This window comes from Trichosurus vulpecula, chromosome 5 (assembly GCF_011100635.1).
Source record: "Trichosurus vulpecula isolate mTriVul1 chromosome 5, mTriVul1.pri, whole genome shotgun sequence".
Taxonomy (NCBI): Eukaryota; Metazoa; Chordata; class Mammalia; order Diprotodontia; family Phalangeridae; genus Trichosurus; species Trichosurus vulpecula.
In genome coordinates this window covers 220,980,870-221,052,958 of record NC_050577.1, presented here as the reverse complement: position 1 = coordinate 221,052,958, position 72,089 = coordinate 220,980,870, and the positions used below count along the sequence as shown (strand labels likewise).

General features: G+C 41.9%; 1 protein-coding gene across 2 annotated transcripts; it reads left to right on the top strand.

Annotated features, from left to right (window-relative positions):
• Positions 1-37,365: 37,365 nt before the first annotated feature.
• Positions 37,366-41,652, top strand: SOCS2 (suppressor of cytokine signaling 2). Of its 2 annotated transcripts, XM_036761785.1 has the most exons (4): positions 37,366-37,507; positions 37,689-37,858; positions 37,990-38,358; positions 40,562-41,171. In XM_036761785.1, the coding sequence occupies exons 3-4, from the start codon at positions 38,220-38,222 to the stop codon at positions 41,017-41,019; spliced, it is 597 nt and encodes a 198-aa protein (XP_036617680.1). In that variant the 5' UTR covers positions 37,366-37,507; positions 37,689-37,858; positions 37,990-38,219; the 3' UTR covers positions 41,020-41,171. The 2 variants fall into 2 exon arrangements, with proteins under 2 accessions (XP_036617680.1, XP_036617682.1); XM_036761787.1 differs by lacking the exon at positions 37,689-37,858 and having other exon boundaries at positions 40,562-41,652.
• The last annotated feature ends 30,437 nt before the right edge of the window (positions 41,653-72,089 follow it).

Here is a 72,089-nt window from a genome sequence, read left to right as displayed (position 1 = left end):
CCACTAAAGTGACTTGTTCAAGGTCACACAGTATCTAAGACTGTATTTGAACTTAGGTTCATGCCTATTAAATTTAATACACACTTGGAAAAAAGCAAACTTTACATAATAGATTCATGGTTTTATACATAGTCCTCTTTTCTGTTCTTTGTACATTGAAATACTCATATTTGTTAAGTTCATGATTTAAAAAAAGTTAATTCTAAATTTTGGATTTGGAGGATCTCATTTCAAATCCCAGGTCTGTCCTTTACAATGTTTCTGACCTTGGGCAAGTGACTTCATCTCTCTGGGCTTCAGTTTCCTCACTGGCAAAAGGAGGGCCTTGAACTGAAGGACCCTTAGAGTCCTTTCTGTGATCCCATGTTGCTGCTGCTTCTCCACCACCTGTGATTGACATCATCTGCTCAAGACCAGTGTGTAGAGCTGGATCCTCTGCAGTGGGAACTGGATGGAGGCTCTGTTTGGGGGATATCGTAACAACCAACCAATCAGTCAGCAAATATGTATTGATCACCTCCCGTGTGCCAGACATTATGCTAGACACCAGGGATACAGTGATAAAAATGAATTATGTAAAGGAAAACATGAAATTTCCCAGGCAATCCCACACCCTCTGAGGCTGTGAAACTATCATCAATTGAGTGGAAGATGGATGGAGTGGGGAGAGACCTGAAGCAGAGGGATCATTTAGAAGGTTTTGTATCACTCCAGGAGAGAGGGGATGAAGCCCTGAACATGGGGTTATAGCTGCAGGAATGGAGAGAAATGGACATAGATGAGAAATGTTGTGGAAGCAGAGATGACGAGAATGGGCAGTGGATTATGTCTATGGGAGTGAATGAGGAGTCTGTCATGACTTGCTGGCCTGGGGGCTGGAAGGATAGCGGTGCCCTTGACAGTTATAGGGGGAAGTTGGGAAGAGGGGAGGGCTCTGGGGGAAAGAAAATGAGTTCTATTTTAGACATTTTGAGTTTGAGATGCCTACAGGACACCCAAATGGAAATGTCCCCTGGGCCATTGGTGATACAAGACTGAAGCTGGTTATAGAGATCTAGGAGTCATCTGCATGGACATGCAAATTGATGAGTTCATTGAGAGAGGCTAAAGAGAGAAATGGGAAGAGGGCCCAGGACAGAGCTTTGGGGGATATCTACAGTTAGGGGCATGAAACAGGACTAGGAAAGAGTGAAAAGAATGATGCTCTTAGAGTCAGAAGACCTGGGCTGTAGTCCCAGCTCTTCTGCTAATGAACTACATATTGACAAGCCTCTTCACCTTTGTGGACCTCAGTATCCTCATCTGCAAAATGAGGGGGTTGATAGGGTCTAGACCTGGAAGTCTGACTAGATGATGGCTAAGGACACTAGGAAATTCTGCTTGCATTTATGGGATTATGGATTCAGGTTATCTAGTCTCAGCCCCTCCCCCCACCTCCATTTTACAGATAAGGAAACTCAAGTTAGGAATGTTTATGCAGCTTGCCCAGGTTCACACAGGTTATAAATAGCAGAACTCTAATTTGAATCCAGATGCTCCAAGTCCAAACCAAGTGCCATGTATTTTCCTGGATAATTTCTGGGATAAAATACCCAGCACCTTGCTAGCTGAAGTTTTATCTGTATTGTTCCCTTCCAATCCTACCCTGAGCAACAGCAGTGAGAAGGAAGGCTCAATGGAGACTTCCTTAGCTTTAGAGAATATTTGAAATGAGTTCTAGATTTAATCTTAACAAATAAACAAGCTTAGACATTGTTCGTTAGAAAATAAAAGCCATTTATGAATCAGTGAATTCATCAAAAGAAGGATGACAATCCAGGACAGCCTCGTATCAAGAACTGCTACCACTGTGGGTACCCTCTTTCCTTACCCTAGAAGTAACTAGGTGGCATGTCAGGTAGAGCTCTGTACTTGGAGTCAGGAAGGTCTGGGTTCAAATCTAGCCTCAGACATGTACTAGCTGTGTCACTACTGTGACCTTGGGTAAGTCAACCTTAGTGTGCCTCATTTTCCCTAACCATAGAATGAGGATAATAATAGCACCTACTTCCCAAGGCTGTTGTGAGGGTCAAATGAGATATTTGTTAAAAAAACAAAACGCTTAGCCCAGTGCCTGGCACATAGTAGGCATTATATAAATGTTTATTCCTTTGCCTTCCCCTGGCCCTGGGTTGCCTAGGACCCTTCTTGGCTCTTTGACTGCTCACATGGTTTGGATGAGATGAGAGTCACCAACTCCATTGCTTTCCATGAGGTGGATCACCCCAGGCCTTACAATCTCCTGAGGTCCTTCAGGCCTTACCATCCTGTCTCCATACTCTCCAGACCACTCATGCTGTCATCTGACCCACTCAGGTAACCTAAGGACCCCTGGGCCTTGCCCTCTGCCTCTTAGCAGAAGGCTCTTTTATGTGTTATCTCTCCCCAGTTAGCGTGTGAGCTCCTTGAGGGTAGGGACTGTGTGTAGCATTTTCCATTTGTATCTCCAGCGCAGTTAATAAATGCATTCTCATTCATAATTCATTTATCAACCTCTAACTTGGAGGAGGGGGGTTAATTCTTAGCTCAATGCAGATTTAAATTTTTTTTTTTACTGGAAAGTGCCAGAAAAATGAAGAAGGAACATATGCAAAGACATGAACCATTTTGGACTGTTGGAAATCCTTCTGGATTTATTTTCCTGAAAAAAAAAAGACAAAAGCCATGCCAAGAAAATAGACCAAAGTTGAGGGCTCTTCCAGTAAGCACCAAGAAAAGCACAGTCACATCTGCAGCCCCCTAGGCACTTTTCTCTAAAATGGGTTGGTGCATTTATTTCTTGCAAATTCTTTGACATTCCTTAGATCTTATCAGTGATTCCCGTATTAATACTGTTGTATTAATGTTGTTCTGACTAAGCAACATTTTGCTAATTGTCATTTGCTCTGTTCGTGCAAGGCAGGAACCTTGTATCTACTAAGGAGATGGGGGCAGCTTGTGGGCAGGAGGGCATCTGTTGCCAATAGCCCTAAGGAGGACATGGCCCTCTGAAGCTGCCTGTGCACGTGCACCCTAGCCTTTCCTCAAGCCCTTTCGATGGGCTTCTACCCCAGTACCCTCATGCAGGAGTGTCCAACCTGGGCTTTGTGAACATAGATGGGGGGAAAATGACATTTCATTTTCACTAGCCTCCAACTGAAATTCAGCATTTCCTTCAATTATTTAAAAATAGGATTCTGAGAAGGGATCTGTAAACTTCACCAGACACTGCCACAGGGGTCTCAGACACAAAAAGTTTAAGAACCTCTGCTTTAGTGGTGCTATTTTTTTTCTTTTTTCTTTTCTTCTCTCTTCTTTTCCCCCTTCTCTCTTCCCTTCCCTCTTCTCCGCTTCCTTCCATTCCTTTTCCTTCTGTTCCTCATTTTCCCTTCTCCCTTCCCTTCCCATCCTTCTCCCTCCCCCCTTTTTAAGACTTGGTCTCCCTATCTCATCCAGACTAGTGGTTCAGCAGTCACGCATAGACTGATTCCCACTACTGATTGGTAGAAGAGCTTTAACCTACGCCATCTTTTCTAATCTGGTCCAGTTCGACCATCCTCTGGCAGCCAGATGACCTCCCACTCACAGAGGCTCATCATTTTAATGCCCAACTTACTGCAGGCATCCCTTAGCTTAGCCCATTCCAAGTCAGAACTCCAGAGCTCAGGTGATCCACCAACCTCCGCCTTGCCGGCCTGGGGCCCTACAGGTGTATTCCACCACAAAGCACCAAACTGCTTTTTCAGAGGTTGCCAATGACCCATTAGCTTCCTGGAGTCTTAAGCCCAGAAAATACCAAAGGACTAACTGATGATCATTCTCTTGTCTGACAAGGTCATTGGTGGAAGGCACTCTGCCAACACCCCTTTGACCCTTGCCTATTTTATGGGCTACGTGTATGTTGGTATTGTGAACTCCCTGCCAGTCAGTCATCATAGAACTCTGACGTGCTCAGGATGTGATTTGGAAGGCTTTTCTTTGTTGTGTTCAATGAAGAGTTGGTTTGGAAAGCCTTCTTTACTAAACAGCTTCTGTACCAAGAGACCTGATGGAATACTTCCCACTCAGCATTCATTCAGGGGCTCATAGCATTTAGAACTGGGAGGGACCTTCAAGATGACCTTCCTAGGAGTTCCCTTAACCAATTTTTGTGTCCTGGACCCCTTGGGCAAAGCCTATGTACCTCGTAGGCAAAGCCTACACACTCCTCAGAATAACATTTTTAAATGCATAAACTAAAATAGATAGGATTGAAAACCCAATATACCAAAAGATATTTATCCAAAGATTTTTTAAAAATACAAGTTTATAGACCCCCAGATTAAAGAACCCCTGAGTCTGCTCCAACTTCCTCTTTTTACAGATGAGGAAACTGAAATCCATTCAACCATTCATTCAGAAAACCATCTGCTGTATGATCTCTGAGGTCTCTTCTGCCACTGAGATTCTGCTATTTTATTTCTTACTGAATCACTTCTAGATGCAATGTAACCTACTATGCCAGGCACTAGGGGAAATAGGAAAAAAACCCACAATCCCGGTCCTGGAGGACATTGTAGTCCAGATGCCAGGGGATGATAAGACACAAATGCAGGTAAATATATGGAAGAGTGAGATGGAGTAAGAATGACGTGAAATTCTCCCAGAACTTTTGTATCAGCAATCTTCGATTTTAGAACTAGGAGGAGGGGAACTTAGAGGTCATCTACTCCAAAATCCCTCATTTTTGTAGATGAGGAAACAGAGGCCCAGAAGAAAGAAGCCACTTGTTCAGGGTAACACAGGCTGGGATTTGTACCGAGGTCTTCCGAGTCCACATCTGGGCTTCTTTCTGCTGCACCCCATCAGGAGATCCACGGAGGAAGAGGCTGGGCTGCATTGTAGAAGGTTTCATGGAGGAGCCGAGACTGTCTCTGGTGGGCATCCTTATAAAATGAAGAGTTAAAATGTTATGTTTTCCTTTAAAAAGTGGCTCCCTACTTACTTGTGCTCCAGTCTTAAAAAACAAAACAAAACAAAAACCACAAAACACAACAACAAACAAACAACCAGCTGCATGGCAAGGAGAAATGAGCCAAACAGAATAGTTAGCAGCCCAGAAGGGAGGGGGTTAAGGGGGGGGGGGGGATAGCACCACGATCCTATCTGTCACCTATTCCAGCTTTGATTTGGCTGAATAGATGGCCCATGGGGGGAAGGCCTGCAGATTACTGGAATTATGAAAAAAATAGGGGAATCCCTGGCAGTGTTATTGAGCTTGGAATGAACCACAGGATGGTAGAATTTAGAATTAGAGAGAATCTTAGAGAGCATCTAAATGGAGGAAACTGAGGACAGGCTAGGGAAAGGTGTTGCCCAAACTCACACAAATAGTAGACAATAGGGCCAGTATAGCAACCCAAGTTCTTTTACTCTTCAGGCATATGCTGTCTCCTCACCATGTTACCTCACTCTCAGAGTCCTTCCTTTCTTCCTTCTTTGTTTTCTTTTCCTTCCTTTTTCCTTCCTTCCTTCCTTTCCCTCCTTCTTTTTCCTTCCTTCAGTTCCTTCCTTCCTTCCTTCAGTTCCTTCCTTTCTTCAGTCCCTTCCTTCCTTTCCTTCCTTCTTTTTCTTCCTTTTCTGCCTTCCTTCCTTCCATCCATCCTTCCTTCCTTCCTTCCTTCCTTCCTTCCTTCCTTCCTTCCTTCCCCCCTCCCTCCCTTCCTTCCTGCAGAGCTGAGTGAGAAGGCTTAAAGAGTGAACTTGAACTGGGTTGTGAGCTCCTTGGATAGGGGAGCATCCTGGTTAGTGAATAGCCACATAGTCTGGTTTGTATTGCCCAGAGATAGCCAGTTTGATGAGCCTTGGCAGTTGGCTGGCTTGAAGACAGCTGCTATTTACATTAAGAGGTATCACTTTCTAAACTCCCTTCTAAAGATTTTTTGAAAGAGCTGATAGGCTGTGTTCAAGTAGAGGGTCCCCCCAGCTGAAGACTGGTGAGGCTTAAAAGTCAGTCAGTGAGCAGAGAATCAGATACAGGTGGGCAGATGTTCCTGAAGATACCAGTAACATTGAAGCCTGCAGTCCAGAGTTGTGAGTTGCCCTAAGCACATGAGTTTTCCTGCCATGTTTCTATAACTGTGTGCCCATTTATCCCCATACCTACTAAGTGTATTGGTGGAACAGTATGATCTGGGTTTATATATGTAGAATTATAATATTATCAATATATAATTATATATAATTATAAATATGTTTTCTATTTTATATATTTTAAATTATTTATGTATTTGCTTTAATAGGTTAGTATCTATAATATTTTTCCTTTACCTTATTAAATGTTTATGCTTAAGATCTAAAAATGTCATCATTGTGAGTGACTGGTTGTGTAGGTAGAAAACATCTTGGGTGGAGCTCAAGAGCTAGAGTGCTAAGTTGGGAAAGTCTATTTCCCTTCAACAAGGTTACTACCTCTAGGATCCTCAGAGAATTTAAATGTAACCATGTGGCCGTGGTTGATCTTTGGAAGCTTTGACCTGCTATTGTGAGAACAGGTTGCAGATGAGAGCCAAATCCAGAGAGAAGTGGGAGGTTTCATATGACCAGGTGAAAGATCCATTTACTGAGGGTGTAGACATTGTGGCCCCACTTTAACTTCTTATTTGAATTATGTTGTTGGTGCATTGGAGAAGGCCATGAACCCATTTCCCCTGTTACATTAGTAAAGACAGTGATAAGCTGGAGAGTACTCAGAAGAGGGTGAGGGGTGATTCTTTAGGGAGTTGTGGGTTTCAACATTGTTTGAAAGTCTCCAGACAGGTTTGATGATCACTTGCCAGATATGTTGTCCAGGGGATCTTTGTTCAAGTATAGGTTGGACTAGATGGCTTCTGAGATTTTTCCAATTCCAAAATTCTGTTATCCTGTGAGAATATTCCATTACATTCATGTATGTTTGACACGACTAGTCTAGAGGCTCCAAACGAGAAATACAGTTTTTGAAAAGGCCAACATGTGGATCTGTTTTGCCCAACTATACATATTCGTTGCAAGGGGAAAAGTTTATTTGGCGGAGGGGGGCAGGGAACTGGGAATTAACAAGAGGAGAGAAGTAATAATGATGTTAGAAAATGAGAGAGAAAAAAGGGAAAAATAATGTAATGTTTACAAAATACACAGAAGATAATGGAAGGTCAGAAAGGAGTAGAAAAGCAAGACAATGTTAGGATAAACATTAAATATATTTAATAATTTTTAAAAAGCTGAGTGTAATTGAAAATTGTGGCTTCATATGCAAATTTTTTCTTTATATGTAGATTTGATGTTGATGTCTGCCAGTTTCATTAAAAATTTTACATATGTATATATGTATGTATGCATTATACTAACATTTTACTAACAATATCTTTAAGGCATAGACTTAGTAGTGGAATTATTGAGTCAAAGTGTATGAACAGTTTTATTATTTAATTCCCAAAAGATAACATCGTTTCAGTTCTCACCCGGTGATGCAATAGCATGCCTGTTTCTCCATAGTCCCACCAGCATTGAATTTTCATGGTTTTCGCCTATCTTTACCAATTTAATGGGTAGATGATGGTATTTTGAAATGTTTAAATTTGCATTTCTCTGATGATTAGAGAGTTTGGACAATTTGTCATGTGGTTATTGCTCATTTATATTGGGGAGGAGGGAGAACAAACTGTTCTTATCCTGTAACTACTTTTATCTATAGGGAAATGGATCTGACTCATAAATGGTGTCACTTCCTTATGGAGTTTGGATGTCAGATTTTTATCAGAAATGTTTAAGGCCAACACATTTTTTTAACCAATGGAAATACTTAAAAGTGATTAACAGCTGTCATAAGGATGGATGGATGGATGGATGGATGTGAGCCTCAGAACTTTTTTTAGCACCAGGTATACAAATACCCTCAGCCCTGAGAATTAAATTATTGTCCAGCCTCTGGGTACTATATTTGCTTCTTGCGGCAAAACAGAGCTCCCCAAAGCTATAGGAAATGGTTCGAGGTAGGAACCCCAAGTTACCACTGACCAAGGATGTCTCCATTAAATGGCCACCACTATAAAATAATGATAATAATAATAATTATGATGAGATTATGTCAGTAATCATAGCGGGCATTTGCAAAATCCTTTCCATTTCTTATTTGATCTTCACACCAACTCTGTGAAGTAGGGTAACCACTAATATGGCCACTGTTTGGATGAAGAACTCTATAGTTTAATGTGATGTGACCCACCCAGGTTCACAAAGTTAATAAGTGTCAGAGGTGGTTTTTGAATTCAGGTCTTCCTAACACCAGATCCAGTACTCTTGTCCCGCCCCTTAAATAAATCAAAGCAAATAGCTGAGTGTGCTGAATGCTAACAGGATGCTTTCAAAATTCAGTTTCTAAACTTTCCTTTAGGTTTTTTTAAAATAGATTTTTATTGATATTTTCACAACTCATGCATTTTCCACTGCATCTCTCTGCCCAGCGCTTCCACGAGAACCTTCTCAGATAATGAAGAAATAAAAGAGGAAGGAACAAACAAGAAAGTCTATAAAACTTAGCAGAACAAGATAGCAAAAAAATTTTTTTAAATATTATATGCATAGTCTCCCAGGAGTAGAAGGTTGATTTCTCATTTCTCTTTGAGGCCAAGCTTGTTTACAACCATTCTGAAACATTCAGTTTCTGTTGTTTCATTATTGGTGTTCTTTCCATCTGCATTGTTGTAGTCATTGTGTATTATTGTTTTCTTGGTTCTGTTTCAGATGGCCCTGATCAAATGAGATAATATTTGTAAAGCACAGTGCCTGGAATACAGTAGGTGCTTAATAGATGCTTGTTCATTTCCCCCTTCCTCTTTGTATTTCACTTTGCATCAATTTTATCTTCCCTGTTTCTTTACATCTCCTTTATTTCTCGCTATAAACAGCTGAGTTTAGGATTTCCTGCCTGTTATGTGACTATTTGAGATCATCACCTCCACCCCCCTTCCACTCCCAACCAACAGTGCCTTCCTGTACTGATAAAGCTGCTTTGAAGTTATAAGCGTCGCAAGTGCAAACAGGGAAACTTGCTGGCAACCCACAGCATTATCAACAAGAAAGGAAATTAATTGGAAATATTTTGTTTCCTAATTCTGACATACTTGCCAGGTGAAGTAACCCCCAGGAAGGTCAAACTATATCTAAACAATATAGTGACTGACCCTGAGAACATGTGTATTTTATCTTGTGGGCTATTGTTTAGTCCTAGTGTGTGTGTGTGTGTGTGTGTGTGTGTGTAAGAGACATAGACAGGGGGCAGCTAGGTGATGCAGTGAGTAGAATACTGGCCCTGGAGTCAGGAGTACCTGAGTTCAAATCCGGCCTCAGACACTTGACACATTTACTAGCTGTGTGACCTTGGGCAAGTCACTTTAACCCCAATTGCCCTGCCTTCCTCCCTGCAAAAACAAACAAACAAACAAGAGACATAGACAGACAGAAAGTTGGGGAGAGAGAGAGAAAGAGAGAGAAAGAGAGAGAGAGAGAGAAAGAGAGAGAGAGAGAAAGAGAGAGAGAGAGAGAGAGAGAGAGAGAGCGAGAGAGAGAGAGAGAGAGAGAGAGAGAGAGAGAGAGAAGAGAAGAGGAGAGGGGGAGAAGCAGGTGAGGGGAAGGGGATGGAGGGAGGGAGAGAGAGAGAGAGGGAGAGAGAGAGACAGAGAGAGGGGGGGGGAGGGGAAAGAAGAGGAGAGATAGAAGGACAGAATAAGTCAGAGAAGAGAGAGTTCCAAGTACCCATTAGACTGTGAGTTCCTTGAGATCCAAGACTTTGCTTTTTTAAATAGTTTTTCTTTATATCCCCTGTCTGGTACATAGTAGGTGTTTAATAAATGCACGTTGCCTTGACTACTTAGCCTAGCATTCAAACCTTCCACAAACTGACCTTAGGTTACATTTCTTGGCATTCTCACATTTCTCCTCTGCTTGCATTTCATATGCCAGGCAAACTGGAATCCTTTCCTGCTCCATGAAAACTCTCATACTTTCTCACATCTACCTCTCCCAGTGACTGGAGTACTCCTCCCACTGCACCCCACCCCCCACTCTCATCCCTTCTGTGTGATGAAATTCTACCATATTGCAAGACTTAGCTCAGATCTGATCTCCATGAAGCCAACAGTAATTATAATTTTCCTTTTTTTCAGGAATCCTATAGCCCTGTGTTTTCATTTAGGTACCTCTCATTCTATTTTAATTATTTTTGCATGTATCTCACCTTTGTTAGCAGACTAATAACTAGGACCAGGACCGTGTTTGCATACAAGAAGTGTTTAATTAATGTTCATTCAATGGAAATAAATGAATGCTTATCTTTCTATACACTTCAGTGCCTACCATAGCGTTTTACTTATAGTAGAGCTTCTTTGCTAATTAACGAATTCTACAAATATTTAGTTAGTATTGACTAGATATATAATGGGCAGACTGAGAAGGTATAGTGAACTGGGCTCATAGTTGACCAGGGGTAGGAGAGTGAGCCGGTTTGCCTTTGAGAAATCGTCCAGTTATTTTAATGACTCCAAACTTTAATGGTGCTTCTTTTTGAGCTAATCATGAGTATCACCCCTCCCACCCTCCCACCTCAGTTCCCAAATCTCCATATGCTCCATCATTTGAAATGGGCACTGACTACTTCATATATCCAAACAATGAGCTTTTTAACAACTGAATTCTTGTCATTCTGGATGGATCTTAGGTATAGAATGAATTCTTGTTGTTCGGTCATTTTTTAGTCATGTCTAACTCTTCATGACCCCATTTGGGGTTTTCTTGGCAAAGATATTGGAATGGTTTGCCATTTCCTTCTCCAGCTCATTTTATAGATTAGGAAACTGAGGCAAACAGGGTTAAGTGACTATCCCAGGGTCATACAGTTTAGTAAGTTTCTGAGGCCAGATTTGAACTCAGGTCATCCTGACTCCACTGCACTCTACTCATTGCACCACCTAGTTGCCCTATAGAATGAATACCAGTGTCCAATGAATTTAAAGTTGAGGGTCACCCCGAGGGCAACAGAGGGGAGCATGGTGGGCATGAGCAGGCTGTAATATATTACAAATGAAGATTTGCAGAGGAGAAGCCAGGATGGAGATACAGAGACAAAGAGAAGAGAAATTTATATCTGGGTATCTGAAGTGGGGGGTGGAGCAGGGGGGCAGATGGGTTGACCATGTAATGAGAGAGCAAGATGACCAATGGAATTCTCCATTGGCATCTACTCAATGCCAAGCGGATGAGAGGAAGGCTCTTGGGTATATTTGGTGGACGTTTTGGACAATATGGAAGGTTGAAGGAACAACATGAATGAGAATCCTATAGAATGGGTGTTGTGATCTATACTGTCATGTTTATTCTCTGTGATACTGTACTGTTACTGTTTTTTGTCTTTTAGTTCTAGCTTTATTTGAAGTGTATGTGGTGGTGGTGTTTTTCTTATTCTTATGAGATTCTGATTTAGATTCTTTTAATTTGTTCCTTAATCAGAAGGGCTTTTTTTCCCCTTGCTGTCCATTCATTTCCTTCTGCTTTCCTAGTCCTTATTCCAGAGGCTATTTTTTTAGGTTCCTTGTTTCTCTTAATCTTGCTCCTTCCTCTTTTTTAAAGTATTATATTTAACCTATAAAAGGAAATAATTTTTGTAAAGGGTGTTTGGCACATAGTAGGTGCTTTATAAATGCTTGTTCCCTTCCCCCTATTCATGAAAGGTGTGTGGAGGAGCATGATCTTTCTCTCCACTATCTGGCTGGAGCTCTTCTGAAATTGATTTTTTAAACCCAAATGTAGAACTTAACATTTATCCTCATTAAATTTCATCTCATCCAGTTTGATGCATCATTCTCCAGGGGTAGGCAGACTGCCTGTTTTTGTGCAGCCCCATGAGCTAAGAATGGTTTTTACATTTTAAAACAAAGTTTTATTGTATTTTAAAAGGTAAAAAACATTCTTAGCCTCAGGGCTGCACAGAAACAGGGTTGCTGGTTGTAGTTCGCAGACCCCCACAATAATCTAGTCTGTCAGTGTTTTTGTCTCTGCTCTCTATCATCCAACATGTCATCTGTCTCCCTCACCCCCCAGCTTTGTGTCATCTGCAGATTTGATGGGCATACCAACTATGCCTTCATTTAATTCACTGACTAAAGATGCTAAAGAGAGCAGGACCAAGGACAGATCCTAGAACACTCCACTAGAGAACTCCTCCTCAGTTGCTAATAAATGACTTGCTCAGCCATTCCAAATCCTTCTCATTGTATTATTCTGAAACCCAGTGGTTCTCCAAGTGTGATCTAGGAGTCTTTTACGGTAGGTCTCTGAGGTTAAAACAGGGCAGCTAGGTGGTGCCAGAGTACACAGAGCACTGGGCAGGAGTCAAGAAGATGCGTCTTCCTGAGTTCAAATCTGGCCTCAGACACTTACTAGCTCTGTGACTCTGGTTAAGTCACCTAACCTTGTTTGCCTCAGTTTCCTCATCTGTAAAATGAGCTGGAGAAGGAAACGGCAAACTGCTGCCAAGAAAACACCTGCGTGAAGAGTCAGACATGATTGAAAAATCACTGAAGAACAACTGAGTTCAAAACTATTTTCATAATCATACTAAGATGCTTTTACTTCTAATACGGTACATTTGATAGACAACTCCACCCAGCTCCTAAGAGCTGATTGTTAAATTTTTGATGTGAACATTTACACCTACACCTGTAGAAGCTACAAATCAGGTCTTGATTGATTGTCTAGACTTAAGAAAGTGATGGAGATACTGTTAATAACAATGCAGATTAAACTTAAAAGTATACTCTTTAATTTTTTTTGGGGGAAAGGCTGTTGTTAAATACTTACTGCCATACTCCCTGGATATAACCCACATAGACAAAAATTATTTGGGGGTGGTCCTCAATAATTTTTAGTTGCTAGTATTTATATATTGCTTTATGGTTTACAAAGTACTTTCATATAGTAACTCATTTGACATTCCCAACAACCCGATGAGGTTGGCGCTGTCATCACCTCCATTTTACAGATGAGGAAGCTGAGTCAAGTGCTAAGGTTCCTTCCAGCATTAAATGATGATCCCATATTCTCCTGTGTTATACTCAGCTTAATGTTTATTCTCAGGAGAATATTAAAAAAAATTATTTCAGCAGTTTCGTCTGTTGAGGAAAATCTCTCTAATTTAAAAATGAAACAGCAACAACAATAAAAACCCAAGCCAAACTCCTTGGCCAGACTCACAGGTACCTAAAAATCCCTTTGACTTCTCTCTGAAAGGGGCTTTGTCTCTGATTAAAATATAAAGTACCCCAGTAAGAGGTTAGATTGAGGACAGGCAGCGACCTTAAGAAGTCACTTAGTCCAATCTTCTTATCTTACAGATATGAAAACCAAGACCCTGAGATTGGAACCCAGGTCTTTCGATTCCAGATTTAGCACTCCGATATCTTTGGAGAATTATGTGGTATATCCATCAAGAGGTTAAATAACTCAATTACAGTCCCAAAGCTAGCACCAATCAATCCACAAATATTTATTAAGCACTCACTATATGCCAAGCACTCTGCCTACTGCTGGGGATACAAAAGAGGCAAAAGACAGTTCCTGCCCTCAAGGAGCTTACTGTCTAAAGGGGGAGACAACATACCAAACAAATATTTACAAAGCAAGCTATATTCAGGATAAATAGGAAATAATTAATGGAGGGAAGGTACTGGAATTCAGAGGGATTGAGAAAGACTTCCAGTAAAGGTCTTCCTGCTCCAAGACCAGCCCTCTATCCCCCATACCATACTCCTTATGGTCCCCTTTTGCCAGATGCTATTGTCCGAATCCCGTCATTCTTAGCATGCTCCCCTTTTTCTGGTTCTCTAGTAATCATTAGCTGTGAAGCCAGTGCCTGGCATTTTTGGGGGAAGAAGGAAGGATGGATTTCAGACCTATCATTTCATTAGAGTAGGGAATTCTTGGTAAGAAAACTCCCTCTACCAACAGAGATCAGCAGAAGTGTTTGGCTGCTTAAGAGTCAGAGAATTGTCCAGGGCACTAGCTATTAAGTGATTTACCATAAGCTGGTTTTGAACCTTGGTCTTCTAGACTTGAGGGCTGGCTCTCTTATCATTCTACTTCCTGCCTGGCATGTAGTGGATGTAAGAAATGTTTGTTGTTGAGTTGAACGGTCTCTGTATTAGAGGCTACCAGGTGACGCCATAGTGCATAGAGTGCTGGGTCTGGAGTCAGCAAAATCTGAGTTCAAATTCAGCCTCGGACACTTAAGCCCCTGGATGAGTCACTTAACCTCTGTCTGCCTCAGCTATAAAATGGAGATCATTATAGCAGCTACCTCTAAGGTAGTTCCAACCTCTAAAGGTGGTTATAAAGATCAAATTAAAGCACTTAGCATGGTGCCTGGTATAGTGCACCTTCCTTTTATCCTTCCTTCCTTCTCTCCCTCCCTTGTCTCCCTCTGTCCATATAGGGAATCATACCTTCACCTATAAGTGCTCTGCCCAAAGGAATATGAATTTTGTTTGCTGAAATATTCCAAGATATCTTGGGGGGTTTACAGGCTAGATTTCTTTTATAAAGACCAAGCTTTAAACCCAAAACACCCTGGCTTTCATTGACTGGCCAGTAACAGGTTTCAGTCCAAGCCTCATTTGGTCATTATTTGGGCTTTGAGGGTTCAGAGTGAATGCAAATAGCAATTGTTTCTGTTTTGGTCAGAAACCCTGAGGGTCTTCCACTCCTAGATTGATTTTTTTTTTGGACTAGGTAAAAGAGGCCATTCTTCGCCTCATTTCTTACCTAGCCTTAATCATTGAATGGGCATTGCCTCAGACAAACTGAGACCTAGGAAAGACCTTAGCTTAAAAAGGCCAAGGTCTCCCATCCAGGGCTATCTCCAGTCCTCTTGATCTGTCTCTGGCCATGGACCCTGGTGCTCCAGAGGAGAGAGTGAGGCTGGTGACTTTGCCCAGCCCTCTCTCACTTCAATCCAATTCACTTGCATGTCATAGCATCACCTCCCTAATGTCATGGTCCTCTTCGAGAACGAAGGACAAACAACCACCACAACAACAACATAATAGGTGTTTAATAAAAGCATATTTCTCTCTCCTTCCCTTTTCTTATGTTATAGATGAGGAAAATTAAGGTTCTCAGGGGTGAGGGAACTTGCCCAAAGACAACAAGTAGGAAGGGTCTGGTCTCCTGATTCCAAGTCAAAGCTCTTCTAATGTTGAAAAAACAAACAAAAAAAAATCTGCCTTAATGCCAACCAGGACTCCAATTATAATGCACTATGGCCACGATATATAATGTTTGCTATAAAACTGAGTTGTTTGTCAGCTCTGACTTGTAGAAAAAGTTGTTAGAAACAAACCAGTTTTTAAAACTCATTTTTTAAAAGGCTATGGCTGTATTCCTGGGTTTGCAAAAGCATCTCCTTGTATATCTTTGCCTAGGCAGTGCCCCATGTCTGGAATGCCCTCTCTCCTTACTGCCAGCTTGTTTTCTGCTTCCTGATGCCACCATTTTTACACTTTGGTCCTCAGAGTAAGAACACTAGGTGAGGGAACGTTGCTTGGCTCTCTTCCACCAGGAACAGCCTGTTATTGAGAATTCACATTGGGGCAGAGAAAGACAAGCAAATGTCAGGGGTTGGTAAACAAGCAACTTTGTTTTATGTCTGGGGGCCAATTTAATGAAAACTTTCAAGGGCTCCTCACCTGACTCCACTGTGAGGGATGAACCAATCCCATTGGAGGGAAAATATATTTGTTTTCTCTTTGCCACATTTGTTTACACTTGGGGACTGTTTAACTTGAACCCACAGAGGAGCTGAAGAGAATCATATCACTAACCACCCGCCATCACGCACCCTTTGCTGGCAGCAGGCAGATGAGGCAGGGTCTCCAGGAACCTCCAGGTGTTTTTTGTTTATTTGTTTTGTTTTGTTTTGAAATTGGAGCCTAATTCTTGTCTCTCAAAAGTCTTCTCCTTTGTATAGGATGGGCACCCAATAAATGCCAGGTTTGAGGGAGAACCAAGGGGAGAGAAGCAGGACAGTGTCTCTTTCATTTTGGGTACTTTTTAAAGAAAAACAGTTTTTCTCTTTTTTCTTTTCACTTTTAACTTGCTTTTAACTTTTACTCTTTAATGACCTGAGCCCTCTTGCAAGGCAGCAACTCCAATTCTTTCTAGGAGGATTGTTAGATGTGTGTATTTTATTCCTGCTTTGTCTATTTTCCCCCTTGTATCTCTTCCTTTCCCTCTCCCTTCCAAAGATATCTGTTGTAACAGTTTTTTTAAAAAGAGAAAAAAATCAGCAAATATACATAGATGCATATGTATATATGCATATCTATATCTATATCTAGAAACCTAATATTACATGCAATGTTCCACTCACCTCTGCGAAAAGAGTAGAGGGAGGTGTCTTCTATCTCTTCTTTGGAGCCAAGCATATTCTTTGTTGATTTCAAAACATTCCCTTGACATACTCATGTAGTCCTTGCTATATGCTGTTTTCCTGATTCTGCTTTCTTCACTTTGCATCAGTTTGTGTTAATCTTCCCATGCTTCTCTGTATTTCTCATGTGCATTGTTTCTTTACATCATAATATCCTTTTACATCTGTGTGTCACAATTTGTTGAGCTGTTCCCCAATCCATAGGCATCAACTTTGTGTACAATTCTTTACAACCACAAAAAGCCCTGCTAGGGCCTGAGATCCTTAATCCCAGACAACTATCTGACTTGGAGATAGAAAATGACTGTCAATACCTTTTAAATCTTTGATTATGACTTGGGGTCTCTGAAACCCATTTTGAAGAATCTCTTTACCCCCTCAAAAAAAACCCCACACCTTCACAGTAACTGTCTAGGGGTTGAGTCAAGAGGCAACCCTTACTCCCAAGATCTTTCTTCCCTGGGGTGTAAGTGAAACTAGGGGTAAGAACAAAAGACTGGATGAAGCCCAGGTTAGCCTCTGCCCTTCCCCCACCACATTCCTGCCTTTGTTATGCACACCTGCTATTTTTATCCTGTAAGTTCGGGCTGAAGTGGGTGACCTTGGCTTCTTCCATGTCTAACCAAGCTCTAAGTGCTCCACAGCACCTGCTTCAGCTGCCTTCATGGCCATTGGAACAAATTGTTCCCATCAGCCCCTTCCACCAGGGGAAGTCTTCACATGTTTGGGGTAGACACCTTGCTAACTCACCAATGGGTCTGAGGCCCCTCAGTTACCCTCAACCTGGTTTAGCCTGTGTGCCAAAATGGTTTACCATGGTGTGGCTACTGAGCAGGCTATAGCTTCTTGGAGTCATGGGTGAGAGTTAGGTGGATCAGGTTGACACCAAAGGTAGAGGGCAGCCTTGAAAATGGCTGGGCAGCCTCACACCAGAGGTACTAGTCTTCCCTGAACACACCATTTACCTCAAGGCCTCTCTGAAGAACTTTGGAATTGATTGCATAACATGGGAGACACTGGCACAAGACCACCCAGCATGGTATGCCCTCATCAGAGAAGGTGCTATGCCCTATGAGACAAGCAGAATTGAAGGAGCTCAAAAGAAATGAGAGGTATACAAATTTAGAGGATCCACCCCAAATGTTCACTTGGACTATTTGTGCCTGACCTGTGGTAGAGCATTCCAAGCTCATATTGGTCCGATGAGCCACAGTAGGATGCATCATAACGACTAACATTTCAGTTCTCTTGGAAAACGAAGGACAACAACCAACCAATCCTGTAAGCAATGATGAGTCCTTGAAGGTTTTTTTTTGGAGCATGGAGGTGATATGGTCAGAAGCATGCCATAAGAATATTAACTTGGCATCTGGGATTAGAGATGGAAGAGATTGGAAACAAGAGAGACCACTTAGAAAGCTATTGCAGTATTCAGGCAAGAGAGGAAGAAGGCCTACGCTGGAGTGGTGGCTGTAAGTGGAGAGAAGAGGAAAGATATAGGAGAGATATTGTTCTCTGAGGAGGTAGAAGCAACAAAGCTTGGCAACTAATGGGATGTACTGGTTAAGAGACCAAGGAGAGTTAAAGATATTGAGGCAGGAGTGTACAGGGGCTGACTCTACTAACTCTAAGAGGTGATTGTTAAATTTTCAGGGTGAGCATTTATATCTTGGAAATCAGCAAATGTTACAAATCAGGGCTTGATTTATTGTTTTGTTGATTGTCTAGACTTAAGATAGTGATGGAGAAAATGTCAATAATGCAGATTAAACTTTAAAGTGTGTCTTATGCACTTTTTTCCCCTAGGAGAGCTGGTTGTTAAACTTTTACCAGCCTTTAAAGTTACAATCCTGGGTGACTTGAAGGGATGTTGTTACCCTCAATAGAAATAGTCACCTTGCACAGTATGTGTCAGAGGTAAGATTTGAACCCGGGTCTTCCTGGCTTCAAGACAGGCTCTTAATTCCTTGCACTAGACTGCCTTTCATCTTGTACAACAAACATTTGTAAGTGTTTGTTGAATAGATTTTTTTGAGGATGAACTGCTAAGGGGCAGAAAGACTAATAATAATTATAATAATCTAGCATATATGTAGTGGTTTTGCCTTTCCTTGTATCCCCAGCACCAAGCACAATGCCTGGCACATAGTAGGTCCTTAATAAATGCGAGTCAATTGACTGATTGACTGCTTTGGGGTTTGCACATTCGATCCTCACAATAGCTCTTGGACTTAGTTGCTATTATCACTCCCATATTATAGATGAAGAAACTAAGGCAAGTATCTTTTTGTTTTTTGCTGTGTGCAAGTACCTGACACATAGTAAGCACTAGATAAATGTTAGCTATTTTTTTTAATTGGGAGAAAAGTAGGAGGGAGAGAGAAATAAATTTGTTAATTAAAAAAAAAAACAAACCTCTGCTACTTATTACCTGCGTGACCTTGAGCAAGTCACTTAATCCCCATAGGCTTCAGTTTCTTCATCTGTAAAAGGAAGAGGTAGAATAGAAGGATCCTGAGTTGCCCTTTAGCTTTACATCTAGCTCCCTCCGATCTATAGTGGGTTTTTTTTTCCACAAGTAGTTTTTTTTCCTTCATTTAAAAAAAAATTTTAATTAGATTTTTCATTTTTAGTTTACAACACTTCGTTCTACGTGTTCTTGGGTTTCAAATTTTCTTTCCCCCAAAATGGCATGCAGTCTGATATAGATTCTACATAAACCTTCGCGTTAAACTTATTTACACAAGAGTCAAGTTGCAAAGAAGAATTATGACCAATGGAATGAATCATGAGAGAGAAGAAACAAAACCAAAAAAAAGAGAGCAAATAGTTTGCCTCAGTCTGCATTCAGACCCCACAGTTCTTTCTCTGAATGTAGCTAGCTTTTTCCATCATCAATCCTTTGGAGCTGTCTTTGAGCCTTGTGTTGCTGAGGAGAGCCAAGTCTATCAAAGTTAGTCATCACAGAATCAATATGTCTGTGGTTGTGTACAGTGTTCTCCTGGTTCTGCTCCTCTCACTCAGCATCAGATCATGTAGGTCTTTCCAAATTATTATGAAATCCATATCTTCCCCATTTCTTATAGCACAGTAGTATTCCATTACATTCATATATCACAACTTGTTCAGCCATTCCCCAGTTGATGGGCATCCCCTCAATTTCCAATTCTCGGCCACCACAAAAAGAGCTGTAGAACAGGGTTCTTAACCTTGTTGGATCACACAGCAATCTGGTAAAACCTGTGGACCCCTTCTCAGAATCATATTTTTAAATGTATAAAAGAAAATCCATTGAAATATAAGGGAAATGAGCAATATTGAAATAGTTATCAAATATTTTTTAAAAGTTGACATATCCCAGATTAAGAGCCCTTTATCTCTTTTTTAAATTTTAAACAAACATTTATTAAGCATTTATTACTTTTTGCCAGGCACTGTGCTAAGCACTTTAAAGATATTTTCGTTGGATCCTCACAACAATCCTGGGAGGCAGGTCCTTTTTACAGATGAGGAAGCTGAGGCAGACAGGATTAAGTGACTTGCTTAAGGTTTTGAAGCCTGTAAGTGTCTGCAGCTGGATTTGAAGTTAGGTCTTCCTGATGCAGGTCCAGGGTTCTATCCACTGGGACATCCAGCTGCCTCCAGGCTCTGTAGGTTCCTATGTGAAAGTGACCAGGGGCTGTTGGTTTTCTAAACTCAACAAGGGCACAGCCACAGAACCCAGGGCTATGCCTAATTACTCATCTCCTGTTTTACTCAACTTTTTATAGTCATTGCTCTAGTGTTGATCTCCCTGCCAAACAACTGGGTGCTTTTATAACTTCCTGATGACTGGATTGTATGTCCCCATGACTTATTCTCTCCTCCACTCTGCCTACTTAGCATTGATGTTAATTCTCTAGACTTTACCACTTCATGCCAGTGATCTCTCTATCAGTGTAGATGGCCAGTCCTTTATAAATGATCAAGTGGTCTCATTTGAGTGCTGCTGTGGCCAAACAGCTCATCATCTTCAGGCCAACCCTGAGATGAGCCTTGTCAAGGGAGAAATATCTCCTCTTGTATGTTCAAGTGGTATCTAACTACTACTGAAATAAATCTACCACAACACAAAAAGTACGGAGATAAGAAAAAGGTAGGTTTTCTTATGCTTAAACATAGGCTCAGAACTCAGGCAAAAATAAATTCTGAACCCCAATTTATGTTCTAATGAGGCCTCAGAGTGACAGAGATTTTTTTTTATGTATTGCAATCTTGCATATTTTTCTTAGGCCAAAAAAGTTAAAGAAGAGACAGATTCAGACAGATTCATAATCCCATGCTTCCTTCAATGTCATAAAAGTTAAACAAATTTAAACAGAGTCATAATCTCATATATAAAAAAACCTAATTAAACATAATCTATAGGTAAACTAAGCCATGCTACAGATTAAACCACATTTAGAGGGTTCACAGCCAAGAAGGCTGATTGAAGGGGGAGATTTAAATGTCTGCCAAGAAGTCAGACAGTCGAGATTCTTTCTCTAGCTTGCTATCTAAGAGGATGTTTAACTTTCACATCCATTGGGACAGGTTCTAGTCAGGTGAGGTTAATATTAATAGAAGACAGGTTTTCAGTTAACCAAAAGTTGCAGAAGGAATGGGCTCGAGGCCCAAATGATAAAATTTAATAAAAAGAAATCAAGAATCGCAAATCCCACTACAACCTCTTTGTTCTTTGGATGAGCAATAGGCAATCTGTCACTGGGATTGTGCTTGAGGCTTTTATATAAATGCAGCATATAGATATATAAATCCATATGTATCTATGCATGTGTATACATATATACTCACACATATACATTGATATAGACAGACAGAGATCAGTTAGTATAGATATCTTGGCTATCCTCTTCACTACCTTGATCAAATTACTGATGTCCTCTGGGCCTCAGTTTCCTCACTTAGATGATCTCTCAGGTCCCTTCGAACTTTAAATTCTATGCTGTGTGTGTCTGTGTTTTCCTGTCTAGACTGTAAGGTCTTTGTTGTTAGGAGCTCTCAGAAAGGGATCAAGCACTTAGGGTTGATCACTTGGGGTTTCTGGGCCAGAAGGCAAACCTCATTCTATGGACCTGTGCTCCTTAAGGATCTGGCAATATGGTGACAAGTTTAGGAAATGCTTCCTGATTGACTAATGCTTGTTGACTCTAGGACATTTTAATATCAAAAGAGATACACATACATTTATCAAGGAGGCACCAGCATTTTAGGGATGCGAATCCATACTTCTCATATTAACTGCAATACTCATACTGGCTACAGGAATACAACAGGTATCAGTAGATGAGCATTCAAATAGGCAAAGGTTGTCTCTAAAGAGCTTTAATGAAACACACCGAAAACTGACTGTTCAATTACAGTCTATAATAAGACAGAAAGAAATAATTAAAATCTTTTGGTATCCAATAACAAAATCCCAGGTGGGTAATCTTTGCAAATGCAGAGGTGTGTGTGTGTGTGTGTGTGTGTGTGTGTGTGTGTATGTGTGTATGTGTGTGTGTGTGTGTGTGTGTGTGTGTGTGTGTGTGTGAGTGAAGCCCTTCCTATAGTCCACATAGTCTCTGTGAGTCCCCATCCCAACTCTCCTTGGCACTGAGGAGTCAGGTCCCCAGGCTATGGCTCCGCTATCCTCGAAGGGCTCTAAGCATAGCCATAGGGGGCAGGGAGGCCATTATAATGCTCCAACCCGTGGTGTGCTGATAAATGTTTAACACTAGGCATTCTGGGTGGAGTGGGGGGGGGCAGAGTTTTAAGTTAAATCTGGATTAACATTTTCTCCATATGTACTCAGATCCTCGACCAGGGAATCGCAACATCTTTCTTATAAGCGAGCCTCCAAAGCAAAAGCTCACCTCTCAGAATACATACTCTTTCAGCTAATTGGCTCAGGGTCAGAACTCATCACAACCCTACTCATTGCCTAATTAGCTTATTAACAAAAGGTGTACAAGCCTTCCTATAAGCAAGCTTCCCTTAATAGGCTCCACATGAGGCCTATTGATGGGTGGGGAAGATCTTATTACCCTCCCTCCCCTCCCCCCATTAACATTACAGTGTGGTATGGAGAGGAGGGAGCACTGGCTTTAGAACAAGAAGAGCTGTGTTCAAGTTCATAGCTGTGTGGCTTTGGGGAAATTCGGTTCAATTCAATAAACATTTATTAAGTGCCTGCTATGTGCCAGGCACTATGATAAGTGCTGGAGATACCAAAAAAAAAAAAATAGGCAAAAAGCAGTTCATGCCCTCCAGGGGCTTACAATTGAATGGGGGAGACAATAAGCAAACACATATATACAAAGCAAGTTATATACAGGATATGCAAGTAATAACTAACAGAGAGAAGGCACTGGAATTAAGAGGGGCTTCCTGTAGAGGCTAGGATTTTAGTTGGGACTAAAAGGAAGCCAAAGAGGCCAGCAGTTGGAAGGGAGGAGGAAGAGTGTTCCAGAAATGGGACAGCCAGAGAAAATGCCTGGATCCAAGAGATGAAGTGTCTAGTTCATGGAACATCCAGGAAAAAAATGCCTGGAGCAGAGAGAGGGAGTGTCTTCTGGACCTGTTTCCTCTCCTATAAAAAGGAGGTAATAAAACTCATGCTATATACTCCACAAGCTTGTTGTAAATGTTAAAGAGCTATTTAAATGTGAGTTGTTACCCTGAGGATAATCACAACACTAAGATCCATGATAACCTTCTTTGCCTTGAGTTTCTTCATGTGTAAAAATGCGGATAATAATGCCTTCTGTAATTTATCTTACTGAGGTAAGACACTGAAATCTTATTCAACAGTGTTAGGAACATACTCACATTGTCTAGGAATAAGCAAGACTGGTTGGGAAGTCAGGAATGTTTTAATTATGATTTACATTTGTTACCCCCGAATAAATGGGTACTTCCCCTGAACAGAGTACAGGAAAAAGTACAAAGGACTCATGTGGACAGCCAGTCCTTTAATAGACCCTCACCTTGAATCTCCCGCCAGGCTCTTCATTGGCCAGATACAACCCCCTGACTGCATATGTCATGCCCTCCTCAAATGGCTCATTTAAGCATGCGTACAAGCCTCTGACCTTTCACCTTACTGACCCGAGGCCTGGTTTCTGCTAAAGCTGGGGTGGGGGAGGGGGAAAGGTACACCTTCAATTCTGTAGAAACAAAACTCCTCCTCCCATTTCTTACAAACAGATACTGTACAAAATGTCAGACATTGCACTGGGTGCTGGAGACAGAATGATGAGCATGGAACAGTCCCTGCTCTTAGAGACTGCATTCTACTGAGGGAACTCGGGAGAGTTTCCCAGCCCAGGCTGCTGGGAGCCAAGAAGCAGTGGTGTAGACCTGGGATGGGTGGGGTTAAATTTGTATCCGAACCTCTTCCCCCTTCCTCACTGGTGGATCGATCTGACCAAGCCAAGAAGAATATAAGCAAATCTTTAAGGACTAATTAGGTGATTTTTATCTTGTACTTCTAAGTGTCCTGGGAACTGCTTTTACTTGGGGGAGGGGATACTTTTATTCAGTGGATTGTTTTGTTTGGACCTTCCCACTCTGAGTGATCCATTGCATCAGAGGCAGAGAATGGCAATCCACACAGGTGAGAGTGCTAGTAACTGGGAGGCTTAGTCCAGGTCTGGGGTGGGCTTTGCAGGAAGCTCCGGGGTTTATTAGGTGGGGTGAGAAGTGCATTGTGGGTGTCAGGTTAAAGTAGGAGTGAAAAAAGAAGCCATACCACTGCTTTCTTTTATGTTAGAAAATGCTCACTGCCCAGATGACAGTTGTCTGATCTGCTGTGTTTTCCACCTTGGAGAGATGTAAAAATTTGCCTGTGGTTTGGCGTATGAGCGCCTGCTTCCAAGAGCCAGCTTCTTCTGAGGCAGCTCTGACATTTTGCTTTTCCGGATGTCCTGTGCTCTTTTGGTTAAAGTGAGTCATCTCTGTTGATTGCTGGAAGCCAGGTGGTTCAACCGCTTTTGAACTTTCTCAGAATTTCCCAGCTCAGCCAGAAGTTGAACTTCACTATGTACTGACAGGTTTAATTCTGCCGGTTTTGTTTACTGCACTATCAATAACAGCCCTTGACCTCCCTGAACTTCCCTTGAAACCTAACCATGACGCAGAACTGCCCCAAGCACAGGTCTATTAATGGTATCAGCTGTCACCTGGGAGGTTGGGGTGATGCCCCATGTTCTTCTGTACCTACTCTGATGTAAACATCAGAATTTGTCCGTTATGATAAAGATGGAAGCTTTTTTTGTCAGTTGTTTACTTCCAGAATTCTAGTGGGGTGCAGTGACGAACTATTGATCTTGGGGAGGTATAACCCTGCTCCAGAAGCTTCTGTAACTCCCTATTACCACTAAGATAAAATGCAAATTTCCTGTCTGGCATTTAAACCCTTTCCACAGACTGGCTCCATCCCACCTTTCCAGGCTTATTATACATTACTCCCTGTCATGTGCTAGCCAGAATGGTCTGGTCGTTATTCCCAAGTGGCATTCCAGATCTCCTCTCTGAGTCTTTGTACAAACTGTCCCCCATGCCTGTAATGCTCTGCCTCCTCCCCTCTGCCTCCTAGATTTCCTAGCTACCATCAAGGCTCAGACCAAATGCCACCTCTTCCCCAAAGCCTACTGTGGTCTCCTCAACTGCCCTCCCCATTCAGTTATTTTGAATTTACTTGGTATGTAGTTTGTATTTACTTATCTGTGTATGTGTTATTTTCTCCTAATAGAATATAAGCTACCTAAGGGGAAGGAGTGCTCAGGGTTTGTCTTTATTACCCCAAGCACCTATGGTGGTGCCTACCACATAGAAGATACTCACTTGATGCTTTTGAATGGATGGATGCCTCGTGTGAGAATATTAAAATGTGAACTTAGCTGAAAGAGAGGAGGACTCTTACCAGTATTAATTAGATATCACAGCTTCTCTTGGTTACTGAAGTGCTTTGTAGATCATTAATTAACAGAGAGGCTAAGAGAGAGAAAAACCAAAGCTAATGTAGGTATTATGGGTCATTGCCCCTTGCAGATCAATCAGTTCTCATCCCACTTGATGACCGAGAAGCTTTCACCCCTGTTGACCATTCCTTCTGTCCGGATATCCTCTCTTCTCTTGGTTTGGGTGGCATCACTCTCTCCTAGATCTCCCCTTTCCTGTCTAAAACACTCCATTTTTAGTTTTCCTCACTGGCATATCATTCCTTTCCTTTTCTCTAATCATGAGAGTCTCCCTTGACCCTTTTCTCTTTTTCCAGTCTCTCCTTTAGTGGTTTTATCCCCTTTCCTATGTTGAACTTATAGTTGTCTGGTGTACATAGACGACTCTCTATATATCCATTGCCAATATCTTCCCAGTGCTCCAGTCTTACATCTCTCCAACAGTCTGCTGGACAGCTCCAACTGGATGTTCCTTACTTGCTGCTACTTCAAATACAACATGTCCAAAATGGAATGCATTTTCTCCCCACCCTCCCCCTTAATCAACCCATTCCCCAAATTTCCCCATTTATATTAATTATGCTCTCATCTTCAATCCCACCTTTGATTCTTACTTCTCTCTCCTCTGGCCCTCCCCACTCCCGTTCTCATCATCCACCATGGAAAATACAATCAACCAATAGCTGAGTTTTGTCCATTCTATCTCTACATCTCAGTCCCCTTTTCTAATCCCATTGCTACTACCCTAGTTCAGACTGTCATTACCTGTCAACTGGCCCATATGTACATTCTTAAATGGTCCCATTGCCTCTAGTCCTTCCTCTCTCTAACTCACATCTAGGTTCTTCTGATACCTTCTAATTATTCAAAGGGCACTGATGTAGAGCTGGGAGAGACTGAAGAGGTCATCTAGTTCACCCACTGGCAAATTGCTTTATGTTCTAATGAAATTCAAATAGTCTACCAGATGACTGTAACGGTATTTATAAGTTATGTGCCTGAATTTTGTTTTGTTAATGAATGCTCATCTTTTATCTTTAGCATTTCTTTTGTGTGCAGGTATAAATTACCTATCTCATACCTGATTTACATTATTCACTGAATTTCTTTTTTACTCCCCCTTTTCTGGGGAGTTCCTGGGTGTAAGACTAGAAGTAAGACCATCATTGGGGCCCAGGGATGGGGGAGTTGATGAACTGAATGTGAATATAGCTAGCTTAACTCTTGCAATGAGAAACAGGGTCCCCTAGGACTGAACCCAGTCCAAACTAGGTCTTGATACTGGACCGGGGGTGAGGGTGAGGGAGCAAGTTCCCCAAGCTCTGAGGGTCCAGACAGCATTAGATATGCAACAAGCATATATGTATGTTCGTGTCTGTAATAACTATTAAATCCCTTTGTGTTGGCAGTCAAAATGGGCTCTTAGCACTCTTCAACCAAGTGCCCTTGAAGAGATTGGCCTTTGTTTCCTTGATTAGATTGGGAATCCTTGGTGACCTCCTTGCCTCAGGGGAGGGCCTAGTTTACATGGGTTTAGTGGCATGTTTGGGACATCAGAGGCTTTTAGACCACGTGGGTTCAAGTTGCCTCTTTGTGCCGATTTTAGGTCACGTGGGTGAGTCATCTATGTGACATGTGACTCACCCTTGACCCTGAAAAAGATATAAAACAAGGGGGTGGCTTTCTATTTCTTGGAGCTCTTACCCACAGCTGTGGTGGTGAAAGTGACTCTGGGCCAGCCCTTGTTATGAGCTCCTGGGCTGATCTTAGATGGTGGTAACTATGAATTGTATTTGGCCTGTCTGTCGATGTTTGTAATTTGTCTGTATTTGCTCTGAAGTTCCAGGTGCTGGCTTTTCCCCCTGAACTAAGTGAATGGTATTTGTATGCTGAATTAAAGTGAGATTGTCCACCCCTTAACGTTGCTTTCCTTGGTAAAGCAGATCAAAAGAACCTGGGCTTTGGCAGCGTGCTTGTTGTTGGGCTTATGTTGGTCTTTCACCCCCACAACAGCTGCTAGCTGAATTGTTAAAACACCCTTTCGCCTCAGGGGAGAGTTTTGGCATAATAACAACAGTTAGCATTTATATAGCACTTTAACGTTTACAAAGTGCTTTATAAATATTACCTCATTTGATCCTCACAATAACCCTGGGAGGTAAGTGCTATTATTACCCCCCATTTTACAGATGAGGAAACGGAGGTAAACAGAGGTTAAGTGACTTACCCAGGGTCACATGGTTAATAAGTTTCTGAGGCAGGATTCAAGCTCAGGTCTTCCCAGGTGCAAGTCCAGTACTTTATGCACTTGGCTGCCTAGTTACCTAGTGGAAAGGCTGTTGGAAAGGCTTCCTGACTTGGGTTCAAATCCTGCCTCAAACACATCCTAAAAAGTACAGATTCTAGGCTTAGAGACGGAAGGGGCTTTATAGATCATCTCTTCCCACTCACTCATTTTACATATGAGGAAACTGAGGCTCAGAGTGCTAAAATGATTTGTCCAAGTTCACACATATGACAAAAGCCAGGGTTTGAATCAAGGTGGCGACTCCAAATCCAGCCCATTTTCCACTTCACATTGCTTCCTTGCAAGTTACTTCTTCCCATAATGCCTCAGTTTCCTCATCTGTTAAAAAGATAGTATCAATAGGACCTGCCCCGTAGGGTTGTTATGAAGATCCAATGAATTTGAGGGAATCGTAAAGCACTCTGCAAGCCTTAAAGCATAGTACAGATGTTAGTTATCAGAAGAACACGTGTGCTAGCTTTCTTTTGTCTCTATTTTCTCTTGCCTACATTGAACATCATTTGTCATTTTTTCCTCCTACTCACACAGTTGGCTGATATATTCTTGTAGTACACCTCCTTCCTCCTGACAGCTTCCCCTCAGGCCTGAAATTCTAGCATGCCCATAGGAAAGTGAGTCCATTTACCTACAACGTTTTAGGAACCCATCTAAGCTAGAAAGTGAGGGCATACCCGTGGCTGCTGTAAGAAACTTCTGTGGACAACGCCATGGGAAAATCGGTGGCATTTCTTCAGTTATTAGTGGGGGAAGAAGAGCTAGTGCAGGCGTGAATATGGAGGGTTATAATGAAAAGAAAGGATCCAAATACAGGTGACATTGTTTCAAATACCCTGTCTGCTGCTTAGGAAAAGTTAACTTTTCTGGGCCTTAGTTTCCTCATTTGTTAATGAAAGAGCTGACTAGGTGACCTCTCTTCAAATCGAATGTGATCTCCCTAAGGGCAGAGACTATTTAAATTTTGGCTTTGTATATTCAGTGTTTAGCACATAGTGAATGTTTAATAAGTGCTTGTTTTAAAATCTATATCCATTCATCTGTATCTGCCCACTCATTTATATCTACTCATGTATCAGTCCACTCATCTATCTGCTTATTTATCTATTGATTAATTTAATTAAGCCCTTATTTTCTCTTCCTCCCACCTTCCTCCTCCCCCCACTCCCAGGGGAAAAAAAAAAGAAAAAAATGTAAACATTTGTAAGAAATAAGCGCAGTCGTGCAAAACAAATTCCTATATTGGCCATGTACAAAAATGTATTGTCTCATATTCTGCATATTGAATCCATGTCCTCTCTGTGGGGACGTGGGTGGGAGGTACCATTCATCATCATCAGTTTTCTTGAATCGTGGTTAATTACTGGGCTGATCAGAGTTCTAAAGTGTTTCCGAATTGTTTGCTTTTGCAATGTTGTTGTCATTGTATAAATTGTTCTTCTGGTTCTTCCTACTTATCTTGCTCTGCATACAAGTCTTGTTTAATAAATGCTTGTTAATTCTATTCCAATTATGAAGGGACATAAGCAATACTTCCAAGCAAGGACAAGAAGATCTGCTCAGTCAGTGACCTTTTTTGATCAATCAAGAAGTATTTGTTAATTGCCACCCACTACACCTTTGTCTTTTCATTGGTTCTTTAGTTCTCCCCAACGGTGGTGTCAAATTCAACATACCTCTCACTCTTGGAGGTGTGTTGATGTGGAGACTCTGGGCAGCTGTAGTTAAGAGCCCTCCAGCTTGTAAACCCGGATGTTGGGGCTTTGTTAAACCCTGGTAACTATGCATTGAGATTTGAATCCGACATGGTCTGTCTGTTGATGTTTGTAGTTTGTTTGTATTTGCTCTGAAGTTCAGGGTGCTGGGTTTTTCCCCTGAACTAGGTGAATGATAATTGTATGTTTGATTAAACTGAGATTGTTAACCCCTTAACATTACTTTCCTTAGTAAAGCAGATCAGTGAACCTGTGCTGGCAGCATTCTTGTTGTTGGGCTTGTGTTGGTCTTTCACCCCCACAGCAGCTGCTAGGAGAATTGTTGCAACAACAGATCCCTCCTGGCTTCATATTGACTTAGAAGGTCATAAGCTAACATTATCTGTGCTGTATTGTATTTTTATTTATTTTGTTAAATATTTCCCACTTACATTTTAATCTGGTTCTGGCCACATTTGGGAGTATTGTGGGTTGAGGAAAGACTTCATGGAGAAGGTGGCATTTGAGCTGAGCCATCAACAATAGGGGAGTTGATCGAGTACTCTGTCCTTGGCCAAGGACTTCTTTCTTTCTTAAGCTGTAAAGGAAGAGCCAGACTACAGGCATTTGAGTGGGTGTCGTAGCCAAGCTCATTCCAAAACTGGACAAAATCTCAACATTTTTAACTGGATTGGGAAGACAAAAGGCAAGCAGTGACTATACAGAGTTGAAAGACATTTGGGAGAAACAAGTAACATAGTAAGAGAAGATTGAGCTAGAGCAAAATTTCCCAGAGGAAAGAATATTTTCCCAAATTCTTCAGTATACCATTGTAACCTACCTACTTCACTTTGTACCATCCTGTAATATAATCAGGTTAATAGATCGTTTATGGAAAATATGGGAAGACATTGAAAGTCATACAGGATAAAAAGATGTGGAAGAGTTAAGCTCTGCATTGTTATAGGGAGTACTCACACTAGTGAGATTCAGTCAATTCAGCACACATTAAGTGCCTACTGTGTGCAAGACTATGCTAGACATTTAACCTAAGGAAGAATTTTGCATTCACAGGATCAATGTGAGGGAAGCTCTTTGAAAAAACTTAAAGTACTTTAGATAAAAGAATTATTAGGGCTTGTTAAAAGCCTGGATGAAGGATAAAGATTGTTCTGGCTTCATCATAGGCAGGGAAAGCCCTAGAGGCACCTGTATTACAAAAACCTACAATTCAGTGAGACCTCAAGGATTGAAGTGAATAGGTTGCTTAGATCTATTTTCCTTCCCAGTCTCCATCTCTACATGTTGAAATCCCACTGTGAAACCAAGACTTTAGATTTATTTACGTGATGCCTGGTAGCCCTTACTGTGGATCTGTTAACATCTGGAGGACATCAGTCCAACACTTGGGCTGGCCATCCCTGGCTCCTGCTACATGACTGGCCATGTACTTTTCCAGTTGGTCACACATGTCCTGCATGATGTCTTTTATACCACTTCTCAATGCAAGTCATTGGGAATAGGCTAAAATCTACATTCATCTGCCATATTGCAATATCTAATTCTCCAAAGATCTGCAACCATTCATTGTTGGTCAGTCAATAAGCATTTATTATGTGACTAAAATATTACTGGTACTATGCTAAGTGCTAGGAGTACAAAGAAAGTCAAAAGACTTACCCTGCCCTTGAGAAACTTAGGATATAATGGGAGAGGATAACATGTAAACATCTATGTACAATTGAAGGAAATGGCAAACCACTCTAGTATCTTTACCAAGAAAACCCCAAATGGGGTCATGAAGAGTTGGACATGACTAAAAAACAACAAGGTGTACAAACAAGCTATATACAGGTTAAGTAGGAAGTAACTTATAGCGGAAAGGCCCTAGAGTTAAGAAGGATTTGGAAGGTGGGCTTTTAACTGGGATTGGAAGGTAACCAGAGGGAGGAAATGAGGAGAGAGAACATTCCAAGCATGGGAGACAGCCAGTGAGAATGCCCAGAGCGGAGAGATGGAGTGTTTTGTTTCAGGAACAGCAAAGAAGTCAGTGTCACTCTGTTGGAGAATACATGGTGGTAGTTGATGTGGATGAACAAAGGTGCCCTAAGGGATGGGTTTCTCTGAAAGCACCTATTTAAGGCTCATCTAAGGACACAACAAACCTAGGAGTGAAACTTAGAGAATTCACAGTAGGTTTGAATAAAATTGTTATCAATATAGTAGGCCTTTAAAATTAAACAAAAAGATTTTACAAAACATTTCTTTGTAAAAAGTATTTCCCTTTCCAAAAACAAAAGCTTACAATTTACCCTGATGAACCCTTAAAGATTGGGATTTATAAAAACCAAGTTGGTGTAAAGTGACTTTTAAGTATCACAGATCCCCAAAGTACCATATAACCAAAATTCTCAATAATCGCAAATCCCTCAGTACCAAAAGGAATTTACCTCAGTGAGGAAATTCAGTTTTTTTTTCCTAAATCAAGAACATACCCAATTAAAGTAGCCTTATCACGATAACAAAGTTTACCAGGCCTTTAAAAACTTACTCAGTAGGAATTCCACTACACAGAAGACTCACACGGGGTTGATAAGGATTTATGATACATGGTTCCAAAAATTCTTGTTTTAGTTAACAACCTCAATTCTTACTTAAGTACAATTCTGAATCTACCAACATCTAGATTATAAGAGGAATTGCTTTTCTAACAAACAAAGGTAAAATACAATGTTAACCAAGTTGCACAATATAAGAACCACACCACAAGCAATTATCATGTATTTAAAATTTGAAACAGGACCAATTAATTACCAGCTTAGTTGGATGAGCAAATCAAATCTAGATTCATAATCACAAGTGGTAACATTTTAATTTCTAAGACCCAGTACTTTTAGTACTTTAAAAGAAAAGATTATTATCTATAAACTCACATTTTTTGAAGACATGTGGTGACAATTCCAAGTTACAGATAACCTTTACTTCCTTGGGCTGGCGAAGGGACCCCCAAAGAGGCCCACAGGGCACAGAGACCCTGAATCTGGGGTACAGGGATCCCCAAATAAAAACCAGGGTGCAGGGAGAACAAGACAGGGTTAAAAAGTCTGCTCAAGCAGAGCAAGGTACCTTTTCTTTAAGTTTTGGAGTTTGTTTAGAAATCCCCTTCACAAATTACTTTTCCATATTATATTGAGGTCAGGCTGTGTTACAATGGAACACTTAGACACCTTTCTTTAAAGATCTTCTTCCCCAATTTCCCTCCTAGCAGTTTCCTAGCAGCCTCTCACCACTTGTCCCAGCATCCCAGGACAGAGGGGAGAAAGAAAAATGACTGACCCAGGGCAAGGGTGTCCTGTTATACCAAGGGCCACAGTCTGACTGACCACCCAGAAGTCAGTGGCATTTTCAGATGCCACTGGCAGTGTCTGGGAACTCCAGGGGTCTCATTGCTAGGGAGCCAGTGGGAGCAGAAGAAAACAAAGAAAAGGGTGCTTACCTGTTATCCCAGTGGCTAGGAGAAGATCACTGGAGACCAATTAATATTTGGACTCCCGGGTTTTGGCACCAAAATAACGATGAGGTCAGAGTTGGGAGAGCTGGTTCATCAAATGTGAAAGAATTCACTTAAACCTTCTTTGTAGTCATTGGAAGCTTTATTGACGCAAAAGCAGCGGGCCTGAGATTTTTAGCAAGGAGCTAAGCAAAGGCACTGATGTAGGAAAAGGACCAGACTTACATAGACAAAAAGTTATACAGTCTGTAGGATGATTTTAGGGTTTCTTATGGGGATTGGAGATTTAGGGATAGGATAAGGCTTACAGGGTAAGGACAAGATAAAGGAGTTTGGACCACACACAAGATAAGGGGAGGAGACTTTAGGGCACCTTTAGGGAGAATTTTAAGAGAGAAACTCATTCCTTAGGGTACGTTTGTTCATCCACATTAGTGGTGGTGGTGGTGGTAATAAGGTGTAAGAAGACTGGAAAGGTGTGTGTAGTGGGGGAAGGTGCTTATGAAGGGCTTCAAAGCCAAAGAAGATTTTATATTTGATCCTGGTGTTCTATGACCCATCCATCATGGAAAAAATTAATATTTAAAAGATGTTCTCTTGTCATGGAATAGCTACCAGCTTGATCTCCTCCTATTCTGGGCCCAGGATATTATGCACTGGCAACACTTGTCTAAGAAAACGTTCTAATTATTGTCTGCTATATTGATGGGCTGCCTGTCCACCTAAATGTCACAATTTGAGCAATGTGCACTTTTCATCCACTTTATTTTTCCATTGTGGATGGTTAATGCAAAGGTTCTGATTCCCAATTTAAAGATAAGGAAACTGAGGAGGAGTTGTGACTTAAGATTCCACAGCCAGTCTGTGTTAAAGGTAAGACTTGAAACCATATCTTCTTGGCTTTGAGGCCAGCTTTCTGTCTGCTAGTACACTTTGCCTCTCCTAACATTATTTTCTGTGTTGTCCTTGGGTTTGGGCGGTGATGATGTAATGCATAGCTCCCAGGCAGTCCCAAATAATGTCTTCTGGATTTGAGGGGTGCACATACAAAGATCCGGGAAGAAAGAACATGCTTATTCCTGGAACAGCTGGGACAGCTGGCAGTGGTCAGTTGGGGGATGCATTACCATCATTAGTCTTAGAAGCATGAGGTCCCTGGGAAGGGACTTAGAGCAAGAAGATCAGGGTTCAAGTCCTACTTTAGCCTGTGACTTCTGGCAAGTCATCGGTTCCTTGTTTGTGAAATGAGGCGGTTAGACTGAGTGGCTTCTGAGGTCTGTTCTAGCTCCAAATCTGTGATCCTGTAATCATTTAGTCTAATGCTCTCTTCCCATTTTACAGTTGAGAAACGTGAAGCCCAGAGAGATCAAGGAGGGTGGCGGTGGATAGAGCTGCCGGGCCTGGAGTCAGGAAGACGTGAGTTCCAATCCAGCCTCAGCTACTTACTTGCTGCGTGACTCTGGGCAGATCACTTAACCTGTCTGGCTCAGTTTCTTTATTTGCAGAATGGGAGGGTGAGACACTTCTGACATCTTAGGTCCCTTAATCTTCAGTTGCAGCATTTCCCAACCGACAGCCAATCCCTCCACTGCAAGTCTTTGAATTGCCAGCAGAGGGGGCACCAAGCACGGGCTTTAATCAGATCCCTCCTCCCTCCCAACCCCCTGTGCCTTTTCTTCCTCCCACCCCAGCTTTCTCCTTCACCATAGCATCCCCAAAAGTGGCTGTTGACCTTTCAAGCTTTAGTAAAGTGATGCAACAGGATAATATTTCAAAGAAAAAAAATGCTTATCTAAATTCTGGATCTGGTTTTCCCGTGAGAGTATTAGGGTTTTTAAAAGTAGGTCACTTTTAAAGTAGGTCACACTTCGGGGGCGGGGGTGCGGGGGAGAGGTGATGAGTTGAAGCCCTGGGGCGTCCTATAGCGGGGTGGAGTGGGGTGGGACGGGAAGCTCTGGGGAGAGGCTCCGGCTTTCTAGGATCCCCCAGTCCTTTGGGTCACCCAACAGGCGAAGAGGGGTGACGGGGACAGCTCCAGGCTGGTCCCGTCGGGGGCCTCCCTGGGAACCTAGGTAGGGATGGGCGTGGCACTGCTCCCCTGGCGCAGGTGAGAAGCCGCGCAGCTGGACGGGGCGGGGCGAGCAGGGTGGAGCCAGGGGCGTTTGGGAGGAAGGGAGGGACGAGCCCCAGAGGCGGCTGGCGAGGGAGGGAGGGAGGGAGGGGACTGTCTGAGCAGCTGGGGCTGGTTAAGGAGGCGCGCGTCTCCTCGGCCCTTGGGCTTCTCCCTCGGTGGTGCTTTCCAAGGACCCGCGTCGAAGTGCCCAGCCCTGGGATCTCTGCCGGCCGCCTAAGAGGCGGCCCCGGGTTCTGCCCGCTCCTTCTAGCCCGAAGTGGGGGAGGGGGGGCCAGCTCAGAACCCTAGCACCCCAACCCTCGAGTTCAGGGGAGGAGAGCGGCTGGGGGAGCGTGCTTCCGAGAATCTTCTGCCTCCTGCTAATCTAGATGGGAGCGGTCCTGGAGCAGGATCAGGAGATCACACTGCGGGGAGAAAAACAAGCCAGGAGATGGCGAGGATGGGGGTGCCGTCGGAGGGAGGAAGTCGCCTTGGCGGGCATCCTTCCGCACCATGGACAGGGCCCACCCGCTACAATGAACCGAGGGGCTGGGGGCGTTGGTCACCACCCATTGGAAATTCTGGGGGCATGGAGCGGGCCGGTGGCCTCCCTGCGGGGGCACTTTTGATAATAAGCTCCCCAGGGGCTGCCACTGCCTTTGCCTTTCTTTGCCGGACGCCTGGGCTAATAGCGGGCGTTTAATAAATGTCCTGTAGGCGCACGGTCAGGTCCCCAGCACCCTCTCCGGCCGTCCGCCCAGGCTGGGGTCGGGGTACAATGCAATGGCGCGGAGCTGAGGAGCCGGGGTGCTCCCCACCCCTGTCGGGTCGGCGGGCAGCACAGCTCCGCGTTCCCGGAGCTGGGGCGGTGGCTGCCGCGGCTGCTCGGGAGCCTCTTTAAAGCGGCAGCCCTGGCTGCGGCCACGTGACGCGGATTCCTGGAAAGTTCCTGGAAAGCGGCCCCTTCCTCCGCCGAGCCCGGGAGGGAAGGGGGTGGGGCCAGGGCGCGGGGCGGGGGGGCTCGGCGGCGGCCGGAGCGGAGCGAGGCGCGCGCCTTGGAGATCGCGCGCCCTGCCCGCGCGCGCGAGGCGCCGACCGCCCTCTCCCTTGAGTCCCGCTTCTCGTCCGGCTGCACCCGGCAGCCCCCGAAGCATGCGCCCCCGCGCGCCCGCAGCCGCTGCCGCTGATGGTGCGCGCCCGGCCCCCCTGCGCTCGGCACTCCCACCCCCTCCCGGGGGGCCCGAGCGGCGGCGGCGGCTGGGGGGTACAGCCCGAGCAGCGGCCACGGCGGGAGGAGGGAGTTCTGGAGGGGGCTGCTGGCAGGTATCAATGGGGGAGACTCCCGGAGGGCTCCGCCCCGGGAGGGCAGGCTGGGGCTGGGGAGGCTAAGCCGGCCGCAGGGGAGGGGGGACGGAATAGCTCTGCTCCCCAGTTTTTACCGCCTCCCCTGCAACGGGGTTGACCCGCAAGCTCTGCCCCCCGCACCCCCGGGACTTCAATCTACTTTACAATCTGCCTTCCTGGCGTCCCGACGTCTCCCGGGAATGTACCCCCTACACCCCTGACTCTGAATTCTCATTCAAATTAATAATCCTTCTAATAACCTGACCTCCTGCCCCTCCTTCCCTCCCAGCCTCGCTCCCACCCCCTTCCCCTCCTCCTTCCCACCAGCCAGAGGGAAACCCGGGAAGCTGCTGGAGGGAGATGGGAGGGAAACAAAGTGGGGGGGGCGAGGTGGGGGGTGGCGGAGAGGAAGGACACGGTCCCTTGGGCTTTTGGCCGTCGCTTGCTGAGGGAGTTCCAGTCACCCTCAGCGCCACCGCCACGCTCCGGGTCTGCCGCCTCCCCGGGCATCTCGGTGCTTTATTGAACATCCGGGGGGGGGGGAACTTGGGCAGACACCCCTCCTCTCCCTCCGCCCCATGTCCACTGGGGAGACAGCCTGGGTTAGAGGAGGAGGAGAGGGAGGAGGAGGAAGAGGAGGAAGGAGGCGGCCAAGGTAAGGGCACAGCGTACATTTCAGTTTCCAGGGCGCACGCTCGCACGGCCCTAGCGCCTCCTGGTCCCCCAGCCCCATGTGGTTAGGGAGGGTCGATTCCTCGACAGCGCCGGCGGCTGCAACAGCACCGGCTGCCTGAGCTGGAGCTGCCACAGCTGCCTCCCCGGGAGCCCGAGAGAAGGAGGAGGAGGGAGGAAAGGAAGGAAGGAAGGAGAAAGGGAGGGAGGGAGGGTGAAAACCAAAGAAATCTCTCGGGCAGGGATGTGACCATTCGTTCCTTTCAATGTCACGGGCTTCGATTCCCCCTCCTTGGGGAAAATCGGCGCCTTAGTGTGAGAAAGAAGACTTCACTGTCCAGCAGACCGCAGAGGGCTCCCAGGCTGGGGACCAGGTTTGTAGCGGGCTTGCTTCTCTCCACCCCCTCCCACCTCACACTCCCAAGGGTGCCTCGACCTCTGTAGTGCTGCTTTTGGGGTGGGGGGCTGGCGCCCTTGGTAACCTTGCTCCCTTGTCTCCACTGGCCGCCCTTCCTTACGTGCCCTTGAAACCCGCCCCCCCCCCCCCCCACCCAGGTTGCAGGTGACTCGCCTCCCTCCCGAGAAAGCCTGAAAGCGTCGGGCTGGAGCTTCCCCACCTCCGCGCCTCATCCTTCAGCACTCCGTCTTTCTCCAGAACCTCTTATCCCGCCCCATCCCCCAGCCACCTTGGCCAAGGTGGAACCTGGATGCTCCCCGTGTTAGAGGTGTGCTGCTGCTTGGTACAGGGAGGGGTGGTGAGAGTCGAGTCTGAATGAGTCTCTGCTCGACCTCCCAAGGAGGTGGTCTCACCCTGATTCTCTCTCTCTTTGTCCCCTCTCCTCTTTTCTCATTGCAGGCGAATAGAGGGTGACGGTGTGGTGGGGGACTTTTCCATCCTCCTGCCCCGCACTGGGGAGGAAAAGCTGCCAGAATCCCCTTCCTCACCAGCTTGGCTTTCTCCTCGGGAGGTGTTTTGACAATCCCCTTGACTTCAAGGAAGGACTGACGGCCCACTCAGACCCCACATCGTCTTCCTCTGAGCCCCGGTTTGGGTGGCAACTTCTCAGTCGTGGTGACCCTTTCCCCATGACCCTAAGGTCCCACGAGTCCACCGTGGATGGTGCGGAAGGGACCCGAAGCCGGTGGGGGGCGGCAGGTACAGCAGAGGAGCAGCCCTCGGAAGTGGTGCGTTTGGCTACAGCCATGCGGGAACTGAGCCAGGCAGGTAGGTGAGGGGATGAGACAAAGAAAGAACAAGGGTCAGTGTTCCAGTCTGCTGAACTCAGGTCAGCTAATCTTAGGGCAAAGACATCAGCATCTCAGGAAACTGAGGCGGGGCCAGCCAGGGAAGGGAGTAAGAGGGCAGAGACAGTCACAACTTCACCTTGCAGCGTCACCCCACCCCCCCAGCTACACCCTCCACATCCAGGGAGTCTGGAGAAGGTGAGAGAGGGGGGAGACGGCCCACTTTCGGAGCTTCGAGCAACTGGCAAAGGATGTGCTCCTCTCCTGGGTTTCACCCGAGGTACATGCGAAAAAGTGCTTGAAGGCCAAGGACTTGGGTTCAAGTCCCACCAATGACAAGTTATCTAAACTCCCGGCCCTCAGCTTCTGCAAAATGATGGGCTGTTTCTAAGGTTCCTTCCAGGTCTACATGCACGATCCTTGGGGATCTGGAAAGGGTCAGTTAGAGAACGATTAGGTCCTGGGGAAGAACTCAGGGGGGGGAAGGAATTACTTAGAAGCAGAGCAGGCTTGTGCCATCCCTTCGACCTAGAATAGCCTTCTTCCCCAAGGAATCTTGTGTCCAGGAGGGGACGGAAATAAATCTGAAACTGGGCAGGAAGGAGTCATCTGCCTAGCTTCTCGGTCGGTGGCTGTCCGCCCCTTTGGCGGGTGCCTAGCCTGGGAGCCGACTGGGAAGTCCTGGCTGTCCCTGGAGCTTCAGTTTCCAGGCTGCTGCCGAATTCCTGGGGTAGAGCTGTAGCCAGCCGGATGGGCCAAGCCGAAGAGGGGCAGTCTGCCGTCAGGCAGCAGTGGATTAGCTTGAAGTTGTGAGGGTGGGGAGAGTAGGGAAAGCTAGTGCCTCCCAGCACAGGCTGCTGCCCCCGACCCTCTTTGTAAAGTGCTGCTCACCATCTCCCCTTGGCATCTCAAAGAGAAAGCAAAAATGTCTATATGTTCTTATCATTGCTGCTATTTTGCAATATACCCCCCAGCCTTTGTGCTGTATTTAGTTTCACTATGGGGGTGGGAGGGGGGCCTGACTGCAGGCTGTCTTTCCAAGGTCTAGGGAGACTTTTGCAGCACCCGGGAGAAAGGGAGAGAGGTAGGTGATTTTGCAGCCAAACCAGCTGCTGCTGCAGCCGCTCCATTGCAAATCATGCAGGGTTCTTCGCCTCCAGCAGGGGAAGAAGGGCTGCCAAGGAGGGAAGCGGGGACAGAGGCCAAACTCCTCAAACCACAGAGGGACTCTGGTTTACCTCTGTTAGAGAGGCAGAACTGGGTGCAGGCAGATTAAAAAGAGGAGACCGCCCTGGTTTACTGTCAGGTTTTACGAGAGGTGAAGCCAAGCAAAGTCCAAAGGAATAAAATTGTTCTAAGGAAGTACTGAGTTTTCTGCGAGGTTGCACACTGGGTTTCTTTTTATTGAGTGATAAGGCTATTTAAAAAAAAAGTGGCCGTAATCGAAGCAATAATGAGGAGTGGTTTTCTATGCTCTCTTTCTCTCTAATATGTACAATATGTACAATGTGCATGTATGTATATGATATATACACTATATGATAATATATAGTATATCATAATAATATATAATGTATATTATGTATAAACTTTGGGCGGGGGAGATACGCTTAAAGAAATGAGCTTCGGCCCTCCTTGAATAAAGACAGGAATGAATTTAAATGTTCTTCTCAGGGAGAAAAATAGAACTTAGAATTCTCCCCAGAGATGAAAGCACAGGTAACATGAAATATTTCCTTGATGATACACAGGGGGTCTTCAACAGAATTACCAGTGTTGGAAATTGTGCCTATGAATCATTGAATTTTGATCTTATTAACTTCATAAAAGTGAAAAAAAATTGGGGGTTGTTGTAGGTCTTCTGAAAGAAAAGTAACTTAATTTGAAAAGTTGGGTTTTTTTTAAAGGTTTTAACTTAGAAAAAGTCCATTAAGATGAAGGCTTTTATTTAGAGGAATAAAGTCTCCATTCGGCATCCCTAAAATCAAACAGATTCAAAACTTCCTTAAAGTTCTCCCAAACTGAAATTCTGGCAGCCTGTGAAGGAAATGTTTTCCCTTTGTAAACTTTCTTTAGAAAGGAGGAAGATTTTTTCCTTGCAATGATTTCTCTCCTGTGATAACTGGTTAGAATAATCCACTCACATCTCTTCTCCTTTTTTTCTTTTTAAACACCAACCTCAGGGTGGTACTGGGGAAGCATGACTGTTAATGAAGCCAAAGAAAAATTAAAAGACGCCCCCGAAGGAACCTTCCTGATCAGGGACAGCTCTCATTCCGACTACTTGCTCACTATATCTGTTAAAACCTCAGCGGGACCGACCAATCTGCGAATAGAATACCAGGATGGGAAATTTAGATTGGACTCCATCATCTGCGTCAAATCCAGGCTGAAACAATTTGATAGCGTGGTACATCTAATTGAATACTACGTGCGAACTTGCAGGGACAAGAGGACGGGTGCCGAAACCCCTCGGAATGGGACCGTGCATCTGTACTTGACAAAACCCCTCTATACTTCCACTCCAACCCTTCAGCATCTCTGTAGACTCTCTATAAACAAATGTACAACTAAGATCTGGGAATTGCCTTTACCAACAAGACTAAAAGATTACTTGAAAGAATATCAATACCAGGTATAAGTTTCTCTCTTTTTTCTAAACACGCCTCATGTACAATCTTCTCTGAATGCAGCTATGTTAAGAGAGCCAAATCATCATAGCCCCGGCTAGCCACGTGTCCAATTGAGAAATGGGATTTCCCCGTAAGAACAACTGCAGTCAAATGAATTTAAATGTCCAAGGAAGGCTGGGGGTGGGGTGGGGGTGGGAACAAGTTAACATTATTAAAATCCTCATCAGTATTCTCATCTGAGTGACTTTACCCCGACAACGCTAAATGAGTCTCTCCCTTTTTTATGATTGAGTGTTTGGTGGTACATTTGCTAATCTGAGGATTGGGGAAACCTCTTTTTTTTTAACAGGTCATTTTTGTGTGTGGGCTCTTAGCCGTCGGGGTGTCAAGGGTACATGCTGCCAGGTGTCTAGCTGATGTTAAAGCTCAGAGCTGGCACCAAAAGAACTGGAAAGGGAGAAGCCGAGACGGGGCTGCTCACAACTCACTTGCCTGATGGTCAAGTGCTGTCTTAGGATGTCTATTTTACATTCTGGTGTACTTGTTTAGAGTTTTTTTTGTTCTTGTTAAACAGAACATGCTTGTCAGTATTTATCTTTTGTTTTATACCATTCACCAAACCCAAAAGAGTGACCGTGAAATCTTGTATTTGTCTTCTGACTCCAAACAGTCGACGATCTTGTGTGAGTAGGAGAGTACTGTAGCCCTTTATTTTAAAAAGGAGCCTTACTTCAGAAACATTTCAAACTGGTGCAAATGGATTTTGATTTTCCTTGTTTTTTTTTTTTTTAAAAAAAAAGGCTAAATACAAGAATGTCACGCTCCACAGGTGCAACTGAGACCATGGTGATGAAAACAATGTTTTATCCTTGCTAAAGTAGCCAGGTCCTGACCTGTGGCCATTTTCACTTGTTTGGAAATGGCTCTAAAAATCAATGTCTGGGTCGTCCTTGAGTTGCCTGGCCACAGAGAATGGTCAGTTGTCTGCCTTCTACGGCGTAGAGTACTTTGGACTTCATTTTCTTCCAGATGCAGGGGGACATGGGCCTGTTTTCTTTTTCCCAAAGTGTTTATCCACAGCTGTTACTGAGTATCCAACTTCGATTAGAATGTACTAAATAAAACAAACGCCTTTTCCAAGCTGCCCTCCTTCCTTCCGAGTTGTAGAGGCTGTAGAGAACATCACGCTGACACACAAATAAATTCTGGTCGTACGAATCTCCGTCCCGGTTGCGCTGCAGAACAGACTTTGAGAAATAAGAGAGAAAGAGGACCCAGGCTTTCTGGAAAGCTCCGTGTGGATGGGGCTTTTCAAAATAATAACAGTAGCTTATGTTTATAGAGGACTTTAAGGTTTACAAAATTGCTTTACTTAACGTTCTCATTTGAGCCTCACAACTGTCCTACGAAATAGGTGCTATGTTTATATCCATTTTACAGAGAAGGAGACAGACTTTGCAAGCCTAAGGGTGACGTAGCTAGTAAGTGTCTGAGGCAGGATTCAAACCCGAGTCTTCCTCGATCCTAGTCTAGTATTCTGTGGTTGTTGACTGTGCACAAGAGAAGTGGTTTGTAATTTCTTTTAAACACCGTAGCTGGAATGATAAAATAATAGTAAAATATTTATGAAAATAATAATAAAATAGAAATTTAATAGATTAATAGGACAACTTGATAGAAATAAATGCTCTGATAGTAAAATAAAAATCAAAAGTTGCCACTCATTTTCTCTAGATGGTCTCACCTTGACGATTGTATACCCCAAGACTCCTCTGTGGTTGGGGTGCTTTTCCTCTTCCTAATTTACTGCTTTGTGTGGTAGGTGAATCATGATGTACCTACACTAGAAAACTCAGCTGTTAGGCACTATGGTGCTAAGGGTTGGTTTATCAGTCAACCACCAACCATTTATTAGGTTCATACCATGTGTCAGGCACAGCGCTAGGGTCAGGGGATGTGAAGATAAACAAAATGCCTTCTACCTTCAATGAGCTTACATTCTTTTGGGAATAACATCTCTTGTCACTTTTCTTAGTATTTCCAACTTTGAAATGGGTTGAATGACACCTTCCCTTTGTAACCTTCCTTGGCTCCTGTGAGAAATGTTTATAAAGGGCTGTGGTGTTAGGGGGAAAATTCATCTCTGCGCCTGTAGATAGCATTCTTCAACAAAAGGGTTGGCTCTTAAGGATTTATATGGAGTTTAAGTTGTGGTCTGATAGTTAAAATGGGTCAATTAATTTGATGTGATCTTGGGAATATGTGGAGAATCCTAAATTCAGAGCTGGAAGGGACCTTAGAAGCCATTGTGCAACCCCCTCCCCCACAATCCCCCCATTTTACAGGTGAACTGAAACCCAGAAAAATTAGTTGACTTACCCAGGGTCACACAGGTAATAAATAGCTAACTGGTCCAGGATTCAAACCCAGGCCCTCTGACTCCAAATACAATGCTCTCTTATTTGAACCCAGGTCTTAGGATCATAGATTTAAAGCTGGAAGAGACCAGCTAGACTAGTTCATTTTACTGGTGAAGAAACTAAGCTTTCACCTGCATAGGTGAGGTGATAGGCCACATAAGTAGTAAGTGTCAGAGTCAGAATTTGAACCCAAGTCTTTTGTATTCTAAACTAACCCTCTTCCCTTCTATGGAAGGAGTGTCTCCACTTGAAGTGGGACTCATGCTTAGTTTATTATATCTCCACCCTTGGACCCTTATATTGTCTGACACAGGATGTTTAGAAGGGTAGTTGGGCAAGAATTTCCCAAATTTTGTGCCAAGTAGTTTTTATTTTATTTTCTCTGATTCTTTTTGTAGCTTTTCCCCTCTTGTTAGCACCTATTCTTTTGAGGGTCTCCAGGATGGAGGTATGTGGGTGACTGGAGACAGGCCTGCCATGCCACTTGCTGCTCTAAGACAGCCTTTCATGGTTACTGGGCAGAACTACCCAATGGAAGGATCAACGGAGTTTTGTGTCATGCTGACAGAGTAGAGTGGGGTGGGGGGTAGGGTAGGGTTCATGATGCCCAGCCCATCTCTGCCATGTGTTTAGAAATTGGGTGCTCTCTTATTTCAAGCTCCCCTCCCCTGACAGGGGAGAAGCCTTTTGGATTTGAGATCTAAGAAGCATTCCAATCATGTCCTAGCCCTTGGGTTCCTGGAAAGGTCCTCTCCAGAATGAACTGCCGGGTATTTTTAAATGGGTCTAGTTGAACAGGTTGGAGCAGGCTACAAAAGCCATTTTACCACAGTCACTTGTTCAGGGTAGCACAAGTAACTAACTGATTTGTTGTTAAGTCCTCTTCTTGTGTTCTGTTGATTTGGGCTAGAAACCTTTTTTGGGCGGGGAGGGGTTCAGTCGTCTATTTCTTCCCAACCCCATTTGGAGTTTTTCTTGTCAAAGATACTGGAGTGGTTTGCCATTTCCTTCTAAAGTTCATTTTACAGATAAGGAAACTGAGGCAGACAGTTAAGTGACTTGCCCAAGGTCACATAGCTAGTGAGTATCAGAAACCAGATTTGAACTCAAGAAGATGAGTCTTCCTGAGACCAGGCCCATCACTCTATCTGCTATGGCATCATCTGGCTGCTCGCTATTACCTATTAGAGCTGACGTTTTACTAATGCTACCTTGATAGATGTCAGGGACACAAAAGGATGCCTCTTGTTTGACAGGTGGAGGCCAAGAAGGGATAAGGGTTGTGTCTGAGTTCATAGAGTAAGTTTATACCAGAACTATAGAGAATATCTAATATTTTTTCCTTGTCTATGCCAGGCTCATACAATGTCCAGTCATAGAGGACCTCAGCAATGTCATAGACCAGTGACCTCATTTGACAGAGGAAACTTAGGCTGGAGAAGTGAAAATTATTTTTCCAAGGTCCTACAGTTAAAGAGTGGCAGAGCCCAACTCTCTAAACTTCTAGTCTGCAATGGAGCTGTCACCCCCATGGTATTTATTGAATAATATACTACAGAGAACCCAGATTTCCATCAAGACTGAAACATACCTGTCTTGCATTTCTGCTGACCAAGGTCCCAGATATTTGGGTTCTTCCTGAGGCTAGTCTCTGGTCTTTAAAAGTAGGTTAAAAATAAAACCTAGATCCTGTTTGTTTGTTTGTTTTTCATTCCGCCATCTAGGCTCTGCCCCCTTGTTTGTTTTGGTGATACAGGAATTTTGGAACACTTTAAAACAAATAAACAAGTTCAATTAAGGACAGCGTTTCTTGCTGGGTATGTTATTGAGAAGGTCTTGAGTTCATAGGATACTAAATCTAGAGCTGGAAAGGACTTCCAAGACCATCTGGTCCAACCCATTTATTTTACAGATGAGGAAACTGAGGCAGAGAATCATAGGATTGTAGGCTTAGGGCTGGAAAGAAGTTCAGAAAGCATCTATTCCAATCCCCTTCCCCCATTTGATAAATGAGGCAACTGAGGCCGAAAGAATCTTAGGATCCTAGGTCTAGAACTGGAAAGGACCTTAGAGGCTATCTCATCATCTACTCAGCCCATTTTACAGGTGAGATGCCCAAGTCCATGAAGGTGGTACATGGAAGATTCGGACTAAAGTTAAATTACATTGGCTAAAGAGTCAATTTGGTTCGGAGTCTGTAGAAGTATAACAAAACCGTGCCTGACACAAAGATCACGCAGCGATAGAAGGCATCGTAAAAATAATTCTAGGGATGGAATGTCCTGACACCAAGAACTTTTCCTCCTAGATTGCTGGTCCAGATCTAGCACATTCAGATCAGGGAGGAGTGACCATACCGACACTCTTTAACAAACCTTAATGGCCTTTGGGATAGAAGCCAGATGTCTGAATCAAGGCAAAACTCTCCTTGTCCCGGACCTCTCATTTAATTAGAGAACTGACCTGCTTTCTGCTCCATCTGCTTTCACCCTTGTAGAATGTTAGGGTCTAATAGAGGGTCCTTAGGGATCATTTGGCCCAGCCATCCCATTTCACAGATGAGGGAACTGAGGTCTGGACTCTACCCCGAGAACCCAAATGCCCAAGGTCACATAGCTAGCTCATCACAGAACCAGAACTGGAATTCGGATCCCTCTTGAGGACAGGGGAGACTCATTTTGGTTTTTCTGTGTTTCCTTATTCCAACACTCAGCACGATGGCTGGAATAGAGTAAACTTACAGATTCAGAATTGGGAGAGACCTCAGAGGTCAGTAAGTCATAGGATCATAGAGTCTGAGCTGGAAGAGACCTCAGAGAATATGGAATCTGACTGTCTTATTTTACAGATAAGTAAACTGAGACCCAGAGGGGTGAAGAAGTCATATACATACAAAGTGGCAAATCAGGTTTGAACCCATATCCTTAGTGGGTTTTTTCTTGTACGCTCTATGGACACTTAATGTTTGCTGTTTTGAATTTAATTGTATTTATTTAATAAAATGTGGTGGCTGGTGGATAGAGCACCAGGCCTGGACTCAGAAAGAGCTGGGTTCAAATGTGGCCTCAGATATGTACTAGCTGTGTGACCCTGGGCAAGTCAATTAACCCTGTTTGCCTCAGTTTCCTCATCTGTGAAGTGAGCTGGAGAAGGAAATGGCAAACCATTCCAGTGTCTCTGCCAAGAAAACCCCAAATGGGGTCACTAAGAGTCTGACATGACTGAAAATGACTATACAACAAAATTTAATAAAATAAATTTATAAAATCCATATCCTTTCCCTCTTTAAAACAAAATCAAGAAAATTTGGCACTACCTGTGTCCACCTTTTCTGTCACTTATAGGTGACAGCTATTTAAATACAGTAGGCAATCTTTTAAACTATCAATTAAGAAATCAGGACTTTAGAGGGAGGGGAAATGTGTGAGATTATTTTGGACTCTCCTTTCCAGCAGAATCTTTGGCCGGATTCCATGATCTCTTGGGCTGATTTTGCTTATGACTCATCCAAGACCTTAATCTGTCCAAATTTGCTCTCTCAGGCTCTCAGACCCATCCTGAGCAGCCTTGTGGTCTCATTCTAGACTCTGCCAGATATAAAGAGGAGACAGACAGTGACGCCCATCTTCACTGGGTGTCCATCCTCACTGGCTCCTCCTCACTGACACTCATCCTCACTGGCTCCTCCCATTCTTTCTCACCAGTTCAAGGTTGCTAATGGCATAGTTTCCTTCTGTTTATATTTTCTCTTCCCTGAATCACCAAGTTGTCATTTTGGAGCCTCTGATGCAGCCTGGCTGTCAGGACTGTACTCCAGCAGAGAGCAGGGCTAATTACATTTTTCTTTGAGTAAGTAATTGAGTGATTTAAAACACCTTAAGGTTCAGGCTGCATTTTTTTTCCTTTGACTCACTCTCTCCAGGCTTTGAAGCCTGCAAACTAATGTCTAATGCAGCATTTGTATTTTTATGTTTGTTTCTTGATGTGACCCTTAGTAATTTGAGGGTGGGGTTCTTTGTTTCTCATGAATATACTAAATTAGCATAATGTGCCATAGCACCTTGTGGGAATGATCTGGGGACTGGTCGGGGTGGTCCTGTAGAGATAGGCTATGAGCCTCTGAGGAGCATACTCCAACATTATCTGAGCGAGGTTAGAAGGACAGTCAGCCTAGGATGGGGGAAGAATAGGTCATCCTAAGAAAAGGGTCAATGCCAATGACCCCTAATCAGTAGCTGAATGAGAAGGTGATCTAAGCAGGGGTTCTTCACCTTTTTGTGTCATGGACCCCTTCTCAGAATAATGTTATAAATGCATAAAATAAAATACATAGGAAATCAAAGGTTAATGAAAATGAAGATGTAATTTTTTTGCCATTCAAGGTCACAGGCCCTCTGACATCTATCCACAATCCTAGACATAGATTTAGATTAAGAATCCCTGCTTTAAAAGAAAGTTATATTACTCTGGGGGAAAATACTGCAATATGTTGGTTCAATGTGACCTTCTATGCCCCAGGCACTGAGGAGGTAACATCTAGGCAAGAATGAGCCTAGCATCTTCTACCTCTTTCCTTTTGTGTGTACTAATTTATGTTTATGTTATCTCCTCCACCAGAATGGAAGCTCTTTGGGGGCAGGGACTGTTTTTATTTTTTCTCTGGCTCCGCTGGAGCCTTCCGGGTTGTTTTCTATGGAGAGTTTTCTTTCGAGAGTTGCACGTCTCTGGTAGATGGGGAGGAGGTATTTTTTCATTTGGACTTAGCAGCAAAAAGCAGTAAATGTCACCAGAGTATCATAAGGTCATAAATATAAAGCCAGAATGGAAGCCTGGGGCCATCAGGTCCATCTCCCTTGTTTTACTGAAGAGGATACTGAGGCTGTGCGACTCTGGCTCTCTGGCACTCAATCTCTTTCAGCCTCAGTTTCTTCAACTGTAAAAAGCAGGTAATAATTAGCACATACCTCCTAGTGTACTTATGAGGATAAAAATGAAATAATGTTTTAAAAAATTTATTTATTTTTAAATGTAACATTTTATTAAAAATTTTTGGGTTTTTTGGTTTTTAATTAATTGATTAATTTATTTTTAGTTTTAGTTTACAACATTCAGTTCCTCAAATTTTTGAGTTTCAAATAATATTTTAAAATTAATTTTTAAATTTTAAACTATTTTTCAAATTTGGAACACAAACATTTTAAAGAACAAATGTTAAAAATTGTTTTTACATGCAATTGGGAAAAATAAAATATTATTAAAATATGTCATAAAGCTTAAAGTTCTATAGGAGTGTTAGCCACTATTACCTGGAGTCTGGAGAGAGTTGCGTTCAAATCCAGCTTCTTATTAACACCATGGGTAAGTCATTTAATCTTTCTGAGGCTTGGGGAGAGCAATACTTAGATTGATTAGAATTAGATAATGTTAACATGTAACATGTAACAATGTTATGTTATGTAATGTAATGTAACATGTAACAATGTAAATATGACTTACGGAACTTTAAGTTTTATATAAATGTCAGCTCTTACAGTACACACCAGAGTTTCATGATTTCATGCTGTATAGTCATGTAACTTCACTCTCAGAATATTGGTGTTGTAAAAATCAGTATTTATTTCAAGTCAACGCTTGAGGCCACTAAGAGCACTGAGTCACTTTCCATTTCCACATACCTAGTCCATTCTCTTCCTCCATTTTATTATCCATTTGCAACATTGGCCCAAGGCATGTACTCTTACTAGCTCTCTGAGCCATCTATCCCCTAGCAAGTCCTAGATTGAACCATAGGCCAATCATGGAAGAGCACAGTCTCCCAAGAATTAAAAATGCTTCATCCATAAAGTAATGGAAAGACGCATGATGGGCATAAGTAAGTTATGACCTATTACCATTGAAGAATCCCATGCCAGAGGTGATATAAAAGAAATGAATAGAGATATAAGATGGCCCAAACACATCTGTGTCTGTGCCCTAGCTCTTCCCCATGCCTGGAATACACTCCCTTCTCCACTCTGACTCTTAGAACCCCTGACTTCCTTTAAGACGTACCCAGGGGGCAGCTAGGTGGTACAGTAGATAGTCAGGAAGACCTGAGTTCAAATCTGGCATCAGATACTCTCTGTGTGAACCTGGGCAAGTCACTTAACCCCAATTGCCTCCCTTAAAAAGAAAAAAAAAAAAGAACATCCCAAGCATCACAAGAAATCTTTCTTGGTCCCCCCAGATATTAGTGCCTTCTCCTCTAAGGCTGCCTTCCGTTATACTCTATGTACTAAATTTATGTTTATGTTATCTCCTCCATTAGAATATAAGCTCCTTTAGGGTAGGGACTGTTTTTATTCTTTCTTTATAGACCCCCAAATACTTAATATAGTGCCTGGAACATAGTAAGTACATGATGAATGCTTATTGGTTGATTGGTATACAATTGGTTAGTCTTGTAGGGTCAAGGGATAATTGATGGACAGCCTGACTACTCCATTGGTACCCAGGTAATGTTAGGAAATACCCTTGGTTCCACAGCTAGATTTCAAGGGGTCTTTGAACTTGCATGGGAAAAAATTACATCTTTATTTTCACTAACTTTCAACTGAAATTTATCATTTCTCTCAATTATGAATGTAGGCAACAAACATGATTCCAAGAAGGGGTCCATGGGCTTTACCAGGCTGCCAGAGATGTCAATAACATAAAAAATGTTAAGGAACCCTAGACTAGACGAAGGCTCAAAGCATGTTGGGTAGAACCCTATGAAGGATTTATTGGATGGTATGGATAAAAGCTGCAGAGGATGGGTGGGTAGGCTGCTATCTGCCTTTTTGGAGGAAGTACCCACATAAATGAAATTGCAGATTCAGTTAAGTGTGTAATGAGCTAAATCCAAATGTGAGTTATCATCACAGTTACCTTGGGTATGGGAGCTGAAGATATCATGAAAAAAAATGGAAAAACAAGGAAGTAAGGCTAGAAGAAAGCAAGAAAGGCATTATTCCTTTGACCCAGTTTTGTGTTATTTACTATTAAATTTTATCTTATCTGGAATCAAAGAAACAGAGTCATTAGGCCACCTCCAGCATTCTGTAGCTCAGCCAACCAACAAGTGTTTATTAAAGTCCTCCTCCTCACCCCAATATTAATAATAATACTAGCCAACATTTGTGTAGAACTTACTATATACCCTGCAAAATTTGAGGCACTGGAGGACAATGCCTGGAATATGGTAGGAGCTTGATAAATGCTAGTTAGACTGAGAAAGGATCAAAGATGAAAGAGAAACAGTCCCTGCTCTCAGGGAGCTTATATTCTATATATTGAGAAACTGAGGCCCCAAGAGGTCATGTGACCTGGGTCCCAGTTCTTTTGACTCCAAATTTGATCTTTCTCTTATAATCTTTGGAATGCTCTCTCTACCCTCTCTGCCCATCTCATCTTTCCCAAATTGTGAGTCTGACTCATGAGAGGCAATTCTGAAAAATCTAATCTGTGAGTATATTCATTATACATAGTATATCGATTATTATAAAAATCATAATTCCCTTCACAACTGATATTTTAATTAGAAGTATGATCCCCAGATGGCTTAAGAAGGCATTTTGGAGGCATCTTCCAGCAATTGTATGTATTTCTGCTTTGGGTTCTAGTCTTTCTTCTCCATTTCTTTAGTTTTCTGTTTTCTTTTTCTTTCGATCTTAGTCCAAACTCTCAGCCCCATTATTCACTGTCAAATTGTCAGGTTTGGTCATTGTCAAAGCAGCCTAGAAAAGGGCACAGACAGACGTCCCAGGGTGGGAGGAAGTCCAAGAGTCGGCAGTCCTGGAAATAAAGCTAATTGATTTCTCTGAGGCTCAGCAGATTCCCTGAGGGGCACAGCTCTCACAGACAGAGGTCTGTGGGTTACCACGTTTACATGCTGGCCTTTGGAAACTGTCTTCCAAGGAGGAATTTGCTTACTAAAGCTACATGAGAGGGAACATAATATTATAGAGCGCGCTAGGCTTGGAATCAGGAGAGACCTAGGTTTAACCAACCCTCCCATCTGATGCTTACTAGTCATGAGATCATCCTTAAGTCACTTGCCTGCCCTGTGCCTTAGTTTCTTCATCTGTAAAAAGTTAAATTGGTCAGTCAACAACATTTATTAAGCACTTATTAGATGTTTGTTATGTACCGGGTAGTATCTTCACTCCCCCACCTAACTCTCCAATTATGTATTTATGTATTTAACATGTCTATATCTTGAGTATATTTATATAGCTACATCTCTTGATGATGAACCTTAAGCTCAAGCTTAAGCCAATATGTAAATACAAGATGATCTGTGGGTGGGGTAGGAGAGAAGGTACTAGCATCTGGGGGAATCAGGAAAGGCCTCTTGGAAAAGGTAACCCTCGAGATGAGCTTTGAAGAAAACCAGAGACTCCGAGAGGCAGAAGTGAGGAAGGAGTGTACTTTGGGGATGGGACACAGCCTATGCAAATGTGCAGAAGTGGGAACAAGTCAGAACAAGAGAAGAAAGCCCTGAAAGCTGCCTGGCATGTTCTGCTCCAGAGAGATACCACAAGTACCACCCAAGCAGCCCCTTTGCCACAGGGAAGCTGGTTAGCCAGGGTTTTTAAATCATTATCAAATTATTAATTATTATTATCATTAGTTAATTGTTTAATCACGTAAAAAATTTTTTTTAAAGAAAAACTTAGGAAGGAAAGGGGCAACATGCATAAGTCTTTCCTAACTCCTTAATAGATCTGCTTGGGCCCAGGGAACATTTCTTTATAAATATTTTCTATCAGGCATTTTTTTTCTGGGGTCCCCAAGTTTCTAGCATTGCCATTGCATTGTATAGTGGAAAGAGCTCTGGATTTAGAGACTGAAGACGTGGGTTCAAGATAGGACAACTTGATGTGTGACTTGGGGAAAGTTAATTAATGTCTCTCAGCCTTAAATTCCTAATGTGTGTGTGTGTGTGTGTGTGTGTGTGTGTGTGTGTGTGTGTGTGTTTGAGAGAGAGAGAGAGAGAGAGAGAGAGAGAGAGAGACAGAGACAGAGAGATAGAGAGAGACAGAGAGAAAGAGAGAGAGACAGAGAGAATTAGAGTAGAAAACCTCTAAGGTGCCTTCCAGTTCTGAATTCTATGATCCTGTGGCTTAAGACTGTATAAATCTTCCTATATTTCCTTTTCTTTTAGATCTCTTGTGATTTTTCTTTTTCAACCTCCGCCCTGCGTGCTGTGATATTTAAGCCAAAAGAAGCATCCTCCTGGTAATATCTACACAGGAACCAAGACACGCTTCCCACTTTACCAACATCTCCCATGTTGTCTGAATGAAATGGTTCCTTCTTAGGTTTCTCATGTGACTTAATGGCTCCAAATTTTTCCTTTCCACATTGTAGTTCAGTTCTATATTTGATAGGAAATTTATAGAATCACAGTCTCAGAGCTGAAAGGGACGTAGACAGGGAGGCCTTTTTTCAGTGTCTCTCAAAAAGTATTCATTGAGAGTATACTTGAAACCCTCCAATGATGGGAAACTCACCACCTCTGGCAGTAACCCATTTTGCTTCTGGACAGCTCATTATGCCTTGCCTCAAAGCCAAAAGGGGTCTCTCTGTCCCTCCCACTCATTGAGCCTGTTTTTTCTCTCTCTCTCTTGAACCAAGTCTGATTCTCCTTTACATGATAACCACTCAGATACGGGAACTTTCCTACCAGTCTTTTTTCCTACAGGCTGAATACTCCTGGTTTCTATAACTGATTGTCATATAGCATCATCACCATTCCTGGTCTCTCTGAGCCTACTCCAAGTCCTTCCCAAAATGGAGCACCAGGAACTGGGCAATACGCCTTAAATAGGGTAGAGGACAGCAGAAAGATTCCATTCTTTGTTCAGCTCACTCTGGGCCTTTTAATACAGACCAGGAAAGTGCTAGATTTTTTTTGTCCCCATTAAATTTCATCATATTACATTCAACCTGATGCTCTAGTCTGTTGAGATATCTTTGGATCCTGACTGACATCGGATATGTTTCCTTTTCCATCTACACTTGGTGTCATTTGCAGCATTGATAAGAGTGCTATCTATGACATCATCTCAGTCACTGATGAAAAATATGGAGGAGTATTGGGCCATGGATAGGTCCCTGGGGCACTTCACTGGAAACTTCCCTCCAGACTGACATCAACTTAATAATGGCATTAATAATGATCACCTTATTAACGGCATGTTAGTATTAATGGGCAGGTAGGCAGTGTAGGAGATAGAGCAGATCTGAGTTCAAATAGAGCCTCAGATACTTACTAGCTGTGTGACTCTGGGCAAGTCACTTAACCTCCGTTTGCCTTAGTTTCCTCATTTGGAAAATGGAGGTGATAAAAATAGCACCTACTTTCCAGGGTTGGTGTGAGAGTCAAATGAGGTAATATTTGTAAAGCACTTAGCATGGTGCCTGGAACATAGTAGGTGCTTTCTGTTATTATTATTATTAATATTATTATTGTCAACTTTTTGGGACCAATCATCGAACTCTGGTACATAGTAGGTGCTACATACATTTTTTTATTATTACTACATCTGTTATTATTACTGTCTATTTTTGGGGACCAGTCATTGAACAACCAATGGGCAGCTAGAGATTCAGGGCTGGAGTTCCGAAGAGCAATACTATAGGGGCATATTATGACTATCAGTTAACAAGGTATCATATCATACTATGGATAGAAAGGATATATAGGAATGACCGGATTCGGCCACCAACCTTAAGATATCTCCTGGAGGTTGCTGTATGTCATCTCCCCAGCTCTTCCCATCCCCCTAACATGAAAATCTGTTGTGGTGGTGGATTGAGATTGAAAGTCCTTGCTGTGTTACTTGTCCGTGGAGACAGGTGTGCATAGGACCAAGCTCACACCTGTTTGCAAGAACTAATGGCTAAATTTTCACTGTGAGTGCTTAGACTTTACAAACTGGCAAAATAAGGGCTTGATTTCTTTTTTGTTGATTATCTAGACCTCAGTGATAGAGAAAATATTAATATTGAATATTAAACTTAAAAGTGTGTCTTGTATACATTTGTGTGTGTGTGTGTGTGTGTGTGTGTGTGTGTGTGAATTGGCCATTAAACATTTATCAGCACACCTTGCATGGAGAAGACTCTGAAAAATGAAAACATCTCTTTCAGGGCTGCCAATATTTAGATGCGCTGAGGTGACCTTGTGAATAGAGTAAATTAAAGTCAGGAAGACCAAAGGTTGAATGGACCTTTGGACATTTTCTATCCTTATGACCTTGGGCAGGGCACTTATTTTCTTTCTGTCTCAGTTTCCTCATCTATAAAAGGGGGATAATAATGACACCTACTTCCATGGTTACTGTGAAGGCAAAATTTTATACATACACGTATGAATAAATGTTAGGATTTTTATTTAAGGATTATTAAAGATAGTTAAAATTAATGATCATAGAAGTACAGTTAAAAGGGCATTCAGAATCCATTTCGTTTAGTCCAACCCTCTCGTTTAACAGAGAGGGAACAGGGAGGTGCCTTACCCTTGGTCATACGTACAATAAATGTCAGAAGTGGGATTTGAACCTAGGTCCTCTAACTCTGGAGCCGTGGCTATGTACACTGAGTCCAGATGGTCCTTGGGAGGCTAAAGGAGGTATAGTGTGTTGAGGTCAGATCCGCTACAATGACTGCCAGTACAAACAGGTGGCTGGCTTACCTTGGCACACTTTCGAGGAAAAAAACTTCTTTTGATGTCTCTAGATTGGTTTGTAGGAACTCGGTGTCATGCTTGTCCAAGCTGTGGGCTGAAGCTTTTTTTTTCCTTAAGTGGACAGAAAAAAAATTTTTAGAGGGGAAAAAAAAGCATTCGTTTTGGGTTCCCCTGAGCTATGACATTCATGAGTCCTAAAGCTGAGGATGAAAAAGTACCTTAACTCAGAGAAGAGCTTGACTTCAAATTTAGCCATAAATTAGGCACTCTGTGAAGTAATGAACAGAAAGCGAACTGTCATTTGAACTGGTATTTCAGATATTCTCTCAGTAAAAATAAGCCATCTGGTTACCAGACACCTGGTACAGGGCTACCCTGGGGTTAGTCCTGATGTTACTACAGGGCTAGTTGCTTACTATTGCTGGTTTGTTTGTTTTTTAGTTTTTTGGGGGGAGGATCGAGGGAGGGGAGGGAGGGGCAGATTAGCTTCCTGATAGAGACCTTTTCACAAATACTGGTGATGTGTGTATGTAACATACCTATTCACACACACATATATATGTATGCACACATGTCATATATTGATATATAATATAAAACATACATAAAACTTATGAATAAAAATGAAACAATTTTAGATGAAACATATTTGATATAATATTCATTTATATAGAATTTTATCTATATGTGTATACATGTGTATATATATGGATTATGTATATCTATCTATATATATATACATGCATGTATGTATGTGTATGTATACACACATATGTCCTCCTCCGGACTTCTCCATCATGCTGTGAAGTGTGCATTCCTTCTCCTCCTCCTCTTACCTGCTCTTCAGCTTCCTTTTATGTGTTGTCTTCCATATTAGATTATAAGCTCCATGAGGGCAGGGCTATCTTTTGCTTTTCTTTGTATCCTCAAGGCTTAGCATAATGCCTGACATAGTAGTCACTTAAATGTTTATTGACTGACTTGACTGAAATAGATATTTTAGTCCTTTAATTTACCTTTAAGTTATGGGAAATCAAGGGAAATAAGATTGAGATTACCTGGAGCATATATATACAATTCTTGGGGGTTTTTTTGGTGTGCATTTTCTTTTGAAATGTGGCTAGTAATGTTTTACAGTACTGCATGTCTATAATCTATATAAAATTGCTTACCTTCTCAAAGATGGAAAAGAGGGAGGGGGGGAGTGATTATGGAACTCAACATTTAAAAAAAACAAATTTTAAAATTGTTTACAAATAATTGAGAAAAATAAAGTAAAAATTAAATGAAAAAAATAAATACCTGTTGACAGAAAATATTTACTAATACACCAATTATCCTCCAAGAATGATGCTAACAAGGAAAAATTACAGAAAAGTAGAAACTGCACTAGATATAGGGCTGTGGGATTGAACTCCAGCTCTGCACCTTATTCCCTGTGTGTGATCTTGAACAAGTTATTTCATCTCTGGGTCTCGGTTTCTCCATTTATAAAATTGGAGGATTCCACTAGATAACAACTCAGTATAAAGAAGGCTGAATTTTTCAGTCACAGGACCATCATGTAAAATCCATTTTTCACTATTTATTATTTGTATGCCTTCAGGCAAGCTACTTCAGTTCTCTGAGACTCAGTTTCCACATCTTTAAAATGAGACAGTTAAACTAGGGTTCCCCTTAAGGTCCTTTCCAGGTTTAGATCTATGATCTCATTTTCTCTTTTTAAAACTATGTTTCCACATCCTCTAAGAAAATAGTGTGGCCAGGGAGTCAGAGAACCTAGGTTCTATTCCCACCTCTGATGATGACTACTTGTATGACCTTGGGCAACTCCTCAAGCATCAGTTTCCTTATCTGTAAAATGAAGGGATTGAACCCAATTATAATAAAGTTAAAACAGTATGCTTCAATCAGCATTCATACTCCATCAGGTCTTTCTTTGGAGTTGGAAAGCTTCTTCATCATAAGTCCTTCAGAATTGTCTTAGATCATTGTATTGCTGAGAATAGCCAAGTCATCCACAGTTGATTGCTGTACAACATTGCTATTACTGCATAGAATGTTCTCATGGTTCTGCTCTCTTCACTTTGCATCAGTTCATAAAAGTCTTCCCAGGTTTTTCTGAAGACACCCTACTCATCATTTCTTATAGCACAGTAGTATTCCATCACAATCATATACCACAACTTGTTCAGCCATTCCCCAATTGATGGATATCCCCTCAGTTTCCAATTCTTTGCCACCATAAAAAGAGCTGCTATAAATATTTTTATACATATACTTTTTCTTTCATCTCCCTGGGGTATAGACTTAGCAGTGGTATTGCTATATCAAAGGATATATGTAGTTTTATAGCCCTTTGGGCATAGTTCCAAATTGCTCTCTGGAATGGTGGGATCAGTTCACAACAACTGTTGGTTGACCAACAGTGCATTTGTGTCCCAATTTTTCCATATCCCCTCCAACATTTGTCATTTTCCTTTCCTGTCATATTAGCCAATCTGGTAGGTACTTCAGAATTGTTTTAATTTAACTTTCTCTAATCAATAGTGATTTAAAGCATTTTTGTGTAACTATAAAGAGCTTTGATTTCTTCACCTGAAAATTGCCTGTTCATATCCTTTGACCATTTATCAATTGGGGAATGACTAGTATTCTTATAAATTTGACTCAGTTCTCTATATATTTGAGAGATGAGGCCTTTATCAGAGAAATTTGCTGTAAAATTTCCCCCCAGTTTCCTGCTTTCCTTCTAATCTTTTCTGGATTGATTTTGTTTGTGCAAAACCCTTTTAATTTGATGTGATCACAATTATCCATTTTATATACCATAAGGCTCTCCTTCTCTTGTTTGGTCATACATTCTTCTCTTATCCATATATCTGACAGGTAAAATATTCCATGCTCCTCTAATTTGCTTGTGATACCACCCTTTATGTACCCATAATCATGTACCCATTTTGACTTTATCTTGGTGTGTATAACATGTGAGATGTTGGTTTATACCTAGTTTCTGCCAAGCTGTTTTCCAGTTTTCCCAGAAATTTTTGTCAAATAGTGATTTCTTGTCCCCAAATTTGATCCTTGGGTTTATCAAACACTAGATTACTGTGGTCTTTTACTACTGTGTATTGTGTACTTACTCTGTTTCAGTGATCCACCACTCTGTTTCTTAGCCAGTACCAGATTGTTTTCATGATTACCGCTTTGTAATATAGTTTGAGATCTGGTACTGCTAAGCCACCTTCACTTTTTTTTTCATTGATTCTCTTGATATTCTTGACCTTTTGGTCTTCCAGATGAATTTTATTATTATTTTTTCTAGCTATGTAACATTTTCTTTTAGTAATTTGATTGGCACGGCACTGAGTAAGTAAATTAATTTAGGTAGAATTTTTATGTTTATTATATTGGCTCAGCCTACCCATGAGCAATTAATATTTCTCTGATTTCAACAGGTATTTATTCAGCACCTACTACGTGCATGAACTTATCGTGCTAAGCACTGAGGACACAAAGAAAGGGAGGGAGAAATTAAAAAAAGAAACTTTACACTCTAACAATCATTTTTGCGTAGGGCACTTCCCTTGGAGCTAGACATGCATTCTGGCTTCCTATGGATGCAAGTGCACATTTCAAGAAGACAGTGTACTTCTCACTGAGCCAGAGTTCACATCCAGGTCCATGGGAAGTTGCCTCCCTAACATATATACAAGGCACCACTTTGAATTTGCATCTTGATTGATTAAACTTACAAATTACTCTTTAGTTAGGGTTAGGCACTGGACCTGTGATTTAATTTAGACTGGGAATTCCCAAATAAGGAAATTTTCTTTACCAATAGAGGTAAATGCTTTCTGTATCCTTTATTCTTACAGAGTTCCCTAGAGCAGTGGTTTCTTAACTTTTTGGTCTCATTCTTAGAAAAAAAAGTTTTTATTGATATTTTCTGTTTCTTACATAACCATAGTCATTCCATGTATTCCTCCCCCTCCCAGAGATCCCTTTATACTCTTAAAAACTATTGAAAAACTTGTCCCCCCAAAGAGCTCTTGTTTATGTGGATTATATTTATTGACATTTATCATGTTAGAAGTTAATGCATTAGTATCATTATGAAGGGCACAGTTAGGTGGTACAGAAGATAGAGTGCTGATCCTGGAGTCAGGAAGACTCATCTTCCTGAGTTCAAATCCAGCCTCAGATACTTACAAGCTGTGTGATCCTGGGCAAGTCACTTACCCCTGTTTACCTCAGTTTCCTCATCTGTAAAATGAACCGGAGAAGGAAATGGCAAACCACTCTAGTATCTTTGTTAAGAAAACCCCAAAGTCACGAAGACTTGGACACAAAAACAGCAAATGTTATGAAAATAGTTTTGATCCCTAGAAAAGATCTCAGAGACATTAGACCACAATTTGAGAGCCACTGGACTAGAAATGACTTTCTCAGAGTCACACAATAGGGGTTAGAGGCAGGTCTATGATTATAACTCTTCCTGGTTCTGACGCCAGCTCTCATATGCCCTCTCCTTCGTAAATCAAGCAAAAAAAAAAAATGAATTCGAGGAGGACTGAAACAAAAAAGGACCTTCATTCACTCATTCTGGGCCTGAAATAAAATAACTTTATGAATATTTCTAGAGACTAATTAAGGGAAAAATTGGGTTGTGGAAAACCATTAGGGGCTAGGGAGGCAGGGATACAACCGTCTGGTTAATGTCAGTTCTACTTACTGCTTGAAAATGGAGTTTCCCCAGCGCTAAGATCTAATTATCTATACAGACACCATGTAGTTTAAAATCATGCCGTTTTGACACCATCCAGCCTTGGAAAATTTGGTGATGCAGGGGAAAAAAAACTAAACTAAAAAAATGTAGCTCTATTTGAATTTTGCATTGAAAGGCACCCTAGGAAGGGATTTCTACCAGGAACGATAGCTCCTAGAGAACCCCACCCAAATGTTTTCTAGAATCTGCCCAGCTGCCTGTTCTGACATTATGTAATGTAGCATATGCCGAAAAGAGAATGTTAAAAAGTTAAACGAATGGCTGCCAAAATGTTTAATCTTGGAAGCACATCAGATGGGCTTGGTATTTATAATAAACAGCTGTGTTTTACATTTAGTAAAATGTCTAACATGCTAGCTGCTGTTTACGTCACATTATTTGTCTCGGTGTAAAGGAAGAACAGGACATGGCCATATGGTTTCCACGTGGTGCCTCAGAAGAGCCCGTCTGCTATTCCTGGGACCTGTGGGACCTGGACGCTATTTCTCTTTGGTGGCATCAAAAGATAGGAGCTGTGTAGCAAATAGGACTTTTTTTCTCTCTTAGAAAAATCTCATTTAATAAATTTGCATCGTTGTCATTGAGATCTAAGAAGTGGGACAATAATAGAGTAGACACCCAAGTAGAATCCTTTAGAAGCAGCCTAGAATTCCATTGCAGGTGGGGAGGGGGTGTGATGGCGGGGCGGGGCAGAAGTGCCAGCCAGGTTGGGTGGGGCTTGTGGAATGACAGCCGGGGCATTGTTTTTTTTTGTTAAGGAGAAGTTTTGCCTGAAGACCCCTCGGGCAAAATAAAGAGGTTCCCAAGCCAAAAATTTCCAGCCCTCATCTCCTCCCAGCGGCGGATGGTTACATTCTGCGATGACAGGATGTAAAGCAGAAGAGGCCATAGAAAAAGACAGATGAAATTGGCTTTAAATGTTGTCCAGTCGTGTCAGTTGGTCTAATTCTCCCTGATGCCTTTTGGGGTTTTCTTGGCAAAGATACTGAAGTGGTTTTGTTATTTCTTTCTCCAGTTCATTTTACAGATGAGGGAACTGAGGCAAACGGGGTTAAGTGCCTAGCCTGTGGTCACACAGCCAGTGTCTCAGGTCATATTTATACTCAGGTCTTACTGACTCCAGGCCCAGTGTTCTATTCACTGTGCCACCCACCTGCACAAAGGGCTTTAAACTTACAATCCAGTCTGACTTTGGGCAAATCATTACACCTTCTTTGGGCCTCAGTTTCCTCATCTGCAAAGTGAAGGGGTGTTGTTCCAGCTCGAGATATATGATCCTTTAAGTTCTGGCTTTGTGTACTAGTCACCATGATGCCTTAAACAAGCCACTTGGTTATTCATTAAGTAACCCAAGAGAGGCAGAGCCACCCAAGGACCTGGGTTCAAAGGGTTCCGTAGTAAGTCACCCACCAATTCTAGTTTGTAGCCATTAACAGCAGACCTGACCTCAAATCTATAGATGCTTGGACTGCCCAAGGATGAAAAGCACTGACTCAGTCAGAGGCACTGTATTCAAATCCCACCTCTGATGTTTACTACCTGGGCAGGTCTGGCTCCCAAAGAAGTCAAGCATACCCTATGATCAATAATTCTGCTTGTAAAGATTTTTGAATGTGAAATAGATACTAATAGGACCCCAGATTTGTTTTGTAGATCTTGAAGTCTTAGGTAAATGTTGGCCCTTAATATCTAGCCAGCCCCTCATTTTACAGATAAAGAAAATGAGACTTAGTTCTTCTGCTGACGTGTGGCTATTGTTGGAACAGAAGCATGGCAGAGTGGATGGAATGCTAGATATGGAGTCTAGTAAACCTGATTGAGAGTTCTGCTTCTGAGTCTAGAGAACCTGAGTTCAAATCCTATCTCTACCACTTCCTACCCGTATGCCCCTGGGCAAGTCCTGGCTTCCTTCAAGTCTCAGCTAAAATCCCACCTTCTAGAGAAAAGCTTTTCTGATTCCCTCTTTGTGTTAGTGCCTTGCCGCTATTGATGATCTCCAAATTATCCTGTCTATATCTTGTTTGTTCATAGTTGTTTTCCTATGGTCTCCCACATTAGATTGTGAGCAACTTGAGAGCAGGGACTGTCTTTTTGACTTACCTTCTATCCCCAGGACTTAGTACCATACCTGGCACATAGTAGGCACTTAATAAATTTTTATTGATTGCTTCTCTTGTTAAAAAAGGAATAATAGTAACAATAACCATAATGATAACCTCACAAAATTGTTGGGAGTCTGAAGACAACAGGTGTAGAATACTTTGCAAACTTTAATACACATATGTAAATAAATTCCAGTTATAATTATAATTAATTATACTTGTCTACTCCTCTACCACCACAGTGGGTTTTTGGCAAGAATGATCCTCTATGTCTCCTTCCTGCAACCTTGGATACAATTTGGGAGAATAATGGAGGAGGAAAGCAGAGAAAGGAGGAAATAGCTAAGATTTATCCTGGATATACCCCAAGAGGAGATATTTGATCAGCTCAAGGCTTTAAATAGCAATCACAGCTTCAAGGCATCATACCTGCTGAAATTTTTAAATTTCCTGTTGATTTAACATAAAAAATCTTGAGCTTCTCTTTTGGAGCAATTTCAAAAAGCTGTTAAGAGTGCTATAGATGAAACAGATATTTCAAGTTAGAAAAAACCTGCTGTTTGAGATAGGTGATGTATCAGTTTATACAGCCTCCCTTCCCATCCACCTCTCCTTGCCAATGGTGATCTTGAGACAGTAGCCAAATCTACTACCTTTAAACATCTTTATTTTGAAGAAACGAAAAGAGATAGCAGCATCAGAAAAGAATCTTAGTGCCAAGTTTTCAAATTCATCTACCCTGGCTGTTTTGTTTTCCATCTACAGTCTGATTCTCTAGGGATATCATGGCCACATGGAGGTTTATATCTTAAGAAAGGAAATTAACAGTAGCAGCCAGACCTACTAAATTGACCTTTTTGAGTTCAAACCAGTGTTCCCCATGAGAGTTGGGAGCAGCAAGGGGAAAGGATGGGAAATGTAGCTTATTCTACCTTGTCTCTAGACTGGAATGCTTTGGAAATGTCTCAGGAAGCACCTGGGAGCCTTATTTAATTTTATGCATTTTGAAGTAAAGGAATTTTGAAGAAGAGGGAAAAGCGGGGTGGGAGGGAGAGGAGAAGGAAAGAAAATGTTTGTTTCCAAAATCCAAATCCTTTCTACTTTTTCCACATAGTACAGATATTTCTGTGATCTGAACAGTGACAATAATTTATTCCCATTTTGATTTATAGCAAAAATCACTAGTTGGGTTTACCTTGGGTCTCAATTTCTTTTCCTTGATCAGTCTAAATATGATTAAAATCTCACAGATTATACTGTTATCATTCTTAGAATTAAAAAAATTCTCTTAAAATGTTTCAAAGCAAAACAAAAATATTTCCTAGAAATCACAGCTTCTGTATGCTTGGATTTTTTTTCTTTTAGCTTTTTATTTTCCTCAAGACTCTAGAAAATAATCTTTTCCAAATCTTACTATTTATGGAAAATTTCCTAATGTACCAATGAGTTATTCTGATCCTCCTGAGCATGCCAGCAATATCCTGGTTTCTCAAATTGTACTTGTAATAAATCATAATTTTATAACATGGCTTTCTCTTGCATCTTGAAATTCACTTCTTACAGAAATGACTGACTTTTTATAATGTTTTCAAGTTTGCAAGTTTCATTTAATACACATCATCTGAGTATAATTATTATAATCTTTATTCTACAGATGAGGAAAAATAAGGCCCAGAATAATTAGATGATTATGACTTGCCCAGGGTCACGTTGTTAACAAAGTGTCTGAAGTGAGATTTGAACCCAGGTCTTTCTGACATCATTCTGCCTCCCTAGATCTTTTGCTTCAGGTTCAGGAAATTAAATAGTAAATGTAAATTTAAAAATTAAGCACATGTAACCTTTAAAAATTCAAAATCTCTTTCCATTGTAGCAAATCCGGGGTCCTATTAGTATCTATTTCACATTCAAAAATCTTTACAAGCAGAATTATTGATCATAGAGTATGCTTGCCTTCTTTTTAAGGTCCCTAGTCAATGAGTTTATCACCTTCATCACCACTGGTATATTTGTCTCAAGTCTTACCTAGCCCTTAGTCATTGAATGGGTGTTGCCTTAGAAAAATTGAGACCTGGGAAAAACCTTAATTTAGAAAGGCCAAGGTCACCCACTGCGTTCTGCACTGTCATGAGTCATCTTGACTTTTGTCTTGCCACTGGACTTCAATGACTCAGGAAGAGAGTGAAGCCGATGACTTTGGGCAACTCTGCCTTACTTAAATCCAAACCATGAGCAAATCAAGACAACACCCTCATGATGTTATTGGTCCTCTTTGAGAATGAAGATTGAATGACAATAATTTTGTAAAAGAAAGGAATTCTAAAGACTAGATCTCTCTCCAGATTTAGGAATAAGAATTGGATTTGTGATTTCATGGGTATAAGAAACTCCCAGAGACAGACAGACAGATAGACACATGGACAGGCAGATAGGTAGATAGAGAGAAGGATAGATAGATAGATAGATAGATAGATAGATAGATAGATGGGTGGATATATAGACAGATGAGAGAGAGAGAGAGAGAGAGAGAGAGAGAGAGAGAGAGAGAGAGAGAGAGAGAGGGAGAGAGAGAGAGGGAGAGAGAGTTTTGGTAGGCACTGTGCTAAATGCCAGGATACAAATACAAGGCAAAAAACCAGTCTCTGCTATCAAAGAGGTTATATTCTCAGGGGAGGCAACCCCCTCAAACCAATGCAGGTCAGCACCTTCCCTTCAGCTCCTAATCTTAGAGCCCCAAGAGGTGACACAGGTAGTATGGTCATGTAGGTAGTCTGTGTCAGACTTGAACTGAGATCTGACTCATTTTGAAGCCAGTGCTCTGACCACTATGCATACTACCTCCTCTACAGAGAGCCATTTTCAAATTTTTCTTAGCAAGTAAAATAAATAGACTGTGTTTTTTTTCCTGACTGGTCACTTTTGAACACTGCTAGAATCCACAAGGATGAGCAAAGTCCTGCTGTTCTGTAGTACCATACTGTACCAAATTTGTATGTATTCGCTCAATAATAACCACCCGAAAGGCAGAACTTACCAACTGACATTTTCCCTTTAGCACCAACTTAGGGGAGCTCAGCTCACAAACTTCCTTTGAAACTATTCTGCCTAATGTACTTTCTCCTCTTCCTCCTCCTTCACCTCCTCCTCATGTTGAAATGTTTGTATTTGTTGATAATTGTGCAGTCCAAGAAACTAAAAAAAAAAAAATCATGCCTGATGAAATAGGTAAATAATTAATTTAAAAATTTATGAAGAACCCAAATAAGAATCAATTCAAATTGAACAGATTAAGTACCTACTATGTGCAAGACATTCTTTTAGGCAGTAGGGGTAAAAAAGACAAAAGAAGAAAACTATTCTAACCCTCAAGGAGCTTACATTTTGCTGAGTGTTGGGGTAGGTGGATATTATACCTAGTCGAAATCTTCCTGGGCCTCAGTTTCCCTATTTGTACAATGAGAGGAACAATAGTACCTACTTCCCAGGGTTGAGTTGAGGATCAAATGAGATAATTACATGCAAAGCATTTTTGCAAATGGTAAAATGCTATAATCATGTTTAGCTATAATTATCATTGCTATCTAGAGATGAATCCAACTCCACATTTTATAGATGAGAAAACTGTGGCCTGGGGAGGGGAGTTATGCGATTTGCCCGATATCGTGAAGATAGTAAGGGTCAGAACCCAAATTCTCTAAATCCAAAGTGGTCTTTCCATGCTACTGACCTGCTTCCAATCCAATGTTTGTGGACATTTCAGTAGACTTTGGGAATGAGTTATGTGGGCATCTCTGGAGCCAGCTCAGATCACCTGAGACTGCCCACCCTCTCTTGATGGTGGCTTTGGGCTCAGAGTTGACTTAAAGTCCCTTCCAAGTCCAAACCTATGGTCCTAGGAAAGTGGTGAAAAGCCTTCATGTCTACCTGGCCCAGGATTTCAGGGATCAAAAAGCCTGCTCTGAGCCTCAGAAACTTCTTACTCTTTCCCCAGGGCTATCAGCCAGGTGAGGAAGCGAGTTTCCTTTATTTCCCCCTGAATCCCCCAGCTCTTAGCACGGTGCCTGGCATATTTGTTGTTGAGTTATTTCAGTCATGTCTGACTCCCTGCAATGCCATTTGGGGTTTTCTTGGCAAAGATACTGGAGTGGTTTGCCATTTTCTTCTCTAGCTCATTTTACAGATGAGGAAACTGAGGCAAACAGATTAAGTAACTTGCCCAGGGTCACACAGTGTGTGAGGCAGTTTTGAACTCAGGAAAATGAGTCTTCCTGACATCAGGCCTGGCACTCTATCCGGTGTGCCACCTAGCTGCTCACCTGGCATATAGTAGGTGCTTAATAAATGTTTAATGATTGATATTGATTGATTGATTGATATTCAGAGTTTTTAGTTCTAGACCTATGATTTCATTACTGTAGGGAATTCCTGGTGAGGAAACTATAAATGCAGTTCAGAAACTGTTTTTGCAATTTATAAGGGGTTCCCTGGGACATTGAGAAGTTAAGTGACTATTTTAGGATCATAAAATGGAATTTGAACTCAGGTATCTAACTCTAGGTCTAGCCATTTTTCCACTGTGTATCTGCACAAACACATAAGATTTTTGCTAGAGTATTTGTCAACCAGGTTTATTGAAAAGATTATCTGGCAATTGTGGGGAAGAAAATAATGGTAAAGCTTCCTGATGGTTTGGAAAGTAGATACACATCATCTCTTTGCAATTACTGTTCTCCCTAGGGGCATGTCTGTTATCTCAGAAGGAAGAGTGGCTTAACCCAGGCTGCTTTCTCAATATTAGTCCTGCTCTCTAGGGGACAGACTCAGCAGGGATTATATTCTGCCAGAAGTGGGTGCCTCAGGGCACTAACTGTTCCTTGTGCTCTTTCTCTGTGCTTAGGTCTGCACTGGAGATATTGGGGCATGGATTCAGAGCTAGGAGGGACTTTAGGGGCCATGTAGCCCAATCCTTTTATTTTACAGATAAGGAAACTGAGGCCCAGAGAGGTAGAATTGTCCTTCCCCAGGTTCTACCACTTACAGGTAGTAAGTGGAAGATGTGAGATTTGAACTCAACGACTTGGGTTTCATATCTAACACTCTTTCCGTTGTTCTCTGCTGTGATCCCAGTAGACTCTTCTGACTTGTGGCCTCTGAAAGCACTCCATAAGAGGTCTGGTCTTTTAGGTTTTTTTTTTTATATGACAAACAGAAGACATCGTACAAGGGACTTAGAGGTGTTCCCTCGAAAGAAAAGAAGAGTGATACTGACAATATTAGGGCTTAGGTATGTAGTTTCTGCTCATTCTGTGTGACTAGATAGAATAATAATAGATCACATTTAACATAATACTTTGTGGCTACAGAGTCCTTCGTGTATATTATCTTCTTGTATCATCACAAAATGCCTTGAGATGGGGAAGTATCCATAGCCCCATTTACAGATGAAAAACTGAGGTACAGAGAGACTGTGACTTATTTCATGTCACCCAGCTAGTCAAGGGGCACAGCCATGATTCAAGCTCTGGCTCTGAGGCTAATACTCATTCTATTCAACTAGGTATACTGGCCTGGTAGATGAAGAGTTCTACTAGAAGCTTAGGAAGACCTGAATTCAAATCTTGCATCTGACTATTACTAGATGTGTGACCCTGAGCAAGTCACTTAATTTCTCAATGCTTCAGGCAGCTCTGTAAGATTATAAACTAGAGAGTAGCTGTGGATCTGCATTGGTAGAGTTTTCTATACCCATGAAATCACTGTAATCCTCAACTAAAGATGCTGGAGTAGTTTGCCATTTCCTTCTCCAGCTCATTTTACAGGTGAGGAAATTGAGGCAAACAAGGTTAAGTGACTTGCCCAGGATTACACGATTAGTAAATGTCTGAGGCTGGATTTGAACTTAGATCTTCCTGACTCTGGGTCCAGTGCTCTAACCACCAAGCCATGTAGCTGCCTAAATGTTTCTAACATCTCTCCTCATCTCTAAATGATTCCTCATCCCTAAAATTATGTTGTTTTGATGGTCATTTCTCTTAATATTAGTGATTTGGAGCATTATTTCCTAAGGTTGTTAATAGTTACAATTCTTCTTCTGAAAACTAATTATTCATCTCCTTTGGCCATAGGTCTGTTGGGGAATGACATTTGGTCTTATATACATTTCTGTCAAATGTCTGTGTACCTTGGATAACAAGTTCTTATCTGAGAAATGTGATGCAAACATTTGTTCCTAGTCAAATGTTTCCCTTCTTAACCCAGATGAATTCATTTTGTTTGTGCAAAAGATTTTCAATTTCATGCAATCAAAATTATTTTATCTTCTGTAATTGCTTCTATCCCTCGTTTAGTTAAAAGAATTATTCTCCTACACATATCTATGAAGCGTATATGATCTTCTTGTTTTATAATTTTTATGGCATCATCTTTAATATTCAGATCTTGAATTCATTTTGTATTCATTATGTGTTATTGTTTGTTTAAGCCTAATTTCTATCAGACTGTTGTCCAGTTTTCCTGGTGGTTCTTTTCAAATAGTTTTCTTTCCTAAGTAATTTATGTTTTGAGGACTCTATTGAGCACTGGGTTTTTTGAGTTCCATTATTTCTGATTGTCTTTTGTCTAGTCTGTTCCATTGACCCAGTTGTCTATTTTTTGGCCAATTCCAATTTTTAAAAAATGATTGCTACTTAATAATATGGTTTTTGGTATGGAAGTGCTATTTCCCTTTCATTCCTACCTTTTCCCATTATTTCCCATGATATTTCTAGATCCTTTGTTCTTCCAAATGATTTTTTTAAATTATTATTTACCTCTGCAAAGTATCCTTTTGGTAGGTCATTAAAACTATAAATTAACTTTGCTAGTATTGTCACATTTATTATATTGGTATGGCCCAGTCATGAGCATTGACTATTCTTCTAGCTATTTAAATTGTACTTTTTTTTAAAAAAGGAACATTTTATAGTTGGATCTATACAAGTATTTTGTGTACTTTGATAGATTGATCTCCAAATATTTTCTGCATTTAGTAATCATTTCTGAATGGAATTTTCCCTTTCTGTTTATTGCTTCTTGGTTTTTGTAGTTATTTTATGGAAATGCTGTTGATTTTTGTGGCCTCCAACTTTGCTGAAGGTACTATTTTAATTATTTTCTTTGCTGGTTCCCTAGATTTTTCTAAGTAAGCAATCGTGCCATCATCAAACGGTGATAGGTTAATCTCTTCTTTGCCTATTTCTACACCTTTAATTTCTTTCTTGCTGCTATTGCTAGCATTTCTAGGCCTATATAAAAAAGTAGTAGGGAGAATGGATATTCTCCCTTTATTCTTGTATTTATTAGAAAAGCTTCTAATGTAGCTCCTCATTCATAATTTCTTGAAACATGGCGTCCAGGCTTTTATTTATTTATTTTGTGGTTGTAATTTTCTGATAGTCTGATGATTCTCAGATTTTTTTTTCCTCCTTGGCTAGTTTTCCAGATCAATTAGTTTTGGTTAGGAAATACCTTACATTTTTATTCTATCTTTTTTCAGTCTTTTGATTTTGTTCCAGTATTTTTTGCTATCTCATGGAGTCACTGATTGTTGTTACATACATTTTAATTTCCATGGAGTCTATTACTTGGGTAAGGTTCTGCAGCTCCTCTACTAAACTGTTTATTTTCCTTCCAAGTCTTTCTCTAGAGCTTTCATTTCACTTTCAAACTCTTGCTTAATTTCTTCCAAGAATTCTAGCTGACCTTGCAGTCAGGTTGTGTATTTGTTTGAGGCTTGTAGATGCTGTAGAGACATCCTCTTCTTTTGGCTTTGTGTCTTAGGCATTCCTATATTCATAATATTACTTATCAGTGGTGTCTTCTTTTTTTTGTTCATTTTTCCACCTTTATTTGTTGAACTGGGACTTTGTGTCAGGACCAGGCCCTGAATATTTCTGAAGAAAATGTTAGGACTGGAGGCAGAGCAAAGGTGGTGGAGAAAAAGTAGTGACTCCCCTGAGCTTTCTCCAAAACCCTTCCAAACACTTTGAAATAAAGCTTTGAAGAAGCAGAACACAAAAATGACAGGGTGAAATAATTTTCCAGCCAAAGACAACTTAGAAGTTTAGCAGGAAAGGTCTATCACACCTGGGTGAGGGAGGAGTGCAGTGCAGCGTAGACCACACCAGCACAGACCCAGACCCAGCAAAGTAGGCACAGGCCTTAGGAGCCACTAAATCAGCCATGACAGTGGCTGCTTCTGGAGCTCTTAGTCCACAGATCGTAAGGGGGTTAAACAACTGATCAGAAGGAGATTACAGGGGTCTCTTCGCTGGCACTGGGGGCAGAACTCTGTTGCTTTGCCCATATTTAGATCTGGGTTGCAGTCCTGGGTGGCAGTCCCCAGTCAAGGAGGGGCACTAGCTTACAGCCACAGTGGAGCAGGGATCCTTGTCACAGTTTCAAGGCAGGAAAGAGAGTTTGTGGTTGCTCACAGACCAGAGCACGGATTAGGAGAGTAGTAAACATACCTCTCGTTAGGTCATACCACCTTGGAAGAACTAAAAACTTACGGGTGCCTAGAAGTATCTCTGAAAACAGCTGCACAAAACCCCTGAGGTTTGGGACAGCTCACCCTCCATCCTGGAAGCAGAGCCCCACTTTAATGAAGAAATAGACTGGGAAAATGAGCAAGCAACAGACAAAATTCTTACCATAGAAAGTTACTGTGCAACAAGGAAAATAAAAATACACACCCAGAATAACAAAGTCAAAGCTCCCACATCCAAAGCCTCCAAGAAAAATATGAATTGGTCTCAGGCCATGGAAGGGCTCAAAAAGGATTTTGAAAATCAATTGGAAAGAGAAAAGAGAGTGATGCAAGAACATCATGAGAAATGAGTCAACAGCTAGGTAAAAGGAGACACAAAAAAATACTGAGGAAAATAACATCTTAAAAAACAGACTAAGCCAGGTGGTAAAAAGGGGTACAAAAAGCCATTGAGGAGAAGAATGCTTTAAAAAACAGAATTTGCCAAATGGAAAAGAAGGTATAAAAGCTCACTGAAGAAAAAAATTTCCTTAAAAAGTAGAATTTAGCAAATGGAAGCTAATGACTTTATGAGAAATCAAGAAACAATAAAACAAAACCAAAAGAATAAAAAAGAGAAGACAACATGAAATATCTCATTTGAAAAACAACTGACCTGGTAAATAGATCCAGGAGAGAGAATTTAAAAATTATTGGACTCTCTGAAAGCCATGATCAAAAAAAAAAAAAAGAACCTAGACGTCATCTTTCAAGAAATTATCAAGGAAAACTGCCCTGATATTCTAGAACCAGAGGGTAAAATAGAAATTGAAAGAATCCACTGATTGCCTTCGGGAAGGGATCCAAAAATGACAATTCCCAGGAATATTATAGCCAAATTCCAGAACTCCCAGGTCAAGGAAAGAATATCACAAGTAGCCAGAAAGAAACAATTCAAGTATTATGGAGCCACAGTCAGGATAACACAAAATTTAGCAGCTTCTACATTAAAGAATTGGAGGGCTTGAATTATGATATTCCAGAGGGAAAGCAAATTAGGGTTACAATTAAGAATCTCCCACCCAGAAAAACTGAGTATAATCCATCAGGGGAAAAATGGATATTCAATGAAATAGAGGACTTTCAAGAATTCTTGATGAAAAGACCAGAGCTGAATAGAAAATTTGACTTTAAAATACAAGACTCAAGAAAAGCATTAAAAGGTAAATAGGAAAGGGAAATCATAAGGGACTTAATAAGGTTAAACTGTTTACATTACTACATGGGATGATGATACTTGTAACTCCTAAGAACTTTCTCATTATTAGGCAAATAGCAGTATATACAGACAGAAGGCATAGATATGAGTTATGAAGGGATATCTAAAAGAATTAAAGGGTAAGAGAGGAATGTCCTGGGGGAAAGAGAAAGGGAGAGAGTAGAGTGGGGTAAATTATCTTATATATAAGAGGCAATAAAAAGCTTTTACAGTGAAGGGGAAGATGGGGGAGATGAGAGGAGGTGGAGTGAGTGAATCTTATTCTC

Excerpts from the sequence above, each read along its gene's own strand:
- SOCS2 (XM_036761787.1), top strand. The coding sequence starts at position 38,220 with ATGACCCTAAGGTCCCACGAGTCCACCGTGGATGGTGCGGAAGGGACC. Across the intron at positions 38,359-40,561 it reads GCGGGAACTGAGCCAGGCAG|GGTGGTACTGGGGAAGCATG; the intron begins GTAGGTGAGGGG and ends CACCAACCTCAG.